We start from the raw sequence: 72,089 nt of genomic DNA, 5'->3' as shown, positions 1-72,089 counted from the left end.
CCCCCCTTCTCCACTGGAGCTACGTCGATTCTCTTCCCCAGAAGACGGGCTGCCTCTCCCACTCCCGGGACGCTCTCTGGGATCCCTTTGGAGCTTGCTCTCTCCCTCGGACACTGATGGCCGTTCCCTGAGAGCCCATCAACTCAGTTTCCCATGCTGAAGCCTATTCCATTCAGCTGGTCCTCTCTCCCTATGGAGTGGTCTTGAGGGCATGAGGTTGCAGAGAGGAGAATGTGTGGAATCACATTCTGACAACCATCTTCCCTGAGTGCTTCTCAAGATCTAAGCCATTGAGATAGACAGCAGTGTAGGGATGGAGAAAAAACTGTCAATTTCAGATTTTCTCAGTTTCTCATTTTTTTTAGTCCACGTTTCCATAATTGTTTATTTTTTAAGGTCTTCATGAAAGTCCATCAGCATCAGCCCAAATTTATCCTAATATACATCTTTTAATGCAATTTTGCCTAAGAGAAACATGTTTGCAAAGGAATTTTCTTAATATAATTTATTTTTGTATGTTATATTCATGTATGCATGCATTTATATAGGTTTTACCCTAGTAGATGTACATCCCTTGGTTGGAGTTGCACAGGAAAATTTAGAGAAGAGTGGATTTCTAAAAACTTTCAGTTTGCATATTGTTCAGAAAGTGCAAATTCAGTAGATTAGGTAGATTTGCCTTTAAATGTGAACTGAACTGGATTTCTCCTCCATCCCTACAGAAGAGTCAAGCAAGCATTTAAGTGGTACCCACTGTGCTATATGGGACTTAAAATACTTTATAGCTGGATCATATACCCCAGGGGTCAGCAAGGTTTATGTTGCCTGGGCCGGATCGGTCCTACAGAAATCCCTCCGTGGGCCGGATCGCGCGCACGCCCACGATTTTAGTGCAGCACGCAAGCGGGCAACTCGGTTTGGGGGGTGGCTTGGGGACCGGTCAAACGACCTTCATGGGCCACTTCCAGCTCATGGGCCTTAGGTTGCTGACCCCTGATATACCCTTATTATTAAAACTTTCAAGTTAGTTTTTAAATACATCATTAGTAGACACATGGTCCTTGTAACCTTTTAAGTTTCAGATTCTTGATTCTGAACTGCAAAAGCTTTGTAATTTGAAGGTCTGATGAAAGAGCAGCCTATTTTGCAGACAGTTCTGTGATTAAACATAAAGTTGTCTTTCACATCACTAAGGTATATTTGGGCATAAGCTTTTGTGGACTAGAATCCACTTTATCAGAAAAACTTAGGGCATCATAAATTTGTAAGTCTTTAGGGTCCTACCAGATGCTTTGTTGTTTTTGCTGCAACAGACTAACAGAGGGACCTATTTGGAAATAATTATGTACCATGGCTTATTTTTCTTCCTCTTAATATTCCAGGAGAAGCCAGACAGCTCCTTTTTTAACTCACTCATTCTCAGCCTTGCTCTAAAAGATCCAGATACATTTTCTCATTAGGCATAATTCAACATTGTTCTTTTTATTAGGAAATTTGGACAGTCACCAAATTCATCTGGGATTGGTGACATTCACAAAACCTGATATCATCTGAATTTAGACACAAGAAAGCATATTTTGATCCTAATCAACTGTTTGTTTTCACTTTAAATGATAGGATCATTCTGTGGTGCTGTTTCTCTGAATTAAATTTTACCTGGAGAAACATGCCCACAACACATAAAGCTTTTCCTGAAAGTATTTATCTCCTGTGTGAAACTGATAGCACACAACTATGTTGATCTGCTTTTGGTGTGAAGAAGTCCATTTCATTCAGTGTTTGCTGCAAAGCATGGTTAAGATGTCAGAATTGGTTTTCTGCAATGTACTTCTGCTTTGGGGAATTGTGCTGAAATAGTTTGAAGGGCTCTGATTATAAGAGCACTGATCCTGCACTAATGCTAAATTTAATTCACTTTAGAAATGTTCCACAAATCCACTGTTGTTTTCATTTGTTTCCCGCAAGCATAAAGGATTTATAAAGGGCATAATGAAGTTTAATGAATAAGCCCATAAATGTTCAGTTGCACACCATTTCCATTAATCTGAAAATCCATTTAATACATAAACTCCAGAGTTGGTTCTTAACTGGAGTTGCCATCAATTTTAATCTTCTGAAGTTCTGCATGCTTTGCATAAAAGGGCATAGGAGACGATAAAACAAAAATGCCCTAATAGAATGGAATGCACTTTTCTGTCAGAGCAATCTAGAGGAAGGCAATGTAGGACCCTCCAGATGCTGTTGAACTACAAGTCCCATCATCCATAAGCATTGGTTGTGCTTCCTGGGGCTGATGTAGTTGGAATCCAACAGAATATAAAGGATAACATGTTATTTACCCTTATTATAATCATCTTTCACAGGAACTCGAGACAGACTACTGCAACATGCTGGCAAAATGGCTGCCATATCAAATGCTTGCTCAGCCCGAGAAACGAGAGGGGAATCGCAGTGTAAAATCACAAGTGTCAAAAGGGCAGACTTGCTCCTAACATCTCCAGAACATCGCCAGAGTGGAAAAGTCAGGAACTGTCCCAATAATGACCTACAGACAGGAATTCCATCCTGCATTATGGCAGCTAACATCCAGCAAACCTGAGAAATTGCCCAGGCAGGTGCATAATTGTTACTCAATGGAAAGAACTCAAACTGGACACCAGTGTTGTGCAAAATCAGGCCACAAGTTTATTGACTAAGTGGAGGTGGCATAACAGCAGGGCAAGGATCAATTCCTTATTCCACTCAGCCCTTGCTTGATGGAAGGGCACTCTGTCAGGGTTGGAAAGCATCCCAAACCTCCACCATGGGGGATGGTCAGTGTTGAACCCTGTCATAGTGCAAGTGTCCCACTGGGCAACCAGAAGAAGGGATTCTAGCCAGGAAGAGGACCTACTCCATCTTAGGACATCTCTTGAGCTAATCCTCCCCTTCAGGCCCAGTATGGGGTGCTCCTTTACCATGCTGATTCTGCCCACTTCCATTTCTGCAGAAGTTATGACAAAAATGTCGAATCGACTAACATAATGAAGCATTTTCAGTGAGGTAAAGGTAAAAGAAAACCCAACCAAGAGCGAGCTCAAGTTGGGAAGAGGGGAGTCCTTTCTGGACCTAACAACCAGTGACTAAAATAACCCAATAAGGCTCTATCACTGAGAGTGGGCAGGTAAGAGGATCTTTGGGGGAAATGGCCCTGAAATGGCTGAGGTCTTTAAGGCTTCAGCCCCTCTTTCACAAGAACCCACAGGAGATTCAGAACAAGATTAACCATATGCCCTGCTTTTAATATTAAAAAGAAATTGTATTAATGACAATGTATATATCCAACAAAGAGACAGTGTGCTTGGCAATGAATATCATGAGGATTTTCCCCAAAGGTGAACAGAAAAGCTAGACATTGGGTAGGTGGGTGACTATCATAGGATCCTATAGGAAATAAAAGAAAGATTCCTACTAATAAGAGCACAGCAGTATGTCTCCTTCAGCAAAGCACATTGCATTCAAACACTGCCACTCCCTGTTTGAATGTTAAGAGCTACTAATTATAAGTTACCGCAGAGCATCAAATATAGTTACAACAGAATAAGACCACCACCTCAGTGGAGGGTGCCCTATTGGTGGTTCTGCTGGCTTAAGAAGTTTAGGGGCTAGCAGCCTGAGGAGGAGATGGGTGGGGAAAAATAATTTACAACTGTTTTCACCTTCAAGAGGTATCATGCAAAAATTATAGAATTTATAAAGGTTGCTTCAGGTTGAAACAGTATTTCAGCATTGTATGTGCAGCTGCTGGGTTGTGAGTGCATTCTGGCTCTGGATATCAAACAGATATTCTAGCAGAACATGCAGTCACTGCTGGGAAAAAAAATAATCAAATGTTACCAGCTCGTATCTTGCGGGGGCTGGAATACTCATAGTTGTTTCTAGCAGATTGGAGTGCTGTAACCATTACCTTGAGTTGGTAACTTTACAGCAATTAAAGAAATGGTGAATAGAATGGGATGAAGTGTTATCACAAGGAAAAACAAACAAACAAACCCAGAAGACGTTCTTGGCCAGGAAAATGTTTCAAAATGTTTTATACTAGAATGTGAAGGCAGGCCAGCAGATGCCAGCCTTGAAGAAACAGCTCTTCTCTAATAATCTCTCATTAGAATCAATCATGAGGAATTCCAGCGTCCTCCCACTCTTTCTTCTTCTTCTTCTTCTTCTTCTTCTTCTTCTTCTCCTCCTCCTCCTCCTCCTCCTCATCCAATACTCTGAACACACTTCCTTGGAATTGGATTTGATCTCTGCAGCTCTCTGAGGTGTTAAAGTAGGGCGCTGTTATTTTTGTATTTTCTTCAGCTGCAAATGGAATTATATTCAGGAGGAAATAGAAGTATATTTCTTTACATTATGGGGAAATAGGCACATGATTGCCTGCCTTAACTTTGTTGTTGAGATGTGAAGAGCTTGACATGACTAAATGACAGAAACTAAATAGCAGTTCTGAGCCACATGTTAAAGACTTAAACACTTATTTTTCAGTTGCAAGGAAAGCTATTAAATTGAACAGCGGCACTTTTTTGGCTGAAGTGTTTTGCAGAATAGGAGAATGTGCAGGAAAATGATACTTTATCTGCTCTTTGCAAAGGAAGACACAATGCCAGATTGAGGATTTGGGGGCCCTTTGGGTGAGGCACTCTCAAAGAGTCTCAGCAGGTCATTCTCTCACCCTTTCTTTATTCTTCTTGGGTTCTCCCTGTAAAGAGAGAGTGGGATCATGGCATGATGGGTTCTTTGCCTCTTTTGAGGCCCTGGCAAATGCCAGGCCTTAAAACCTCATAGTGAGCGCTATGCTTGTTTATGTTTAGTATTATTATTATTATTATTATTATTATTATGCATTGCATTGCATTGTCTAGGGAAATGTCTTTGGGAAGCGTGCATCTTCTGTATCTCAAATCATATTTCAAAAGGGCATCTCTTTTTTTTGCTAAAGCTGGTCCTTGGGTAGCTTTGTCAGTTCTGTTGCACGCAATTTATTTTTAAAAGAGAATTAGCATGAATACCAAAGGGATTAGTTTCTTCTGCCCTTTTCTTCGGGCTAATTTCTTCTTCACTGTTCTTGTACTCTGCAAAAGTCAAAGCCTAGGTAACATTCTCCCTCAGTTTCAGAAGACAGTCCCTGACAGAACGAGAGTGTGGTTTGGAATGCCCTCTATATTAAAAGGGAACTTGCAGCCTGTGAAGAAAGTGGAACACTTTAAGGAGAAGTGTGCATGTTAAAATGTTATATCTTCTCTATACTAGAGAGAGAATATAGACTATATACAAACAAACAGAAATATACCTGTTTGCTTGTACAGTATATCGTTGACTGAATGGGGAAAGGATTTACCATTTACTTACATCTGAAGCTAGTGACATACACTGTATAGAGGTTCTGCATTTGGCAGCTGGTTAAGAACAAACTAGGCTGGTGATGTTTGTGTGCTTAAAGCAGTTATACCCCAGATATCACTACTATATACCCACCAAGCCTTGAACCCAAAACCCTAGACACTATCTTCTCATTTTTTATCATAAGAACTTGGTGGCCATTTTGGTTGCCATGATCTCACATGATTTTGGCTGGAGTCCAGCCCCCCAAAAAAGAAAAACACTTGAGAGGGAGGTATTGCAGTGCAAAATTACATGAGATCACAGCAACCCAAATGCCTGCTATTCTCTTGCAATAAGAAAATGGGGTTACTGGCTTTTCCAGGACACTCTTGGGGTCTGCTGCTAAGACCTTCAGGCTTGCAATTTAAAAAGCAGGTAACACACCAGGTAAAAAGAATGGGGGGGGAAAGCAATCTCAAACACATGTTCTTAAAGGAACAGTATTTAGTACACAAATGCTAAAGAGGCGATGATGTGTCATGAGCTCTTAACACCTACATACAAATAAAGAATTAAAAAGTCAAACGACCAGGTTGCTACAAAGTACTGATATCAGCAGTGGGATTACTATATTCCATATTTTTCCATGTATAAAATGATGTTTCTTGCTAAAAAAAAAAAAAAGCAGAAATTGGGTGTCGTCTTATACACGGATAGTGAATGCAGGGGGGTGCGATTAATGGCAGCAGCAAGCATGAGATTGGCAGCTGCAATTTGGTGGCTGCGGCAAGGCCTGCTGGTGATTGGCTATGGCTGCGGCAATTGGGCAGGTGATTGGTGGCTGTGGCGAGGCGGCCAGGTGATTGGTGACTACAGCAAGTGGGCGGGAGGGTAGGCTGTTGGTGGCAGCAAATGGGCAGACAACTGGCAGCTGTGGCGAGGTGTGTGATTGGCAGTGGCCATGGCAAGCGATCTGCAGTGGCAGGCAGGCAGGTGAGTAATTGGCAAAAGTGACCTCCCCCACCTCCCCAAAAAGCTAAACAACTTAATTTCTTAATTTTGGGTTTGAAAAAAATAGGGGTTGACTTGTACATGGTGGCATTTTATACATAGAAAAATACGGTAACCACCACTATTGCAGCCTGCTCCTCTTAGGTTTTATCTATGATATATTGATTACGACTTTGTACAGCCAATAGGTTGCAAAGCATACATGTTACGTAACATTAGTTCATCTCGTTAATTTTCCCCGTTATATTGAATTCTCTGGCAGTAATTCTGCTCAGCTTCTGCATGCCAATGGTAGTGAATGGCTCCAGGTGGAGATGCATCCATCAAGATCTATGGGACTTGGATGAGCACTGAGATGCAGATGCGTTCCTTACACATCGGTTTATTGATCCAGCAAGGGGATGTGTGTTTGAAAGCCTGCTTCCACCTGTAGATACTTCTTCCTGGACTGCAGCATCTGTCTTTAGATGGTGCTTTGTGGTTCAAAGCCACAATCTGGTAAGTAGATTTTAGGAGGTGCTCAGGGGCTTGGGAGCAGCCAGCAGAATATCTGATGTGGTTTTCTTTCAGCAGCAGCTTTCTGCACCAGATTACAAAGAATTCTCTGAAATTATGATTCATCTACAGGAGGAGAACTCACAAAAAACAGGATTAATATTTGAAAATCTGACATTTCCCAGGGCATGCACAGTGAGCACATGGATAGCAATGTTCTATTTACAAACGACAATGCTCTTTTAATGTTATTTTATTTAAACATACTCTATTTTAATAACAGTCATTGGGCTCTGCTATATATGTGGATTTTCAGGTTGAGGTTCTGCAGTATTTCAGTTTCTGACTGCTTTAGATACTGTAATGCAGACACCTAACTCAGTGGTGTAGCGTGGGTTGTCAGCACCCGGGGCAAGGCAAGTAATTTGCGCCCCCTAACCCGGGGCAAGGCAAGTAATTTGTGCCCCCCCCGCACTGTCCCTCCCCCAGATAGTCCCTCGCTCTCTCTCCGCACTGCACCGCACGCCTGGCACCCCCCCCCCTCCCTTGATCTTTGCTTATACTGCATTTTTAAAGATTTGCCTTGAGAGTATTTTTAAACCTCTTTTGTTGTCTGCCGCATTTCGCTTTGCATTCTGAAGTTGGGAATAGAGCAGTTGCTTTGGAAGACAATAATCAGGCATCCGAACAACATGACAAGTCCAACAAAGTTGATGTTGAAGAATCATTGCTTCAACCCTGGTGATCTTTGTTTTGTCCAAAGAAGTAATGCCACTGTTGAGTACATAAACTATGGGAGAGAAATTCCTAATGTATTATCACAAATGATAAATAATAAACATGAACTCAGTGTAGGGAAAGAAGCATTCTTACTAGCATGTGTTGTGCCAAATAAACACCAGCTCCTAATAAGAATCAAGAAAATAGAAAGGTATTCTGCACCTCCCCACTTCCCACAGGACAGGCTTGCTTAGATGGAGCCACCCATTTCAAATTGGAACAGTCTGACAATAAGGAAATCTACAGTGTTCAAATGTTGTCCCAGCAATCTCCCCAGTAACTTGGGGAGGGGAAGAGGAGACAGGTACGGCCACTATTCCTGCCAACATTGCAACAATAAGAGATTTGACCAGTGCTATGCATCCCAGGTTAAGGGACACAGGTGGCGATGTGGGTTAAACCACAGAGCCTAGGACTTGCTGATCAGAAGGTCGGCGGTTGGAATCCCCACGACGGGGTGAGCTCCTGTTGCTCGGTTCCTGCTCCTGCCAACCTAGCAGTTTAAAATCATGTTAAAATGCAAGTAGATAAATAGGTACCGCTCCGGCGGGAAGGTAAACGGCGTTTCTGTGCGCTGCTCTGGTTCGCCAGAAGTGGCTTAGTCATGCTGGCCACATGACCCGGAAGCTGTATGCCGGCTCCCTCGGCCAATAAAGCGAGATGAGCGCTGCAACCCCAGAGTCGGCCACGACTGGACCTAATGGTCAGGGGTCCCTTTACCTTTATGCATCCCAGGTTAAAGAAGATGTATGCAAAAAGTGTCAATGCCAATCTAGTTACTGCCAAGACCAAAAGACACAGTTGAGAACTTTTACTCTAGAGCAGGGGAAGCCAAAATGGGGCTGTTCATATGTTATTTGCCATCAGCCAGCATGCCCAATGGTAAAAGATGGGAGTTCTGCCAAAATACTGTCACGAAGGCACCATACCTGGCTACCCTTGCTTTAGCGTGGATAGGACCTATTTAAATGTGAGGTGCTCCTCACTGAGCTAGCTTACTTGCACTAATGATGCATGCGAGAAGTGGAATATTTAAAAGTTTTCCACAACAGCTGCAGCTGCTAGCGTTTGTAGCCTCGACACATCAGCACTGCTAGCAGTGCCACATTTTAATTGTCTGAAAGTCTAGCCCATTAGCGCTCATAGCATCTCCATTTAGTCACTGGTGTAGCTCTATGAAAACAGATGCATAAATAACTTGAGATATCATAGCAGGAACTAAGAGTATTGCTCAGCTAAGTGGTACAGCAGTCAATGGTAAAATAAATACTTGGTTTATGTCCACAGATGTTTTAAAAAGCCAGCCCATTTTAACACAGGCATCTTGGAAGGAAATGTCTTTTTATAAGGGGGGGGGGAGCACTGTTTGAAGAGGCAGCAGCACAGAGGAGAAAATAAAGGGAATATTCTCTTTGGAATCTGACCATTATATCATAGTAGACAGCATTATCATAGTGCTGTTTTGCTCTGCACACCAATTACCTTTAATATTGAGTATATTAAATTGCATTCAGCAAATTCCAAAAGATAAGCCCAGATTCAATTATTGCCTCCATTAACTTGGCATATGCGCCTCAGATTGTGCAGATTTTTTTGGTTTGTGGCAAACAGCTTGCGATGCTCTTCATGTCAAAACAAAACATTAAAAATGCTTCCCTGTGTCCTGGGGTGAATGTGCTGTTCCTCTGGAAGCTCCAAAGAGAGTTAGAAAAACAATATAATCCTTGAGTGAATATTAATATCTTCTTAGGTTGTGCCTGCATTTCTTGTGAGAACTCTGGATTTTATTACTCTGGCTTTGGGCATAGTCTGAAGAAAATGGAATCATGAAAAGATCTTCGATGGTTATGAATTTGCACAGCGTGTGTGAGAGAGGTGCCTTTAGTGTTTCTGAACCAACACTTTAGCTGGCATTTAGAAGAAGGGAGAATGTAGAGCTGAGTGAATGCTCATTAGAACCTACCAGGCCTGAAAGCACTCCATTGGCTGCCAGTGAGCTTCTGGGCTCAATTCAAGGTCTTTAAACTAGTATATAAAGCCCTAAACGAGTCATAGGACAGTATGTGACATCCTCAGGCAGGACCCAAGTACCTAAAATGCTGCCTTCCCCGGTATCAACCATCTTGGACCCTAGGATCGGCAGGTGATGGTACTGCCACCTGGGACTACTCATTTGGCATTGACCCATGACAGGGCCATTTCAGTGGGAGTTCCCCATTTGTGGAATACCCTCCCTCATTATACACTTTCAGGAGAAATTTAAAAACATTCCTGTTGACCCACAGACACAGTATCAAAGGTTTCAGTTACAGTAGTACCTTGGGTTAAGAACTTAATTCGTTCTGGAGGTCCGTTCTTAAACTGAAACTCTTCTTAACCTGAGGTACCACTTTAGCTAATGGGGCCCCTCGCTGCCACCACACCACCAGTGCACAATTTCTGTTCTCATCCTGAAGCAAAGTTCTTCACCCGAGGTACTATTTCTGGGTTACCTGAGTCTATAACCTGAAGCATCTGTAACCTGAAGTGTCTGTAACCCGAGGTACCACTGTATTCCGCTTTGCCTCCAAGCAAAATCATTTCTGTACAGGTCCTGGTATGTTTGGGAAAATGATATTTTAGTCATTCATTCAAACTGAGTTTCTATCCTATGTTCTTTCTGTAAAAAAAGGAGTTTAAGGTGTGTCACAACTGTTCCAAAACAAAACAAAAATGGGGAGGCCGGGAGGTATTTTTTTATGAACAAATGACAAAGGAATCTTTGGCGACAATTTGCAGGTTGCTGCCATATAGGCACCCAATGTTCATGATATGAAAATACATTTGATTCCCTCACAGTGCAAGTACATGCTAAATACCTGTGTGAAAGGCCATGATTTGAGCAGAGGGGATATTCAAATATTACATGGCTATACATCACCATGCTCAACAACCACACAGACGTATTTTCTCTGTGTATGTCAGTATGCATGCTGAAGTTTTTATTTGCCACATTAAAAAAAATTTTTTTGAAGGCTTTTATATACCTCTTAATCAGTAGCATTTCTAACTGGTGTACATAAAAATGAACCATACAGAGAACAGAACAATGAAAAGTGTTCATAAAGCCAAATACTACCTTAAAATACTTGCTGAAATTTTAAAAAGTAAGTCTTGGTCATATGTTTGAAGTTCAACAAGGAAGGAGCCTGTCTAATCTCGTTCAGGAGTATTTCTACAAGCTTGGGCACAGAATAGTGAATGCATGGTTTGTAACAGTTAGGAGCTGTGCATCTTAATTAAGGGGGACAGGCACCAAAAGAGACTCCTGCAAAGACCTGGGTGATCAGTAGGTAGAGGGGGAGAAATAAATTCAGCTCACATTTAAAGCTAAATCCATCAGATTCACACTTTCTGAAACTATAGGAGAACCAAATTGCCTTTGCAATTTGCACTTATCTGAATTTTGCAATGCAGCTCTCCTACCTGCCAGTGTTTACAAAGATGACTATATATGGGGAAATCGTGCATATTGATGAAAATACCATACAAAAATGCATAATGTTAGGGTAAATTGAAGAAATGATTACGTTAGTCAAAACTGCATACAAAAATGTGTTCGTTAGAAGAAATTTGCTGCAGAAATGTGGAGAACTGAATTTAAGATTGTGAAAATGAGAAACTGTGAAGTCTGAAATTGACAGATCCTTCCATCCCTATTGATCAGATAGTGATATAAGGAATCAGGCAGTCTTTAAGAAATCCAGAACTCAAGTTGGTAAGGGGCTTTAAAATTAATACAATAACTTTTAATTTGCCCCAGCAGCATATGGGCAGCAGGTAACAACCTTTAAGCACCAGAGTTTTGTGCTGGTGGCAGTCTGTCCCCATCAACAGTTTATCCACAGCTTTTTGCACAAGCTGGAGTTTCCAGACCAGACACAAATTGTGGCCCCGCCTAGAGTGCATTGGTTGTACTGAAATAGACAGAAATGCAATTTTCATGACTATGCTTTCCATCCTTCGTGCTCCAGAAGTGCTTTCTGTGTAGGTAAATGCATAATGTCTGGCCCTTAGCATCCAGTCACTTGCACACAAAAATTGAGAAGAAAAACACCTTCTATTACAGTGCTCTTTTGTCAACAAATTAAGCTAGATTTAATGAATTTCTCCACATCATTTATCTTCTTGTCACGGCAAACCACTACAGTATTTTCTCTTAATGATTACAAAGCTGACAATGATGGCAAACACTCTTCAATTTGGTAAGCTGTTAACCCCTTTCCCCGATGTTTATTTCATGGGTGGGAAACTTCGAGAAAAAACAGCAGGGGTTCTGTTGAGAGTCCACCCCCTCCAAAGTTTCGTGGGAAATATACAAAATGCCAAGCACTAACTTCTACCTGCAACAAGTGTCTTTCACATTATGGGACACAGGAGTAATCAGAATCATAGGTGGACCCTCTTCCCCATGCTTCACGTGAAGCACAGCTTTTACATTTCACCCTACTTGCAGCTGTCTGAGCTACTGATACAAGAACGGTTTCCACACCTCTCTGTGGAGTGGGTGGATGTGGGTTAGATTGGGTGGAAAAATTCAATTTTAGACTGAACTGCAGAGAGACGGAGGCTCCTTGCATGAAAGCAAAGCTAGCAATCAGGGCAGAACTGCTGCTCCTATGCAAGGTCTAGTCTCAGGTATACCTTTGTTGAAGCAATGTCAGAGTTGTGCTCATATATTGCATTCAGGGTGAACCCTGCCTAAGCTTAGCCTTCTCCTGCATTGTCTCTGCTGAGGTCAGCACTTGCATCAGAGCAATTGTATTGAATTGGCAGTATTCTTTTCTGAGAGTTTGTTTACATAATCAAGTCTGAGGCACTGCTATAGAAGTGGATCCTGATCTTTTGTGATGTCCACCACTAACAGGAAGTGATGGCCTAAGCAAAATCGAGACCCGTAGGACCAGGGCTCTAGAATAGGCTAGAAATCAAGACAAGTCCAGGACTCTGGACAAGGACTAAGGTGCTGTAGGTTCTGTAGGTTCAGAACCAAAGTCAGTTGTCCCACAACTGAGACAAGAAGAACAAGTTGCCTCAGCACTGTCCTGGAGCAACTGGCAAAGCCTTTTAGACTGGGATGGGTAGTCAAGATTAAAAACCTGTGGTGCCTTTTTCTACAGCCATTGGTTTGTTTTAAGCAGTGAGGTTTCTAGTTCCAGGGACTTTCCACGTTGTTCAATTTATTGAGTGATTTACAGGTCACTGTGTATCTCCATAGCCACAGGCACTCAATCTGGGAATAACTGATGTAGATAGATAGATTGATGTAGATAGATAGATTGATGGATATAGATAGATGATAGATATTGTAGATAAAGATGACAGATAATGCAGAATGATGTTGGTAGGTTCCTCCACCACCAATTAGTTAAATCATCTGCAGAGAACTCTTGAAGCGGGCTTACAGACTATGAGAACTTGAACCATGAAAGTGAATCTTTTTTACATGGTTGCTTATTCCAGAATAAAAAAGAAACAAGATGCAAGCTCTTGATTGCACCATAGTTTGTTGTTGACACTTTTGAAACTGCCAATTCAATTCAACTTTTGTTGAAACTGCCAATCTTCGGTTTCTGCCAGTATATTTGCATGGTGCTGACCTCACTGCCACCTTCCCCTTTTCCTCTACCTCATGGTAGGCAGCATTAACACGACCAGCTGGAGAATGGGTGAACCATGGTGTCCCACCACTGCAGTAAATGTGCAGACAAATCATACAGCAGAAGGAACTTGGAGGCAAAGAACAACAACTAGTGATTCAGTACTCTGGTGATGAACTTTTCTGCAGGCTTCTCCTGTTAAATTGCATGGGCTGATGTCCTGCTCCAGTACAATGAATGCGAGCTTTGTCATTAACCTCAATAGGAAGAGCATGGTGCTAACGCTTGCACCGATTCTGGCACAACGGAACACCGTGACAGAAACCAGTGCACACAGAAATGCTGTTTACCTTCCCACCACAGCGGTACCTATTTATCTACTTGCACTGGCATGCTTTCAAACTGCTAGGTTGACAGAAGCTGGGACAGAGCAACGGGAGCTCACCCAATCACAAGGCTTCGAACCAGTAACTTTCTGATTGGCAAGCCCAAGAGGCTCAGTGGTTTAGACCACAGCACCACCTGCATCCCATTTATTAAGGTAAGAGCTATGCTTGATGACTTTCATAGCCACTGACGATAAAATTTATTCCTATCTTCACAGTCACGTTCCTGGGCTGAGTTTCTTGTTCACTGTCTTAGTCAGTATCCAACGAATTAACTATGCACAATACAGTCTAGTTCCTATACTTCTCTTTTCTCTTCACCACTTCTGTTAGGCAAAACTCTGCTGCAGGTCTGTGATCAGAGCCCCACCAAGGATCTGTATATAACCCTGCTAATTTACCAACACATGTATGGACCCTGAAAGCAGTGATCTCATACTTCGACAGACTAAACAACTAGACTGTGGCAGAACATTGTGTAGCCTCTTATAGAATTGTAGAGTTGGAAGGGTCCATATTGTCATCTAGTCCAACCCCCTGCAATGCAGGATATAGATACTATAGATCTGGGCAGTATTTTATGCGATCATAAATGTGCATAGTCTAGGAGCAGCTCAAACAGTAAGAGCACTCACTCAAAGTATCTACTGATGGGCTGTACCATTTCAAATGGCAAGCCAGGGGTTACATATTTGCATGTTTTCATTTTAAAATAATAAGAAAAAGACCTCCCGGTACATATAAACCTAGGAAATGGAAACTATATACAGAAAAGAGTTGTAATCTATCCTCCCTTTCATATTTGTTTTGTGAGTATAGGGGTGGGTAGGTGTTATGGTGTTGTTTCTGAATGCAGAGGAGATTGAAGCATTTATTTGTTTAGATTATTTATACCTCACTTTTTATACCAATCATCAAAGTGGCTTACTATACAAAGGAAACCTACTAGCAACATAGAACTGCAAAAAATATCCACCATATACAACTTCATCATAGAATATAGCAGCATAAAAAACAGCATTAAAAGAATTAATCCCCTAAAACCAAAGAATTGCCTATAGATTGCCACTTAGGTAAAATGGGAAATCTAGTATGTCTTTTCCACCTCATAGTCTGAAATTGTAAAACCTAGAAAAAGAAAGCAGACTACATGAACAGACTGCTTATTTGCTCCTATTCTTAATCAGAGAGTGTGCAAACTCTTTTAGCTACCATTCCAAACAATGTGAAGAGGCACAAAAATAGATACCATAAAGGAAAGTTAAAATAAGCCTATTAAAGGGAGGCTACATTTAAGTGTGTTATATGTGAACAAATGCACTTTTCCTTTTCCAAAAGTAGGGAGAAAAATTATTTCAAGGCACCATTTTCTTTGGTTGTTCTTTCAATGTTTAGAAGAGGCTGATTGCTGCGGAACAGCGATCATAGAGAATTTGAGCGAGATACAGATCAATACAGATTGTTTACTGCCAAAGATGGTTTCAGCTGCGCCCTTGTTAAACCCTGAGTATAAGTGTGAAGTAAAGCCATCTCCTTTGTAGTCCAATGACATTGTGCAGGGATATAACATTATTTCTGTCAAGAAAATAACTGTTTAAATGGCAATCCCCCAAAGATAGGTGGGCTATTTGATGCCATTCTTCTTTGCCCTCAACCCAACAAAGTAGATCACAGCAATGCATAATTGAGGAACAGTGTTCCATGGGTCTTGTGTAGCTCTGAGGTTCTTTGAAGGGGAAAAAGAAGTGCCCAAACCGAAGACCACCTCCAATCTTCAGCTGATATTCAGAGGTTACGGCTCATTGTGTCAGGCCGCGCAATCCCCCCCCCCCGCCAAACTCTGTTGTGCAGTTGACCGTTGAAAATCACCAGGCTGTCCACTGACTGTGGCAGTTTTCACTCCAGTCTGCTCCCAGGCCATAAGAGACAGCCACCACTGTCCTTGGCACTCATTTGATTTTATCAGGTGTAATGATCTCTGGCAGGCAAGCAAGCCCCACTAAGAAGTAATGACTCTCCGGCAGTTTTACGTATGTTTATTTACATCAAAACACACCCAAAGCACAGCTTCTCCTCTGCTCACATTGATGATAGTAGATCATTCTGAATCTTTGCCCCTTCCACAGCAGGAAGGATGCCAAACTCCCGCCTTTCCCCTCTTGCCCTTCCGTTGCCCTCTGATCTTATCCAGTCTCCTAGAACATGGACTGAGAAGCTGGCCTCTGCCGTCCCCACTTTCACTTGACATAGTCTCAGACCTCTGCTTATCTGCTGATTGCCTAGCAATGCTCTAGCTGCCTTCCAACTCTTCCTCTTCTTGAGAGCCAACAGTGTCTTCCTTGAGAAGGGGGGGTTGAACTGCCCTCTCTAGACTCTGTCAGCCAGTCCTCATTTGAAGAGTCTGTCCCTCTTTCACTTAGCTCAATTCTGAGTCTGACTCTTGCCCTGCGTTCTGGTGAGCCACGTTCCTGACACCAGGGAAGGAAACACTGGAGAAAGGGAATATAGTACTGTCTAAATGCAATCAGTGTCTGTCACAATGGAGACCATTTTGCTAGTTCAAAACTTTTTTAAATGGCTGCTTCCAATATTACATGCTATGGCAAGTCATCAAGTGTCAAGGGGTTGTTATGATCTGGCACCTGCTAAGGCCCCACACTCCAGCAGGTTACTCATCCGCAAAGCTCCCTGGATCTGCTCATCGTATTTAACACAGTAAACTGTTCACTTCCTTCTCCATCTGGCTAAGAAGGAATGACTAAGCAAATGACAGCAGTGGTCAGAAGGAGAAGGAGGCTCACTACTTGCTTGCTCATTGGCTTTGACTGGGAAGCAGTGGTAAGGCAGAGGAACGGCTACAATAGCAGTCAGGGGTTAGATTCATTGAGGGAGCGGGACACTGAAATTCTCTTGCCGTGAGCCCTCCAAAAACTGGAGCTATTTGTAGTAGTAGTAGTAGTAGTAGTAGTAATAACAAATAATATTCATGGATTAATGCCTTTAAAAAAACAAAGTATCAACAATGATATCTTAAACAAACATTGGATTAGAGCCTTGTCTTACAAATACAGTTTTCAGTGACTGCTTATTTTAGTTCAGGATATTTGTAGAAATTTCTGAAAAGCAGTCAGAATCAACATGCACGTGTTCATCTCTCTTCCCCACCCTCCAGTAAAGTGAATGTGTTTTTTGTTCCCAGTTCTCTGAACAGTCATAGTCAAAATCCAATATCAAGAAGACATTCACACTTATAATTATGAGATGTGCATTAATTTACTTCGGGGAAATGTGCTCTTTGTTCAAACTGGCACTCACACGAATCCACAAAATGATTAATTGCAAATCCAGCAGCGGCATGTTATGACTAACAGGAGAGAATGTAATATACCTGACCCTACTGGCAGTATCACACCATAACTATTAGACAGAGGGAGAATTTTTTTTTATTTTTGGATCAGTACATCATCAGAGAGCAATGATATGCCAGGCCAACTGACACATCTTGAGTGCTGGCAATGGCAAGACTACTATCAGCTGTAAAATAAATCAAGCAGTGTCAACATATACAAGGGCAGTTCAAAAGATAGCACCAACTGATTATAATTAAAATGCAGCTTCACTGAGAACAGCATATTAAGGGAACAAAATCCATTTGTCCTCTGCATAAAGATTTGTTCATCTACGTGCATTAGGACAATATCAAGAAGGCAATTATAAATGTTGTCCACATGCTGGCTATAAATGAGAAGCCATGGCCCTCACACAGGACTCTGTTATTTTATTAATTAACGCAACCAAAGTTCAAACAAAAGGTTTAATTTTTGTAGTTAATTGGCAAAAAAATAGTGCCAAGTTGTGTCTAAAACCAAGCCAGAGGCAGATTTAGGACAGCACAACCATTTCTGCTGCATTGGGCTCCAAGCCTAGGGGCCTCTACAGGGCATTGCAACTATGACATAGTGAAATGAGCGGAACAGAAGGCAAGAGATGGGAGGATGCTGAATTTTGGCCTCACACAGGGTGCCGCTGAAATTTGGAAGACCGAAGTCTGCCCCAGACCAAGCAAGCAAGGTGCAGAAATGAGGCTCAAAGCCATTTCTTTTGCTGTGGCATGCTACTGAAAACAGAGTGCCCTCTATATCTCATTCTGGTGGTTTCTCCAACCTCTGGAGGAGATTTGGAGAGAGCACAAAGGATGGGGAGGAAGGAGCTGTGTTGTATGAGCAGGAATCCTGGCACCAGTGTGATGCATTAGTTGAATCTCACTAAGTATAACTAAGAGATTGTACACCCTTCGCCCTGCCAGAGGGGTAGTGATTTTAGTCTGTTGCAATAAAAACAATGTTTGTGTTCATCACCTTGTTGCTATAGCAAATGGTCACTGTGGTTATTTTGCATACAGCTCTGATTGAATTGTCGTGGACTGTATTTTTTCTTCTTCATTTCATTGGCATTTGATTCTACATTCTACTTCCCCCTCTCTATACCCACCTACTTACCGAGTGACTTAACACGTGGATTCTTGTGCATAAAAGCTTCGTCATAATAAGCTTGCTAATCTGTAAGGTAGTACACTACTTTTTGTTTTTAGCTCTGTATCTTATGAAAAGATGAGAGAAAACTATGCACTCTTTTCTTATTGGAGTTCACCTGTGGACCAGCTCTAATGGAATTATAAATGTGCACATTGTACATTTTCTTAATGACGCAGGAAGAAAAGTATTATGCTCCTTTCCAAAGGTGTCTCTCACTCTTTCTTGAAAGATAGGATAGGTGTAGGTGTTTGTGTATGTGAGAAAGAGAAAGAAGAGAGAGGATGATTCCTTTCTCACAAATTTAATAAAGTGAGTTATAAATATGATAGCTGGGGAAAAATCCTTCTTTTTATTTTTGTAAAGGGTAAATTTTCTTCTTTAAAAAAAATCAGGAAAAATACGATGTGTTGATTAACTGAGACTTGTACTTATCAATTTTTGAGAGAAAGTGAGAACAAAGCTGATTCATAAACACCTTCAAAATAGCACTAGAATTCTGAAACCTATCTAAGCTACTGGCATCAGCACATCTTGTGCTAGTTATTGCACTATTTGACATACTTTTGTTTGTCGGTCCTGGATCTATTGCAAATCAAGTTTATTGGGTGACCTCAAGGATCAGCATCATGAGAAAGAGCGAAAATGTTTCTTGTGGCTGCACCATTCATCATCATATAAACACTTCTATCCTCTCCCCTGAAATTGTGACCATCTCTTTTCTTAACTAAAAAAACCAAAAGTGTTCCAGGCTCTGTAGCCTTTCCTCAGTAGGAAGATACACTGAGCATCACCAGCCGCTAGTGTGGGAGCTGGAGCTAAGCAAGTAAGATGGAAATCAAAGAACTGGAGAGGACTGTCAAGGTCTAGACATGCAAAACACAACTGAACTATTTCCGATGAACATCAGACATAATCAGGGGAGCATGACAATGATACACAATGATGGTGACAGGTGGGGCTAGCCTCTTCAGCCCCGCATTCACCTCTGCACATTTATGGAAAGTGTTTCTGTGTATCTCCTTTAATTTTACTTTTTTATTTTGGAGAGGGAACTGTCCAACTAATCGTTCAGTTTGGATTCCCATTTTTTCCCAGACTGAAGTTCAGTTCGCCACATTTCTGCATCGGTCCTTGTGAAAATCAGTATTTTGGTATTAATTTCTCCCAATATACACATTTTCCTTTGCAATTTTGCCTAGCCTGCGAATTCTTGCAAGCCATTTCCCCCTGTTATAATGCATCATCAATACAATATTCACTAATATATGTGTTTTTATGCACACCTTCTCCTAGTATATGCATTCTTTGTAAACATTACTTGACTGGAGAACTGCCTTACAAAATTCGGAGAAGCGTGGATTTCAGAGGATGGTTGTGTTTGAGTTGACATATTGTTTTGGAAAGTGAGAAAGAGGTAGGCTTGCCTTTAAATGTAAATTGAATTGAATTCCGCTCCTATCCCTAGGTGAAACCACACTGTAGGACAACAATGCTTTTAGAAGGATATTAACATAGTAATAGATAAACAGTGACAATCCTTGGACTAACCTTGAGTATTTGCACACATCTGTATTATTTGTAGGAACCTTGCCTTAGAAAGCATGTTGCAGAAACTCTAGAAAGAGTTTGTTGCATTTCATCATCAATGCCCATTCTGTGCTGCCTGTGAGAAATCCTTTAAAGGAGGAAAAGATCATATGCAGAAAGCTGGTGGGTTTAATAGATAAAGGGATTAGCTGAGACTCAAATGAGCTTGGCGGTCACAGGCTACCCTGATTGTGTTCAAGGTAGCTAAGTGCACAAAGAAACAGAAAAACATAAATCAAGCAATTTATCATAGTTGGTGTTTTCAAGTCAGAAGCCATGTTTGAAAGAGCCGAGTGACCTTCTCGAAGCCCGTTCTACAAGTGACAGCTAATTTAGAACGGCTGATAGACGAGTGCTCAATTAAATCATTTTAGATCAGCAGTGGAGGACTTCACCTTAGCCTTATGGAATTACACAAATGTATCTCTTATGTAAATAACCTGTGAAGCAAGCATAGTGGCAGGTATTCAGCCTAGCAGCAAAGGCAACCAGAATCATTAGCTGAGCAGTGTTCCAAGCAGTCACTTCTATGAAGGGTTGCATGTGATGGCCAATAAAAGGAGTGGGAGGGGAGCAGTTAAATTCTGCCCTCTGCCTGGTCAAAAGTCTCCTCCACCTGTGGAATCTTCTTTCTCCCTTGCTGGAATTCTGACCTAGAACATGTAATTAAAGCTCACCCTCTCCATCTTTTATCAAGTCTCTTCTCAAACTTCATCTCTGCCAATGATGCCTTTGGTTTAAGCCGTAAATTCCCATCTTTAACCGAATCAAATCTAAATGCATGTCGCTGGATGTGTACATATTAACCACTCCTTGCTATGTTCCTTGCTTCTCCCCCTTTGTAAAAATGAATAAGCAATAAGGAAATTTAATAATTAAGACCCTCTGAACAGAAAGAATAAAGAAAAAATTAAAAAGAAAGAACAAGAATTAAATTAAGAATTAAAAAATGGCAGCAGAGGAATTTTAAAAGCTACCAGGGACTTAGTAGCTTTTGCTCACTCAGCGAACAAAACAGTTTCGATTTGTTTCTTTAATGGTAAAAGAGTTGGTGCCTCCCTTATTTTTGAAGAAGAGCATACCTGAGTGGAACCACTGAGAAGGCCCTCTTCTTGGTTGGGTGATCTATCTAATCTTATTTAGCAAAAGCAGTTAGAGAATATTCTCTGAGACAAAGCTTAAATTTTGAGTAGATTCATATGGGAGGATACCAGCCCTTAGGTCAGGCATCCCCAAACTCGGCCCTCCAGCTGTTTTGGGACTACAGTTCCCATCATCCCTGACCACTGTCTTGTTGGCTAGGGATGATGGGAGTTGTAGTCCCAAAACAGCTGGAGGGCCGAGTTTGGAGATACCTTCCTTAGGTACTCAGGTACTTTGTATGGATTTTGTTCAAGCACAACCCTCACTATTCCTGGCCACTGGCAATGCTAGCTGGGGCCTATAGCAGCTGGTCCAACAACTTCTGGAGGTCCACAGGTTTCCCATCTGTGCTTTAAAGGTTTAATGTAGATATTAAACAATAAGGAGGATAAGAGAAAATCTTTGGGGAACATTATAGTACAAGTGTCATGGTGCTTGACCATAATTCCCCCCAGCACTATCTGGAATCTCCTTGTGGCATGGAAGTTCAGTCATCAACGAGCAATGGTCCATAAATCCTGTGCTGGACATGTAATCTGGAAGTTGATAGCATCCAATACTGCTGAGAGATTCAGAAGAACCAACAAGCTTGCAGTCTCCCTGTTGCTTTCCCTGCACATGTTCTCTCCCGGGGTGACCAATGAAGCTTCAGCCAAATTTCATCTAGTGGGTTGGTCATAAATATATGTGCTCCTAAGAGGAATCATGTGATCTGAACACAATAGCACCACTGTGTCCATTCCAGCCAATGCCAGTTTTAAATTGGCTTGTTATAAATCGGTTCACCAATTTAAGCTACACATGTGGAAAAAAACCCTGAAACTATGATTGCTAGTAGCCCTGCACACAGTATTGTATTCTATGGAAAATACACTGACTGCAGAGGGGAATTCCAATATTTATAGGTCAGTGCTTCTCCATTTCCATCCCTCGAGGCAGACAGGAGTAAAAAATAAAGTGGAAGTGGATTGTGTTCTACTGAGTGGCAACAGGATATGAAAAATGCAGAAATGACTCCACACCCATTGTTAGCAATAAACCTGTGCTGTGTGATCTCTAGCCAAAATACCTAAGGGGTGGTTGAAGAAGCAGAGAGCTGCAATACCTACCAGGAAGTGGTTTCCTCAGCCAAACCTCACTGGCTAGGGGTAAAGGATACAGTCGCTTTAGCAGCTGTTCTCACGGAAGTGGAGTTCTGATATTCAGCCGCCAAGAGTATATGAAATCATTCTTCTAACCCACAGAATCTCCTTCTGCAAAACCAACACACAGCAGTTAAGGCTCCTGTGTGATGGTGTTAAAATATAAATGATGAGTAGGTGGACAGATGGATAGGTAAGGCAACCATGGTAAACATTGCTTAACACTGAATTGTTCTCTTCAAAAATCATCCCCTTAAAAAAGCCCATTATATAGTAGCTCCTTTTTCCTGCTTTAAAAATATGTGTGCTCTTTTTGTAATAGTGAGGCTTTATATAGTCTACCATATATTTTATTATAATTTAAGTATTGACTCGTCGTGACTAGAAATGGAAAAACTTGTCACATCTTGATTTGGAATTGAGCCATCTCCCTCTCCCGCGTCCCCACCAAATGTGACCAAGGGAAGAGTTCTCAACTTATGTCCACAAGCTTATGTAGCCTGCCCTATCCACCTTTCAACTTGCCTAGCAGGCTAGCAGTAACAGAAGAGCTACTGGAATGTTGCCATGTCAGTTCTCCATGCACCTGGAGTCCTGGGAAATATTATTTCCCATGATGTCTAGTGTCCATATAAGGAATTCAGGTGACCTGAGAAAATTACATTTCCTAGGGTCTGCATTACCTCAATCCATTAGTGTTTGGGACATGCTGTAGCAGGCACCAGAAAGGGAGGATATTCAGGACAGGTAAATTAAAATGGAGCCAGACAGGGAAAGCAGAGACAGAGAGAGACAGAAACAGAAATAAGTTCTACCCCCTGGCTTTAATCACAAACTGAGCTAAAGAAGAACTCATAGAAGTGCATGTGTGCCTTGGACTGAAGGGGATCATTGCTTCAGGATGAGAACAGAAATCGTGCTCTGGCGGCATGGTGGCAGCTGGAGGCCCCATTAGCTAAAGTGGTGCTTCAGGTTAAGAGCAGTTTCAGGTTAAGTACGGACCTCCAGAACGAATTAAGTACTTAACCCGAGGTACCACTGTACTTATGAGTGAGATTAGTTCATTCTTCCCTAACCTGGTGCTATCTAGATGTTTTAAACTGTAACTCCCACAATCACTTATCACTTGCCCATGCTGGTTGAGGTTAATTGGATTGTTCTCCAAAGCTTACAGAGGGCACCAGGTCGGGGAGGCCTGGTTTAGTCTATGGGCATAATTTAACCCCCTGCTTCAGATCTGCTCCTTCAGGGAGAGTGTGACCCAGTCTAAAACAGGGCGTGTCCTACTTATCAGGACAGAGGAATGAGGGTGTCTCAGTCGTCTTGTTTGGATCGACCAGATTGTGCTCTAGATACTCCATGAGGATCTGCCACAACAGTAAGCCTTTAGGTCACAGTGTCATCCTGGTACATGGAAAAGGATCTCTCTTTCTACCATGTGAAGGAGAGCAATTTGGGTACAAGTAACAAATTATATGGCTTACAATCAGCTGTGGAGGAAGCTGCTGGGGCACCTGGGGTGAGTCACCCATGGGGTAGAGCCTCTGGAGTCTGCCTGCCTCCTTCCACTCAGCCGCTCTACAGCTGGGGGGGGGGAGGCAGCGGGCAGACCGTTTGGGGCAACACAGAGCCTCCCAGGAGAGACGTGTGGCTCGGGCGCACTGCAGGCCGCGAGTGCCGCCCGACATTTTGTCACCCCCCCCAGTGGTGACACCTGGGGCAAGCCACACCCACTGCACACCCTTCCTCCACCCCTGCTTACAATGTATCCCAGAGAGGCTGGGGAATCCCAGCCAGATGGGCGGGGTATAAATAATAAATTATTAGTATTAGTATTAACCCTTCTAAAATACTATGTGGTTGCACAAAATTGAGACCGTTCACTTCATGCTATGGAGCCTGTGCTCATTCAATTGTTTCCCACTGTTTACCTCCAGATTCGAAGACAAAGGTGTCGCAAAGCCAAGTGTACATAATTGCATATCAGTAGAATTATTATAAGAGAATTATCTGTCATGTGGGTAAAACTCCCTATAAAATGGGGCAAGTTATAAATCACTTGGCAATAGTTTCTCTTTAAATTAGGGTTCAAATATTGGAGTCCACCTAAGCTTTGAAGGTAAAGCACTAAAAAGGGCAGTTTCTAAAAAAGAAGCAATATTGATGGGTGATTTGTGTCCTACATAACCACTTAGCGCCTGCTATAATGACAGATGTGTGGGTTAAAGAAAAAGAAAAAGCAGTCCTTTTTTTTATAACCGGGATGTCTTTTGATGATAAGCAAAGTGCAGCATGTTTTGTAAAGATTATCTTTGAAAGTGCTATATATATATTTTAAAAAATGCAAATAGATGCGTGTGAAGTATTCCATTTAAAAAGTATTTCATTTGAAAGAAACATGCTTTGCTTTTCCTCCTCCAATGTGATGAATAGGATTAAAGTGTTCAAAATGCCTTTTTTTTTAAAGGGAAGTTCAAGTGTGTTACATTTCTTAGAGATATCTATACTTTTTGATGAAAACATCCAAATATTTTTGGATGAAATATTAAAGGAGGCAGCCCTACTGGGCATGACTTGGCTGGTTTGGGGTTTCTTCCTATGACTTCATTTTTTTAATTATTATTCTGTAAATAGTTAATACAAACTGTGAGGGTGAGATGCAAGGATGGAGCAATGAAATACAACTGCAAGTGTAACAGGACATCCACTATCTGATCTGCTGACAGGAATGACGTTAGAGGAGAGCCATTGACCATCAGTCTTCTTCCAGATCTGATGGTGGCAGCACGACAGCTGAGGTGAAAAGGTATCTCCTTTTCCTCTTTTTTCTCCTTTAACAAAGACAAGTGGTCACCTAAGTTGTGCTGTGACTTCCTAATTCAAATCCTTACCACCACCAGTTGTTATTAGCCACACAGAGGAAAACATACAGGCAAACCTTGCATATTTTCTGGCAAAAATGCTTCACAAGACCTATGCTGTTGCTCTGTATGGCTGTTCTGTCAAGTTTGTTGGTTTCATGATTTCAACTTTACAATTTTAATAAGGATAGATGTTGTTTTTAATTGTGATATTTTTGGAACCCACCCTGGGTTACTTTCGGTGAATGGTGGACTAGTAGTAGTACAGTGGTACCTCGGGCTACATACTCTTCAGGTTACATACGCTTCAGGTTACAGACTCCGCTAACCCAGAAATAGTACCTTGGGTTAAGAACTTTGCTTCAGGATGACAACAGAAATCGTGCTCCGGCGGCGCAGCGGCAGCGGGAGGCCCCATTAGCTAAAGTGGTGCTTCAGGTTAAGAACAGTTTCAGGTTAAGAACGGACCTCTGGAACGAATTAAGTACTTAACCCGAGGTACCACTGTAGTAGTAGTAATGTTAGCAATTAGTAATTAGTGGAAAGTGTAAAAACAACAACAACAACACCCTCCTGAGGCATTCTTGACCATGACTCCAGCCCCCTCCCATGTCTACATTCAGAAAAGGAGACTGTTGAAAAGCAGGTGAAAGAATCTAAATGCTTCATGCTTGTGGGATAACAATGGACAGCTAACTGACTTTTCAAGTTAGATCTGGCCCTCAAAACAATATTATCTGGTTTCATGTGACCACTACCACATTTTAAGCAAGATGTGGGGTTTTTAAAAAATAAAATAAAATACTATTTTACTTATAAGTATAGGAAACAATGTGTGATATCCAATGTAAACCATACTCAGCGTGGACTCATCAAAATAAAAGGAGTTAAGTAACTTAGTTGCATTTATTTTAATGGGTCTGTTTATGATTTAGTTGGATATCAACCTATGAGTTTTGAAGTGGGTTTCATATAAGTTTATTGAATTGCTATCTTGGGTGCACCGTAAGAAAGCAAAGTGGCTGCTGCCAATTTGTCTCCTGGGGAGATCTTTTAGGAATCAGCCCATTTGTCCCTTGTCACTCCTTCACCTGATGTGCTCCAAGTTCCTATGCTCTTTTCTTTGACTCCATTACCGCTAGGCAAACATCTCAGTGTAAAGGTCAGGTGAAAGAGAGAGAGAGAAAAATGTTGAGGGGGATGCACACTTGTTCTTTGAGAGAAATCACAGAATTGTGGAGTTGGAAGGAACCGTTGGACTCTAGGGAAACAAGCATTCTTCCCTTTCCAAAACTCAAATGCTTTCCGTCTCACAACGCCCGGAGACCATTTGCCTCCTTTGGTTGAGGGCTAGTCATGAACAGATGAAAGGAGGCTCACAGAGTCAAACTACTGAGAAGACATTACTCTGTGGCAGATTGGAACGGCTGATCTGCCTAAATTCTCCTTCAGAACTGATTGATGGGAGGAGGCAACTAGTAGTTTAAATTCAAAGTTGGAGGCTATGGTACGGTTTGTTCTAGGCAACCTCCCAGGCTCCCTAGACCTCTCATTACCTCTTTATACTGAGGGGAAACTGTGGGTTTGTTTGATCTGGAGTGATCCTCAAGCCTTGATTATCTGCCATGGTTAACTGAAGACTGAAAACACCAGTTGTCCTCTCAGGAGTAAGACCCATGTAATTCACAAAGATGGCGGAGAAGGCCAAAGTGACCACGGTGCTTTAGTTAATTTAGCACCAACGTACATTTTTAATGGGTCATGATGTTAATTACCTTTAACGTGCATTCCAGTGGGCATATCTGTGGAGTAAAAAATAAATAAAAAGGCTACAAGCCAAAAAATAGTTCCAAATAAATTATTAAAATAGGCCACAAACATCTATCTACGTATTCAGCTTTGCTGCAAAATGAGTCACTTAAAAAAATATATATTTTTCAAAGGACATCCACATTTGCTTTGCATCATCTTAGCCCATACTGGAAACAGGCAAGTGCAGCCAAAGCCTTTGGCATTTTCCCAACTGTTTTCCAAAGTGAGTCAGTGGTTGATGTCAAATAGTCATTTGGCCAACACATGATCTCTGTCTTCAATTCTCCTCGGGGAAACAGCCAAGCAGCTTCTCACTGCCATTTCCAAGCCGTGATTAATACCTGTCCTAGAGAAATCTTTCTAAAGCCACAATTGTTTGTGGTACCAAAATAAGAGAAAAGAAATATATAAGAAAAATGCATGTAGTAGCAAAAAACAACAACCAAAAACCAAAATAGAACACAATGACAAACACCACCTCTGTTGACTCCAATTGATAAAAAGGCATATTCTAATGAGAGGATTTGCAAGCAGGCAATTGCTTGGATTATGAAGGCCCTTATATTCAATGAATTGGATCCCCCCACACACACATACTTCAAATGATAAATATCCACCTGATTTAGCATCCAAATCCTACTTATTACTTCACAATCTTCTCCCAACCCTGTCTGAAAATTACTCCGTTTCTTCAGTTATCTTCAATTATCTTTAGTCCCAGAGCTTTTTGACCATTTTAATCCTCAGAGCATCCAGAACTACTAAAAATAATAATGAGTGAATGCTGCCTCCCACAGAAGCAGGCCGATATGTAAGCTAGGAAATGAAGCCAATTCTTGATGTCTTGGGCACATTCCCATTCTATAGCTGTTAAGAACAATGATGGAAAAAAATATTCCTCCCATACTCCCATAGACATGACAGCTTCCCAGCTGGCCATCCTGAGGCTCTCAGCATTTCAACCACAGCCATTTAATCAATGGTTGCTTGTAGAAAATGGTCAATTCTCATCCCACCTCCCCACTGGCATTTCATAGCTCTGGTTACTGCCCATCTTCCTGTCACGGTCAAGCTGGTTCCTCAGAGGAGGCGTGGAAAGAATTCTTTTCTATCTGCTTGTTTATGAGCCTAGCAGATGGGAGAGTGCCTCTCAATTTGTTATAAGCTGTTCACTCCATCCGACACATTGCCAAGCACAGGGTCACCAGGCTCCATCAAAACTGAGCAAGGAGGGGAAGGCAAAACACTCTAATTGCCCAGCAACCTCAACTTTAAATAAAAGAAAGTCATCTGGTATTACTCTCCTGCATGCATTTGAGCTATTAAATATGATGTGCTCTTGAGACATGGGGTTCAGGGGAAGAGATCTAAAAGAAACATGATGCAATGTGGCACATTAGCTACACGCATGGGCTTGCATGGCTTTGGCCAGAGATTCTTAGGCCAAACAAACAGATGCCTGGAAACAGGCCTTCAAAATGCACAACTGCAGTGACAATTTTGATGGACTAAACCTCCTCACCAGCTTAGCTAGGCTGTTAAGTGTCAGCATAGCCATGTGGTGCTGGGTATATCAAACCATTTGCTTAATTGTTGCTCGAACCATTTGCTTAATTGCAGCACTCTGGAACAATTGTAGAGTGCAAATAAGAGACAAATTTAGAACACAAAGCTCATGTCATCCGATGTTGTCCGTACATTTTCCAAGGCATTATGTGGACAAACTATGGTGACTGCAGTGCTCAACAGCATGGGTTCAATGTGCTAGGGTTGCCACGCATCCCTAGAAAAATGTGATCATCCCTTTTTTGGAGAAAAATGTTCCCTGTTCTGTTTGGACTTCAAACAGGATGCCCTTTTTTCACATATTCAAGCTCATTCTTCTCTTCCTCCTCAAAACTGTGTGGGCAAGGGTAGGCCTGATGGGAGGAGGAGTGGTAGAGCCTGAGCAGGAGTTTGTGCAGGCAGAGGGTGGGTCCATGAGGAGGGGAGCCAAGAGTGAGGGTTATCACAGGACGTGGAGTGGGGCTGGAGGAGGAGCTTGAGAGGCAGAGTTTTTGCAAGGGCAGATGATGGGTCACAGAGAGCGAGGGGTTGCATAGGCCTGGTCTGTCCAGTGGAGAGTGGGGGAGGGGAGATAGGTTTCTGTGAGCAGAGACGGGGGGGGCAAAGAGCAAGAGAGGGGCATTGCACTTTGCATGCGCCTGGTCTGTACGGTCTGTGGAGAGTTTGCACAGGCAGCAAGGAGGAAGGAGAGAAAGATCGGACGAAAAAGAAACCACGGAGTGCAGCATAGCAGCTAAAATGTGATAGTACCTGTCCCCCCAAACACCTTCCTTGCAAAGGCGGTGGTGAGTTGGCTCAAATTCTTTCTTTCTGATTGTATTTGTACAATCGAGAGCCAGTGTGGTGTAGAGGTTGAGAGCGGTAGTCTCGTAATCTGGGGAACCGGGTTCGCGTCTCCGCTCCTCCACATGCAGCTGCTGGGTGACCTTGGGCCAGTCACGCTTCTTTGAAGTCTCTCAGTCTCACTCACCTCACAGAGTGTTTGTTGTGGGGGAGGAAGGGAAAGGAGCCTTGAGACTCCTTAAATGGAATGAACTCTTCTTCTTCTTCTTCTTCTTCTTCTTCTTCTTCTTCTTCTATTTATGATATCTATTTTGGAAAATGAGATTTATGTGGAGTGCAATAGTTTCTTTTCCAATGTGGCAATGCTTTTAAATACACATTTCTGCACCAGGTAGAGTAATTTTTAGCCAGCCCCCCAATTCCTGACTGACCTGTCCCATAGTTTGCCCGGCCTGTCCTTTATTTTGCCCGACCAAAGGTGGTAACCCTATAATGATGCAAAGTTGTGGTCCAAGAACATGTGACTGTAGCGGCTAGGCTATGTGTGGGCAACACTTTAGGGCAGGCATGGCCAAACTTCGCCCTTCAGCTGTTTTGGGACTACAACTCCCATCATCCCTAGCTAACAGGACCAGTGGTCAGGGATGATGGGAACTGTAGTCCCAAAGCAGCTGGAGGGCCAATTTTGGCCATGCCTGCTTTAGGGGAAGACAGAACCATACCACGGAGATGTTGGTGGGGAAAGGAAGTGATGAGGAGACTGAATCTAGTTATGACACACCTCCCAAGTAACTGATTGGAAGGATATCACATATATTTATAGGGCTAAGCATGTGGAAAGCCATTATGTGGTGGTAGAGCTAATAGACTGGTCAGGGGAATTATGAGCACAACATTGCATCCAGCTAGGATTGCATGTGTGGAAGTCTCCTTTAGTATATGTATAATGATACCTAAGTAGAGCAGTACAGGGGGCAGGGACAATTAACTTGAATACTCAAAATTTTCATTTCTTTGGCATTTTTGTGTGTGCAGTGTTGTTACTTCTATCACTGATTATCCAGCCAGGACTGCGCATGCAAAGCAGCCCCCAGGGTGTACGCATGCAGTTGAATCTGGGATTTGAGGGGTTAATGCATGTGCAAGATTTGAGCAATCATTCAGAGATGGACATGCAGGTCCAAATGCACCCGCAGAGCCCCAAATTATAGAAGACTGTACATAAGAAGTTGCCTCATGTGGTCCCCACTGGCTTAGTTTTTTCTACAGTGATTAACAGTCTTTGTGTAGGGTCTCAGGGGTATTTCTAACCCCACAAGGAGATGTCAGAGACTGAATCTTCTATATTCAGAGCATGGTTTCTGACACTGAAACATGGCCTCTCCTGTATCCAAAGAAGTTTTGTGGCTCTCATTCTTCTTCATCATAAGCAGAGCTTTCTTCTGGGGGGATGCAGAAGTACGCATACCCCCTAAACATTTTGTGAACCTAACGGGAGAAGAAACTAAGATTTTTTTTTTTTTAAAAAAAAGTTCTTCTCTAGCACGGTGAATCGTCAGTTCCGTTGCTACCCTTGATGGTGGCCTCATTTCCTGTCACAGTGTTTCCTGAGGCTCAGACGGAATGAGAGTACCCCTAAACTTTTTTAAAAAGAAAAAAAGCACTGATCATAAGAATATTATTAACTAGACAATTTGCTACTGTGTGGAAATTAAAACCCAACCTAAACCATTATTTTAAATCACAGAACATCTTAAAAGGAAAGAAGAAGAAGCATGTCATTCTGTTCTGGAAAGCTATTTTAAAATATGTGTGATTAGCAAATTACTCAGAAAAAAACCCTGCAAATTATCTTCAGTCACAAGTCTCCCAATAGTAATGTCATTATATGGATTAGTATCCACAAAGTTCAGAAGATTTTCCTGAAGAATGTGGTAACCAGGTTACAACAAGTCATCAAAGGCACACACAAATCATTATTCTGGAAACAATGAGAATGTTCCGACTTTTATTAAATCTGAGCAATTCACATCTTTGTGCTTATTAATTAGTCCACTGTGAATTGCAGACTGAGAAAAGAAAGTATAAGGATTATCTAATAGCTACTTTTTCTGTTCTCAAATAACAAATTACTTAAACGAGTTTTTAATACAGCATCAGTTTAGCTTAATTTGCCAAATTCAAAGATTTGGATTTCCTCTTGCTCCATTTAATACGCATCCTGATGTAAAAGGCGCTTTACCCTCCGGGTAGGAGCAAGTCATTTGGTGATGGGAGCAAGTAATGTGGTTCAAGGATGCTGTAGTTACTTGCCTCTCTCAAAACCACAAACCTGCACAGAAAATGCAAGTGGTATATGCACCCTGGAGATTGCCTCACTTCCTTATTATGATTGACTCTCATTACCAAGGTATTCACCTCCAGTCATCTCCCACATCTCTTTATAGAAATTGGCACAAATAGCTACTCCAAAAACAACGCAGAATATTTGATTGTCTAGAAAAGGATTCTAGACCCTAGACTGTGGATGGATTACTAGACTACTAGCCCATGGTATGTAACAATGGTGGCAGAATTCTCTAGAATTGCTGCAAGGCTCCAATCCATGCTTAATATGTATTGCCCTAGGGCAGTGGTGGCTAACAGGACCAGTGGCCAGGGATGATGGGGATTGTAGTCCCAAAACAGCTGGAGGGCCAAGTTTGGCCACCACTGCCCTAGGACTTGCTGAATCAAGAGAATGCACAACAAAATTGATTAATTAAAATAAGAAATGAGAATAATGCTTTCAAGCACCAGAACCCTGGGCTAAACAGCAAGGGATGGTCAATACCTTCATTGTCCTTATGGCAAGCTTCCAACAGTGTCTTGCTGGCCATTGTGAGTGGCTGGGGCAACCTAGCCAGGTTGTTGTTGTTATTAAATGAGTTTGCTGCTGTTGAAAACAGACTGGACTAGATCAGCTTTCCCCAACATTGTGCTCATCAGTTATTTTGGACAACTCCTATCACCATTGATGGAAACAATACTATTGTCATGACATCATGAGTGATACTGACAGAGGTTCACATGATCCCAGTCTCTAACACAAGGAAAGAGGTTGGGGTCATGGGGTCATGCATACTAACCTTCCACCTGCAGTCAATGCATGCTGCAATCATGTCCCCAACACCCACAGCAGAAATGCTTCCCCATTGCCCATGCATGCAGATAGTGTGAGAAATGGTTCCATGCACACAGTGCTGAAAGCACATAGAGATCCTCCATACTAGCAGGGGACTTGGTTTAATCTTTGCATGGAGTAGCTCTACATACATACATCAATATGCACATTGAACCTTTTCCCACACTGGGATAATATCCCAGACCCTAAGACAGCCGTGAGCACCATTGATCACCAAAACTACAAATGCTGCTTTTGTTTATTTATAATTTATATGGATAATAAATCATAACACTCTCATTTCCTTTCATGCACCGGTATGCTTGTCTTATTTCTTATATTTCTATAGCTTTTGAACACTCGGGCTCTGATTTCATTTTCATTGCACTGGGATGACAGCAATGCCATATAGATTTGTCTCGGAAAACAAGAACAAAATGATGAAATCTGTTATGTGCTTGGTCTGAAGTTTCTGCAGCGGCCCAACACTTTTCATGCTGCCATTTTCAATGAATTGGCATGACAATAAAGGTCACAAAGCAATATGAGAGTAAGTATAGAGTAAAATGGGTCAGAAGAAATATAATTGTGTTAGTTGAAAAGTTCAGCAGAGCTTGCATTAAGCATTTGCACACTGATTTCATTTTCTCACAACGGCATGGCGTTTTGGTCACCACAGGGTCAAAACAGAGGGCTGTAATAGATTTACTTTTTTGCATTGCAGTGGCAAATGTGGCACTGATTCTTCATAAATGTGTAGTGTATCTTTTTCAATTCAAGGGCCACACCCTTTCATGGACAGACTTCCAGAGTCCACATGACAGTGGTATGTCAGAAGCAAAAGTCAGATGTTTCAGCACACACACATACACACACACATTCATCCTCTATCCAGGCAAATGTGAGGCATTACTACAGTTCAAGGAAACTTTCCAGATAGGCAGAATCACTCGCAGAAGGTATTGATCAGGGTTGGTGAGGCCTGAAGCCTGGAAAGGATAATGTTTTAGAGAGACAGAGAGGCCTTGAATGACTCATTTATCCCCCAGGCCCAAGGTCCCCCAGCCCTACTTCATAATGTCTATGGCAATGCGTATTTATTAACCTTACATGTTACAAGAAAACACACTTAAAGCACAGAGAAAGCAAGGTGTCTAGAGGGCCTGAACAGGATCCTTACAACTGGATACCAAGAAGTGGCCCAAGACTTTTGTGTAAGTCCCAAGGTACAGTGGATGCTCGGGTTGCGAACGTGATCTGTGTGGGATGCACGTTCACAACCCGCAGCGTTCGCAACCCGTGTCTGTGCGTCTGCGCACGCGTGGGTTGCGATTCAGCGTTTCTGCGCACACACGACTGCCGAAACCCGGAAGTAACCCGTTCGGGTACTTCCAGGTTTCAGCGGCCCGCAACCCAAAAAAACGCAACCTGAAGCGTCTGTAACTCGAGGTATGACTGTATAAGGATGTATAACACTGACCTCTGTGAATGGCAGCAATTGTCTTTTGGTTGTGTCCTATAGGGCAGTTGTGTAGGCTTGGCCTGTGTGATCAGTACCCTCCAACAATGGAAAGTACAGGTCATGCATTCAAAGACTTCAGATCCTGGGGAGAATGTATGTAGGCCCCCTATGCAGAAATTATAACCAATGATTTGAAGTTATGACAGGACCAGCAGCCATGATCTACATCACTTTCCCATGCACACATTTCCAGTCTGACTGCCTTTTCATTCCAAGACAGAAGATAAAGCTGGAAGATTTTCTTTTCAATGCTGTTCATGATTATGCATCCATATTTATTTATTTATTTGTAATTTCCCCTGTAAATTGATGAACAATGAGAGGGAGGGGGGAATTGTGTGAAGTATTAATTCACTTTTTGTGAATTTTGACCCAGAAGCAACATACTAGGAAGGCTTGCAAAAACCATTTAATATCTCAAACATAAAACACGTCTAGCAGATCTTCAAAAAAAGCAGCCACAAGTTGTCCCCCTACATCAATGAACACACACATTTTATATTGCAGTCTCCAGTGCCAAGATTGTTTGCTTTTGAGGTGACAGCCAAGTTGGATCATAGAAAACATTCTCCCTCCCTCTTCCTTCTGTTAAATTTATGTTGCAGTTATGTTGCTAAATTAAGGTAATTAGAGTGACATACTACAAGCTTCTTTTCTTCCCCATAGAAAGCAAAATTGGAAAATAGATGTTCCAATGGCAGCAGAATTCAGCTTTCAGGGGTGGGACACCTTATTTAAATAGGTTAGTAATTAATGCCATGTTGAGATAGTTTAACAGTATGTGTTTCTGCCTGTATATGTACAAAATAGTTTGATCAACCCAAAGTATGGTCAATTTTAAGTTCTCTCCCTCACTATGACTGTGAAAGTTAACTTTTGCAAAGTATTATCTTAAAGTTGTCATTTATGCTGCTACTGCCTTTTAGGCACAACATTGAGTTTAAGAGTCTCATGCTCTACGGACTGACCTGTTGGAGAGACTATGACAGCAGATCACATCTGGGAAAACAGGAACCAGGACTATCTAGCTCTGTGCTCTAGTCCCTCTTGTGGTGAATTACTTAGGACTGCAGATGAAAAAGTATCCAGGATTATGAGGTCCTCCCAGCTTCTATAGTGACTCCACCTCGCAAAGCACTACACATTTTTTTTTTCCTGAATAAACTGTTCACACAGAAATCCCTGAATGCGGGTGTGGAGGAGTAAGACGTCATATAATTTCCCCAGTTGTTATGTAATCATCTGAATCAATCTATAATTTACACCCTCAGATGAATCTATGGAGCAGAAAGAGGTGTGATCCTGCTCCTCTCCTCCACATGTTCAGTGTTTGTGTCAGAGCTTTCCAAAGTTTTCATGTTGGTGACATGCACGCACTCTCTCTTTATATGTATATGTATGAATTTTCAATTTAACATCTCAAATTAAATATTTTACATAATATTATATATCTAATGACTTCCCTTCTTCTCCTTCCATGGTTCATTTTGCTTTTCTATCATTCCTGCATATATTACTTTAACCATTTTAATGATTCTCCACTTTTACATTTCTCAAATATTAACTACACAGTTGAATTTATCTTAATGCTGCCAGCATTTTCAACTGTATACAATTATTCTCCATATACTCAATAAATATTTTCCACTCTTCTTTGAATACATGTTCTTCTTGCTCTCTTATTCTATGTGTTAAACCTGCTAGTTCTGTATATTCAAATATCTTAAGTTGCCAATCTTCCCTGCCTGGGACCTCCGTTACTTTCTATTTGGGGGCTAAGAAAACTCAAACCGCCGTTGTTGCATATGTAAATAAATTTTTCTGACACCTAGGAATTTCTGTCTGAACTATTCCCAACAGGAACGTCTCCAGCCTTTTGGGGAAGGTTATTTTAAACATTTTTCCAACTCATTGTAGTTCATTTCCCAATATTCTTTTACCTTGTTACACGTCCACCACATATGAAAAAAATGTTTACTCCATTTCTTTACATTTCCAACACATATCTGATTCTGCTCTATACATCTTAGCCAACCTCCTCAAAGTTAAATGCCACATGTGAATCATTTTCATATAATTCTCTTTCAATGTGTAGCATGCAGTAAATTTCAAATCATTTTTCCAAAGTTTCTCCCAGAGGTTTTAGTCTATATTGTGGTGACACACTTTTTAGACACGCATCACTTTGAGACACAGTAATTCAGTTTTACTAGCAAACAACAACAACAACAACAACAACAATAATAATTTATTATTTATACTCCACCCATCTGGCTGAGTCTCCTCAGCCACTCCGAGGTTCAACTAACCCCTTTCCAGCCCCAGGAGGAGCGTGGGGAGCGTTTGTGTGACACACCTACACAATGCAGCCGACACACTAACGTGTCGCGAGACTAATAATAATAATAATAATTTATTACTTATACCCTGCCCATCTGACTGGATTTCCCCAGCTACTCTGGGCGGCTTCCAACAGGAGACTAAAAATACATTAAAGCATCAGTTTGGAAAGCTCTGGTTTGTGTTGAAAGGGCTGTTTGGAAGCTTGTGTGTCAGGATTTGAGAAACTATGGTCCCTACATGCATTTTGCTACTGGCTGCCTACACTGCTCATTATGATATAGATAAAAAGGAGCTTAAATTTTTAACCCAGCTTTTATTTTTAGCTGGACCAGAACCTAATTTCTGGTCATCCCAATGAAAAACTGAGTACTTATTAGACAACCACACAAGCAGAACTGCCAAAGTGGCCTTTTTTTTACAATTGCCATTGAAAAACGTCACCGAAAATATTCAATCAGTAACACAGTATAACTGTTACAAAGGTGAAAAAGAATGCTAGCTGTTCCATTGGCACACTATTATTGAGTTAAGATTGTAATTTATATTATGTGCTATGATTTAGAATCTTAACAATATATTTAGACCATCCAGAACATTCCAGAGTGCATATTGTCATATTTTTAGTACCTTTAAGGTGCTTTTCAAGACACAGATATGCTAAAGACATTTTTCTTCCCATACGTAGCTTAAATTAGTTCTTTCATGTCGATTTAGCAGCAATAACCCTATCTTTCCATTCTGTCTTTCCATTGCAAGATAAGAATAGTGTATGCGGAAATGGAACGAATAGAAATAATGGGTAAATCACCCATTTAAGTGTCTGACATATTGACAACAGCAGGAAAATGGCTAAGCTTTTATTTTTATTTCTGCACAGACTTATTGTGAGGGCTAGGTGCCTGACACAAGGATATAAAATCAAATTCTTCCATTAGTTTTCCTAAAATGATGTGGAATATTTGCCTAATTCCCTAACAATCATAAGCCATGTTATAAAACTATACACACAATACTTTCTTGTAGAGGAACAAGGAGCTGGAGTGTGTGAGTTTTGAGCCAGAAATTGTTGCTTGCCCCTTTCCTGGGTGGGAAGCAGTTGCAGGCCCTGGCATTCTGCCACCATCCTCAGCAGCCACAACACACATGCAGATGGGTCTCAGAAAGACATTAGTGGCAACCGCCCTGTGGAATGCCCTCCCATCAGATGTCAGGGAAATAACTACCTGACTTTTAGAAAACATCTGAAGGCAGCCCTGTTTCGGGAAGTTTTTAGTGTTTGATGTTTTATCGTGTTTTTAATATTCTATTGGGAACCACTTAGAGTGGCTGGGGAAACCCAGCCAGATGGGCAGGGTAATAAATTATTATTATTATTATTATTATTATTATTATTATTATTATTAATCCTTGGCAATTAAGTTTGCTTATTAAACAATGGTTTTGCCTGGCACCCTGTTTGTCCTTTTGATGCCAAGTGAAAATCTTTCCCTCATGTATAACCTTCTTGATAAGCTTTCATTGCTGGATGGAGCAAGGAGGAAGGGTGTCAGCGACAGGACTGAGGAGGAATGGTGGAGACCATCCCCACTCCTCAACCTTCCTGAGAAGAGGAGGATAGTACAGTGGTACCTCTGGTTACGTACTTAATTTGTTCCAGAGATCCATTCTTAACCTGAAACTGCTCTTAACCTGAAGCACCACTTTAGGTAATGGGGCCTCCCACAGCTGCTGCTACACTGCCGTCGCGCGATTTCTGTTGTCATCCTGAAGCAAAGTTCTTAACCCGAGTTAATATTTCTGGGTTAGCAGAGTCTGTAACCTGAAGCGTATGTAACCTGAAGCGTATGTAACCCAAGGTACCATTGTATAGATTTACAACAGTAGTTTGCAGAAGGTCATAATACAGAGGCTGCAGAGGGAAGAAGCTGGGAAATTTTGGGAGAGGAGCAGCAGGAAGAATAAGCACCGGGGGACACAGTTAGCACACTCAGTGTCTTCGGAAAGCATTCCTGACACACACACACACCCCAGGATCCAGAGTGCATTGAGAGTAATAGAACAAAAAGATCAGAGGCAGAAAGCACAGATCAGCTGATACAGGGATGATATATAATAGGAGAGACAGAGGGGGTGGGACTTTACTCTGAGCAATGCCATTATCTAAGAGAGATGACATTTCTACGCCTTTCTGTGAATATTGAATAAAAGACTTGGGAAGAACTCTTCTTGTTTATCTGCTTCTTGGCTGCCACGGTGGGAGCGACCGGATTTCCTGAAGCCTGACAGAGGGTGGCCAGAACAATGAATGCAACATTTACCTTTCTACAGTAGAGTACATTCCATCCACACAAGACAGTGAGTTCCACAAACACACAATCCATCCTTCATCCAGACAAGCAATGGGTTTTATTACAGTACAAGGACACATTCTAGCCAAAATGTTGGTCAGGTAGACAGACATGCTTGAAGGGATGGATCTGACCCCTGGGCTTGAGGTTCCCCACTCCTGAATGAGGTGAATAGGAGTTGTTCCACAATAGCTGTCTTGTTGGTATGTAAGATGGACTTTCAGTCATCCCTAGTCCCATTTCCAATCCTGATTCCAAATTCCTAGTCCTACCATCCACGCCCAGTTTTCGATGCCACCACAGTGTTGTGCTGCTATTGCTACTAATTTGCACTTCTATGTGAATTTTATTCCCTCCATTGTCTGAGGATACCAGGCTGTGGTGCATCAGTGACAGTGGCGTAGCGTGGGTTGTCAGCACCCGGGGCAAGGCAAGTAATTTGTGCCCCCTAACCCGTGGATTTGCGCCCCCTAACCCGTGGATTTGCGCCCCCTAACCCTAACCCCCAGATGTTGCACCCGGTGCGGCCGGGCCCCCCTGCACCCCCCACGCTACGCCACTGATCAGTGATGGTCACATCCTATCTTAAATGCTTCCGTGCCAGTGGAGTAGTTCACAGATGGGGCTGTAAACAGAGAAAATATAAAACTGAGAGCTATAAAATATAGAAATCTTGTTAGCAGTTGGCTGTAATGATGTGCCATCTGTACCCTGAGTAGGGCCTGGCTTAAGAGGAGCATTAGAGAGAATTCTGAAATGTATTGTTTCAAATATTAAGGCATGTGGAAATATCTTACAAAGTTCCTGAATGTGGATCTTTAATGCTTCAAGGTCTTCTTTCCATCCGCTTTGCTTTATATTGAAACAAAGTGACTTTCTGCTATTGTTCTGCCCTAAAACTGAGGTTCGTCAGAGTCTCCTAATGCTGTTTGCTGGTTATTCTTGGCATTTATGACACCTGCCCACTTTTTAATTTGGCTTTTGCCAAATGCCTGCAGTCTCTTGGCATGGCTAATAAACATGTTATGTAGAAAACATCCTTGCACATTCAGGTCCCAGTGGGGCAGGCTGATTTGAAAGCTTAAGAAAACTCTTAATACTTCTTTGATTGAATCTATACATTAAACACATCATGAGTTCTATGGAAGCCTTGTACACAGAACATGGACTTTTGTAAGAAATAATAATAAAACAAATTTAAATACATAAATATGAAGTAAATTTACCTATGATATAAATATTATTCCTGAAGCAATAAATGAAATCAGCAATAAATCCAGTGCTAGAGTCTGGTGCCATCCTCTATGTGAAGAATGGGGATAGGATGGAGGCTCCTTTTGAGATTTTAGTATCTTCAGATCCTATTTCCATTCCACAGCTGACAGCTTGGCTCAGCTTTCCATAGAGTTTTGCACATCAAAACAGACTAGGGATCTGAGAGACCAGAGTTCCAGTCTCCATTCAGCCATGAGGCTCCCTGGGTGACATTGTGTAAGTCACCAACTTTCAGCCTAGCTCACCTCACAGGGTTCTTGCAAGGATAATGCCAAGAGGGGAAGATGAGATATTTGGAGGAAAGGTGGGATGTAAATATCACAACAAGAACAACAACTCATGCATGCCTGGCATTGTTGTCATCTGATTGGCTCACACAGACATTTATATTCATGAGCCACCAAGCTTACATAGCGCTTTTTTTCATACAACAGAGACAAAGAGGTTTGAATCTGTAAAAATATTTGTGTGCCTCAAACATTCTAGTGGGCCTGTTGTATTGCACCAAGGGCCTATTTTGGCTCAAAACATTAGCTTCAAATTCTCCTCATTCAGAATAGCAAGAGGGTGTTAAAGTTTATTTATGGAGATGAGGTACATCTTTATCTCTCCTTGGCCCCAAACCACTGCCTTTCCAGAGGTTGTTGAACTGCAACTCTTGTCAGCCCCAGCCAGGATAGTTAATAGTAAGAAATCTGGAGGGCCATGGATTTCTCAATCCTGACATAGATACTGTACACATCTGTAGTACATATGCCCATCCTTCTGCTTTGGTGTGTATGTAGTGGATTTAAAAAAAAAGAAAAAGAAAAGAAAAGCCCCACAAAAGCCTCCTAGTTGGGCTAATCACAGACAAATCTTCCCAACATACAACATCAGCAAGATGAACAAAGAAGACAGACTAAACTTGCATCTTTAGAGAGTCACAGCTTTGTATTTTGGCAGCTACCTGTTTTGAATTTTTAGAGATTGCTTTCAGCTGTTGGATGGATTCTTTCCTTTCTGTTTTCTTTATCATGTTGCAACGAGCCCTACGTTATTTTAAACAAATGGAAAAAGAAGCCATAACGACAGATAAAAGACGCAATGCTGGGAGTAAAAGGTGAGAATTTAAATGCAAAGAGAGAAAAAGACACATTTGATTCAGTTTAATTGATATGCTTTTAATTGATAGAGGCTGAGGGCTGGAGAGGAATGCAGCAGTTTCTGGTTGTGTGACTTGCAGTCTGATTGTGTGACTAGCAATCTCGACAGTTTTTGGGGTGTCCTAGTTTTTACTTTTTGAAATGTGGTGATTCTAGTTTAAGGTGCTATTCTATAATGGGGAACCTGAAGCACAGTGGACAAATGTGGCCCCTAGGCCTTTCTATCTGGCCCTTGGGACTCTCCCCAGGCCACACCCCTCTCCAGAACTGCATGATATCCTCATGTGCTTTTGCATTACTGAAATGTGTCCTTAAATCTGATAATGCCTCTTGCTTCTCTGGATGGTGCACAGAGGTAGATGTATGAGTATGAAGAAGCTAGCCTACTGTACAAAGGTAATATTTATATTTGTTGCCCTGCCTATGTTTGCCTCTGGTCTTGCCCACTATTGGCATGTTGCCCCCTGGAAGGGAATGTGTCCATTAGGCACCCTTCCTGCAATGACTTGAGGGATTTAGGATCTAACAGAAGCAAGCTATGCCAGTGTAACAGCAGGTACACCTCTGCCATGACAAATACGCTGGTGGAACTCTCCCAGTACCTTGTAAAGACAACAATGCTTACCAACAAAATATCAATTAACACCGACTAATTGAATGAAAATGCATTACAGCACATTAATGAACAACATTTACTGCTGTTTCTGGAATGGAAGCCAGCCCATCCAATTTGATAGCAGAGAACATGATTCCCCAACTGAGGGATGGCTCATAAAATTATTCCTGCTCATTAGAAAATGTCCAGTATCTACTATGACCATCTATTGCCATCCTCTCACTGTGCTGTAAATGGAGTAGACTGAAGTGCTTGTGTCCAAAGGGTGAATAAGTTGTTGTTGTTGTTGATTAAACTTGTTAGTTGCTTCATCTTGCCCAGGGCAACCTGCCCAACGCTGCCCAGACAAACCAGTCAGAGTACAAATAATAAAGTTGTTGTTGTTACAAACAAGCAGACATCCCATTAGATGTCAAGGAGATAAACAACTATTTGACTTTAAAAAACATCTGAACGAAGCCTGAACCAACAATAGGGAAGTTTTTTAATGTTTGGTGTTTTATTGTGTTCTTAATATTTTGTTGGGAGCTGCCCATAGTGGCTGGGGCAACCCAGTCAGAAGGGCGGCATATAAATAACAAATATAAGACAGAACACGCCTAAAAACCACACAGAGATACATTAAAAAGAAGGGGGGGGGGAGAGAAATACATTAAAAACACCTCATCAGCTTCTAAAAGGCCCAAGATAGTTAAAGGCCTGGCATCTCAAGATAGATAATGATGGTGCAAAGCAAGTTTCCCTAGGGAGAGCATTCCACAAATGGGGAGCCACCACAGAAAAGGTCTGTTCCTATGTTGGCGCCCTCCGGACCTTTTGTACCTCCTATTATGATTGCAGGGCTTGGGGCACTTCATAAGGGGAGAGGTGGTCCTTGAGGTATTGTAGTCCTGAGCCTTTATGTCTCTATAGGTCAAAACCAGCACTTTTAATTGGCAGCCAGTGCAGTGGGGCCAGCATTGGCATTATATACTCAAACTGTCCTGCTCCAGTGGCAACCTGGCCACTGAATTTTGCACCAGCTGAAGTTTCCAAACCATCTTCAGAAATAGCACCACATTTAATGTATTGCTGTAATCTAACCTAGAGGTTACCAGAGCCCAGACAACAGAAGTTAAGCTATCCCTGTCCACATAGGCCACCTCCCGTCCATCCAGTCTAGGGATGGTTCTTCAGTCTTATCTGGCTTGAGCTTCAGTTTATTGGCTCTCATCCAGTCATAACTGAAGCAGGACTTCGGTCCAGCACATCCCTGCCACACCTGTAGATGTAAAGGAGAACTAGAGCTATGTGGCACCAGCATATTACTGACAATGTACTCCAAAACTCTGGATGACCCTACTCAGCAATTTCATGTAGATGTTAAACAGCATGGGGAGTAAAATTTAACTCTGAGGATGTTCACACTGAAGGCTGCATGGGGCTGAAGAGCATCCTCCAACCATCAGCCTCTGGAAACAACCATCCCAGTTTGAGCAGAACCACCCATCCCTAACTCGGGCAACAGGATACCATGGTCCATAGTATCAAAAGCCAATGAAAGGTCAAAGAAAATTCACAGCAGTGCTTCCCCCCCCCAAAAAAAAAACATGTTTAGGGATACTCTCATTTTCTTACTCATATTGAGATATTGCACCTCAGTGAGGCCAAACTTAGATTCACACAATATTTAGGGACATGCATACTCCTATGTCCCCCCCAACAAAAGCACCGATTAACAGGGACACATTTCCCCTGTCTCCCTCCCAACAAAGCAGTTTCTGTGCTAAAACCAGGCCTAAACCCTGATTGAAATGAATCGAGAAAATCAGTTTCCTCCAAGAACACCTGGATTTGGTCTGTAACCACCCACTCCAGAACTTTTCCCAAGAAGGGGAGATTGACAACTATCCAGTAAGCTTTTCTTGAGGAGTAGTTTTCCCACTGCCTCCTTCAAGCAGGCAGGGACCACTCCTTCTTACAAGGAGGCATTAATCACCTCCCTGGCCCAGCCAGCTGTCCCCTCCATACTAGTTTTTATCATTCAAGAGGGCAAGGATACAGGCAGTTGCATGGACCAATCCAAGCATCTTGTCCATATACTCAGGCCCTGCTTACTGGAACTCATCCAACACAACAGTTTTACACAGTGTTCTGGACACCTCTCAAAATTCATCTGCTGTAACAGTGGAGTCAAGGTCTCAGCAGATGCAAGCAATATTATCCTCCGAATGCTTTGCAAAAAAGTTGCAGAAAGCTACCATCAGTTCTACCAACTCCTTTGGGCCTGGGTAGCACACCACTCTGCACTGGAGCTGCTTAATGGACCAGTAACAATGGCGTGGCAATTCCAACTGAGAATTGCACTGGCTGAGAAGATTTTATATTTAATTCTTTTTTGCTCAGGTGACAATTGCACTGACTTTGGAAATCAGGCCTTTGGAAATCTCTAGCATAAGCAGGTTAAATGATGGATTTGTGTATGTTTTTATCTCCATTACATTTGGGGAACTGGCATGTTGCAATAGGGATAAAATGAAATGTATCCGTTGTGCATTGTGTAGGAGGCCCAGCTTTTCAGTGAGATGCCATCCTCCTTTATGAAAAGGCCGCTTTCCTATAATTGCTATGGTGGTTTTCCTGCAAGTCAAGTGCATTCTGCAGAATTATTGCTTACCACCACCCCCTGGCTATGCATTAGGTATTGTAAATAAAGTCCTGTGATCATTTCTGCCCAACATGTTGTGGTATTGAATTACTAGGAGGCGGGTTAAATGAGAGTGTAGGAGCATTCCTTTTTTAATGTGATATTTCCTGCAATCTCTTGAGAGATTTTGTTATGAGAACGGTTTAACGGTGTGCCATTTTCTATTTCATGTTTTTCAGGTGAGTTCTGAATGTTTGATCTGCAGTATGAATTATGATAGGAGTCTGTAGCACTTGCATTCTCTCTCTCTCTCTCTCTCTCTCTCTCTCCTCTCTCTCTCTCTCTCTCTCTCTCTCTCTCACACACACACACACACACACACACATGCTTCTTTCATGTTAAGGGAGCAATAAATGGAACATTGAGAAGGATCACAAATTCTTATTGGATTTGGATTTGATATCCCGCCTTTCACTCCCCTTCAGGAGTCTCAAAGCGGCTAACATTCTCCTTTCCCTTCCTCCCCCACAACAAACACTCTGTGAGGTGAGTGGGGCTGAGAGACTTCACAGAAGTGTGACTGGCCCAAGGTCACCCAGCAGCTGCATGTGGAGGAGCGGAGACGCGAACCCGGTTACCCAGATTACGAGACTACCGCTCTCAACCACTACACCACACTGGCTCTCAGTGCTAATTCATAAAACTTTAATTGGTCGAATAAACTCATTCTTTTAAAAATGTATAATCTCATTCTTTCAAAAGCTGAGAGCAGAGCAAGACATTACAGAACTATTGGCCTGGTGCTACAGAAAAGCAGCCTCATACTGATTTCCCCCTTCCTCTCTGTAGCTGTGAGTTCACTGTACCTCAGATCCTGGTGACATTAAATGGAGTACACCCACACCCCTGTAAGCAGCAACCAATACTATGAGCAGGACACAAAAACATGCGCAGTAATGGCATCAGGTCAGGGGGAAAGGTGAACTCACATAGCCATAGAGAGTGAGAAATGTGACATGCGTCTACTGTTTGTTGTACTTGTGGGAAAAAGTAGTCAAACATAACTGTGTGTGAGTGCTAGTTAGTGCATGAGGGGTTAAAACCACAGAGTTACATTCCTAGACTTACCTTGGTTGTGCTCCTTCTTCTCTGATGAGGGAGGAAGTGAAGCATTCTCTTTCTCACTCTCTTTGTGACATATAACTGACCAAGGAAGGTGTGCCTAAGAAAACTCAAAGCTTAGAGCACATGTTTGAAGCTATCTTTCTGTATTTTCTATGAAAATGCCTGCGTTCTCCTAGCTACTGCTTGGATAAATGCATCTATTTGACCTTTGTAACATTTTGTAAGTAAAGCATTTTAAACTTACTTAATAGTGAGAGGTCAGATCATTGCAAGAGAGGTAGAAAGAGGAGTACTGTTTGCAAGTGGACTAAATGGGATAAAGGGTTCCAACAACTTATATTCCTAACACTATACTGCTGTTTGAATTTTGAGTTTAAACTCTGTTACTGGTGGCTCTCTCCTGCTGGAGAGTGAGCTTAGCCCCATAGTTTGAACCAAGGTACCCAGCCAATTCTTTTGTTTTTTTACCCCACATGTGTGGGTCACAGGGATTATATTTTTTTCCTCCTAAAATTAGCCTCATCAGAAGTGGCTTGTTGGGTTGGGGAAAGCCATTATTCTAGCTTCCTGGCAGGTGGGTCACTGTTGCATACTGGGAAGCAGAGGGGTGAGGTAGTGTGCAGGTTAGCATGCTGAAACATCAGTGCTTCTGTCAGAGCATTTGCACCATGTATGCTTCCCAAATGTAGCAAGAAATGTTTGTTTTTAGTTGGCGATTCTTTTACCATTCCAAATCCCTTTCTATTACCAGTAGCTAATACATTTTCACATCTACAGCTGGATAATCTAACTTTCACACCAGTGAGTGGTTTGAAGGCACATGGGGCCATCACCTTGCTGAATCTAAGCAGGTCTGAGTCTGGTTAACTGCCTGGATGGGATATCACTTTGGAGACATGTGTACACTAACCTGAGTTCTATGATGGGGGAGAAGGAAGGATAGATATGAGAATAAATATACACAGAAGCCCCCCCCCCCCAGTTATGAACAGGAAGACCCTTTTTTGTAGACCCAAATCTGCTCTAGAGGGTCCTGTGCATGGACACCATTGGAGACAACCCTGTATTTTTTTTACTTGCTTTTAAAATCTCATTTGTAAAGACTACTGATGGAATCTACCTATAGTATGTCATCTGTTTTGTTTAAGTTGATATGCCCTTGGGTACCATATACAAGTGATTATTTTGTGTAGGATAGAATCAAGGACTATGAATCAGGAAATCCCTTTTTTAAATCCTGCCTTTCAAGCTTTTTGTCACAGTGCCATTCAAGTGTCTCCCTCCACATACAGTAAGCAGGGTAATGGATTTGGACAGATAATGGAATTTGATGGCATAGCCATCAGAGAATAGTACCCCATCCAGTTTGTAAGGTGTGGCCACTCTCATGAATTCGCAAGAATGTGGGGGGGGGGGGGAAATCTGATGGCCTGGACACTAGAAAATATTGCCCTGGTACTGAACTATAACAAGAGATAGAATAATGATGTTCACAGAGCATTTGAAAACATTACCATTAAAGGAACCTGAAGGGGTAGGATAAAGAAGAAGAAGAAGAAGAAGAAGAAGAAGAAGAAGAAGAAGAAGAAGAAGAAGAGAAGAGTTTGGATTTGATATCCCGCCTTTCACTCCCTTTAAGGAGTCTCAAAGCGGCTAACATTCTCCTTTCCCTTCCTCCCCCACAACAAACACTCTGTGAGGTGAGTGGGGCTGAGAGACTGTGACTGGCCCAAGGTCACCCAGCAGCTGCATGTGGAGGAGCGGAGACGCGAACCCGGTTACCCAGATTACGTGACTACCACTCTTAACCACTACACCACACTGGCTCTCTAAATGATGTTTTCAGCTGCATATGCTAGTTACCAGCTGCGTGCTTGTGGAAATTCACATATAATTCAAGAAACAATCTCTCGCACAGTCCAGGTGGAGTAGGTAAGACTTCTGGAGATCAATAAGGCTGCAGATGAGAACATGTTCATTATTGCATATTTATGGTAAAAAAGACCCATTAGAATGGGATCTTCATCAAGCATCTCTTTCTAAAAAAGAAAACAACTCCTAATGGCTTGAGAGATCCCATCACTGATACCTTTCATTCCCTTCAAATGTAAGGAGTGGGTGAAACTATTGGCCAAATTTATTCCCATGAAGACCTAGGTGCATGTGAAAAAAGAAGGGTGTGTATTGTTTTTCCTTGGTACCCCCCTCTTCAGAGATGTTGGAACTGGAGCCATCACAGAGCCAGCATGACAGAACTTGCATTTATCCTCGGTCTTTCTGACAGACACACTAGTTCTATCCATGTAGTGAACTTCTTTATAAAGGATTATGTAGGCCTGGGTACTAGATACACAATCTGGGTTGCCAATCTCTTTTTGGCTCATGGGCATTTTTGTAAAGAGAAGAAACTCGTGGACCTCTTTCTCTTTCTCTCTCTTTCTCTTTCTCTTTCTCTCTCTCTCTCTCCCACACCCACCCACACCTATTCTATTGGCTACAATAGAATGAAACCTATAGCAATCAATGGGACGGGATAGCCATTTTTGTGTGTGTGTGTGTGTGTGTGCGCGCGCACGCGCGCTCACTTGCTCTTTTGGATACATTCAATATTCAACTGCAAAAAAGCAGTGGAATCAATCAACACAAAGTTAGGCATGTGCAGACCTATTTATTTCAATAGATTTAGTCATTCTGAACTCTGTGCTGCATTGCGGTCAGTGTACTTGAAGAGCCTTTTTTGTGGTTGCCATTTTTATACCGCAGAATAATTGCATGTCACCAGGAGTTGTCACATTCCCTTTCCTGGTGCCCATGGAGCCCTTCCTAGCACTGAAACGAAACTTGAAAGAAACATCTCTCACACTGAAATCAATGGGACTTAAAAAGCATTTCCCTTGTTCTAGATCACACTATGCGTGAACCAGACATTGCAGAGCAAATTTACTTATAATAGTCATAAACTGAATGAACTTCGCTGGTGTCAGGTTTTATCTGGATTCAATGCAAATATCAATAAGGAAGACAAATTGCAAAAGGTAATTTTTGCTGCTTCTTTTCGGAATGACTTTTTCCTTTTTAGTTCTTCCAAACCCTGTACAGCTGTGGGCTTCACAGAGCATATTTACTTAGCACCACTTTACACTTCATTTTGGCTTTCCCTGGTCCAGTTTTTGTTAAAGGTGAAGAACCAGAGATAGAAGTTGACCTTTAATATAGACAGAAATGAGAGACTTAACACTTCAGTTGCTTAATCCTGATACAGCCACCAGAAAACTACTATGCCAAGAAAGGGGGGGGGGGGAGAGAGAGAGAGATGAAATATTTTGAGTTGGATAAGATAAACAGGCACAGGGCACTGTAATAAGTTCCAAATTGGCAAGTTAGTTAAAATTCATAAAGTACTTTTGATAATGCTAACTCCCTTGATTAAAGGACACCGTCTCTACCATTTTTCAGCAATAGATATTGTAAATAAAAGCATTTAGGTTTGTGACAGCTGTGCCTGTTAGATAAGAAAAGCATTGTGAAACAGTGGAGAAGTAATTTTCCTGCAACTTATTTATAGTTGCCCTAGCTGTAAAAGTGGAAAGGGGAGGAGGTTAAAAATCAATCCCAGCATTTGGAAGGAAAACTCAATACTTATTTGATAAACATTATAAATTGGTACAATGTTATCGTTATTGTACTTCATCCCCTGCTCTTTCTAGATAGTAATCTGCGTGAGGAATGAAATGTTCGGTGATAGCCAAAGGTGTTTTCATGGCTACAAGTCAAAAACTGTCCCATTTGCTAATGGCTATTTGTTTTTGGCCACAATATATATTGAACAAACAATCATTCCTTGACTCTGCCTTACGCCTTTTGAAGGGGACTGGTTCACACAAACACATACATCCCTAAATGTTTTGACAGCTGATTTACTGTATTCCTGGGGATGGTTTGTAAAGGCTCACTATTCAGTAATTATAATGCAAAGTAATGGTTTGCATGTGTGAATGGGTCACTTTCTGATATAGCACCACAGAGCTGGTGAAACTTCCACATCACCTCATTGTCAATGCAGGCACTGACCTTGATGTATGTTTGAGGAGCATGAGAAGGGAACCTACATATGCATCAATGCGCATACACACCAATGTGAGCCTTGTATACATGGATCAGGATCACCCTAATACTTTTCTTTTTATCAAGCAGGTTTTGAATTTGAATTTTCTGCTGCTTATATATTGCATGCTTTTATTGATTTGTACACCACTGTGGAATTTTGCCACCCTACTTTTTGACTGCATGTTTTGTAATTGTACATTCTTTTATTATATCTTGCCTTTTCTGTCTTAACTACAAGACACCCAAGCTTGCAAACTTCATCAAAGGGATGCTTCTGAGTTTCCCAGGTATCTGGCAGGCTCAGGGGACCCTACAGCATCCCTTCTCAGGAGGATGCCATGGTTCATATACTGGGAGAGAAAATAAAGCTCAGTGCAGCTCAGGGACTGCAGTCATAGAATAGAGCAAGGACAACCAATTTGGGGTCCTTCAACCATTGTTGGACTCCCATCAGCTCCAGCCTGCATGGCCAATAGTCAGGGGTGATGGGGAATTGTAGCCCAATAATGTCTGTAGAGCATCTTATTGGCTCCTCCTGTAATATGTGTTCAGTAATATGACTTCATTCTCCAGGGCACACTTCAACTCATCTTACAGCATTCAAGTGTGACTTGGCAAACAGCTTGGGAATAACTGTTTGTATGGCTTCTTCAAAAGCTACTGGAGGAAAGATATACTACCCTGTTCTGCTTGTGTTACATTAGATGCCACATTGTCATTAGGAGTGCAAGTCCCTGCTTGCTCTCTCATGACAACTTATAATTGAGTTCTGCCACACTATAAAAAAGTACCATTAAACAAGGGGGTCACTGGAGATATGTAAGGTAAAGCAGCCTTACATAAAAGTGAATACTTGCTATACATTTCCAGACCTAGGAAATTCAATGGGAAACTGCACCATAAACCTATTGAATAACAATACATCAAGAGGATCTCTTGTGGAATGAACCAAGTTTCAGGGTGATGATGAATAATTCATTAAATTTGTATCCCACCCTTCCTCTCAAAGGAATCTGGGGTGGCACGTTACATATTACAGTGGTACCTCGGGTTAAGTACTTAATTTGTTCCAGAGGTCCATTCTTAGCCTGAAACTGTTCTTAACCTGAAGCACCACTTTAGCTAATGGGGCCTCCTGCTGCTGCTGCTGCGCCGGAGCACGATTTCTGTTCTCATCCTGAAGCAAAGTTCTTAACCCGAGGTACTATTTCTGGGGTAGAGGAGTCTGTAACCTGAAGCGTATGTAATCCGAGGTACCACTGTATTTGTTATTTGGCTTACCAATGGCAGGATATCTGTGCTAACGCAAGAAGTGTTGGAATGACATGTTGGAATCGTGTTTTTAATATTCTATTGGGAGCCGCTCAGAGTAGCTGGGGAGGTCCAGCCAGCTGGGCGGGGTATAAATAAATAACTATATTATTATCATTATTATTATTATCATCATCATTGTCGTCCTCATCATCATCATCAGTGCTTTTTTCTGGGGGGACGCAGGGGTACACATACCCTAAACATTTTGTGAATCTTTGTACTTTTGCCCATTTACTGTATTTATTTTCTCCAATTTGAACTATAAAATAGTGATTTTCTTGTGTCAAAATGAGAGTACCCCTAAACATTTTTTAGAAAAAAAGCAATGATGATGATATCACTGCATGTACTTTCTACGCTTCATTTCCCTCTGACCTGAGAGCTCTCTCTCTCTCTCTTATACACACACACCATTTGTATATATACGAGAACAACATGTTATACATCTGATGAAGACAGTGCTCAAAGGAAGGTTACGCCATAATAAATAGGTTAGGACTGGGTTCAACTATTGCAATTGGGTTTTCACCCCCTCTTCTCCTCCTGTGTGCCCCTGGGCCCCCCAAATCAGTTTGGGTGGTGTTGGGGATAACACCAGAAGAGCATTCAGATGAGGAAAGGGAGATTGTTCTATCACAGAAACGCTTGCACTCATGCAACAATAACTTTAGCACTGTGTTGAATTTGTCCTTAGTCTTCAAAGTAACACAAGACGCTTTGCTACATTTCTGAAGTTTTATTTAGGTAGTTTGCCAAGAGATTATTTCTACTGAAAAGCAAGCGCCCTTCAAACAAGACAATATCAAACTGCTGATCGTTTGACTATACTAGTTTTTCTTTTTCTTCTTCAAACTTCATTCTCCTTTTCAGCTACAATTATGCCAGCCAGCCAGGTATGAAAAATGGAGAAGCGACAATTGCTGTCTTTCTTCTGACAATGCAGTTATGGAAAGAGAGAAAAAGAGAGCAGATTCTCCTGAAAGAAAGATGCAGAGAAGTATTTTATATATATATAAAAATCTCATAAACCTACTTTAACAATGACGCCTCCGTTGCAAATGTCTTCAATGATACAAAGTGGTCCCCCTCCTCCATGAATTATGCCATTTCGAGACAGTAGCTGTAATTCCAGAGTTATCATCCCTGCTGGGCTACAACACTGTTTTATTGTCAGATTGTATTATCATACAACGCATAAATACCGCAAGCCTGAAGCCAAAAATGTGGCTGTTATTACAAAACCATATAGAAACTTCAACCTCGCTCATCTGTAGTCATGTCCATCTCTCCTCTTTGCTTGTTCCAATTTCCCTTCGTGGCAGTAGCTTAATGATAGAGCATCTGCTTCGCATGCAGAAAGTCCTGGGTGAAATCTCCAGCATCCCCTTTAAGGCTTGGAGACACTCCTGTCTGAAACCTTGGACAGCCGCCATAGTTAGTGTAGACCAGGGGTGGCCAACTCCCAAGAGACTGCAATCTAATCACAGAATTAAAAACTGGCAGTGATCTACCCCCTTTTGGGGGGTTCAGGTCAAAGTTGTTAAGCTTTTTTGTGGGGGGAGGAAAGCCCCAGTTTTTGGGCGTTCAAGCTCTAGGGAGAAAAGGAAACAGCCACTCACCAACAGATCACTGGGGAAGCAAACAGCCTCACTGAGTAAACTCCATCTTCTATTCTGCAGATCGTGCAACGATGGAGGTTGGGGCAAGGGGGCGGGGCAGGATTCTATTTCACCAACCTGGGACCACATAACACCGGTCCTGAGAGATCTGCATTGGCTCCCAGTACGTTTCTGAGCACAATTCAAAGTGTTGGTGCTGACCTTTAAAGCTCTAAATGGCCTTGGTCCAGTATACCTGAAGGAGCATCTCCACCCCCATCATTCAGTCTGGTCACTGAGATCCAGCGCCGAGGGCCTTCTGGCATTTCCCTCATTGCAAGAAGTGAGGTTACAGGGAACCAGACAGAGGGCCTTCTCGGTAGTGGCGCCCGCCCTGTGGAATGCCCTCCCTTCAGATGTGAAGGAAATAAGCAGCTATCTTCTCTTTAAAAGTCATTTGGAGGCAGCCCTGTTTAGAGAGTTTTTAATATTTAATGCTGTATTGTTTTTAACACTTGATTGGAAGCTGCCCAGAGTGGCTGGGGAAACTCAGCCAGATGGGCGGGGTATAAATAATAAATTATTATTATTATTACTACTAAGAAAAGGGACCCAGCGATCAAGCATGATCCACCAAAACCGGGGATCTACCAGTAGATCGTGATTGACCTGTTGGACATCCCTGGTGTAGACAATACTGAATGGGCTGGCTTCCTATGTTCCAACTCCTTTCCCCTCATTTGTGGAGCCTCCCTCTCTCTTCCGCCTCTTTTTCCTTTTTAGCTATTCCTGCTTCCCTTGACCTGAAGCCTGGTCTGGCCTCTGTTTCATCTTTTGGAGGTCCATGCTCCTTCTGTCCCGCCCTAGATAATGCATTATTGGTGTTAGGCTGAGGAAGGCTGCTTTACCTATGCATAGGGTTTCCAATAGAGGGATGGGAACACTGGTTGGCCAAGGGTCCCTTTCCCATGTAAGAAGCCCAGTGCATGAACATGACAAGCCCCCATAGACTAATAATGATTACATTAACTTGGCATAATCGGAGCCAACCTCTAGGGGCCCCCTAACAAAATATTTGAGGGGGGCGGACATCCCTAGATTTGATGGGCATTGCAGGGGGATGTATTAATTGAGAGGTCTAAGTAAGTATACTTACACAGTATGTTATATTTTAGTCCAGGGTGTCCCAGAATTCGGCCTCCAGTTGTTTATGAACCACAATTCCCACCATCCCTGACCGCTGGTCCTGCTAGCTAGGGATGATGGGAGTTGTAGTCTAAAAACTGCTGGGGAACCCTGTTCTAATCCCCCCCCCCATCTAAGAGTACCTGTAAACCGTTGGTATTTTGTGGGAGGGATTTACATGCATCCTGGGAAATTTAACACAATTAGAGCAACTTGGGATAGTTCAGCTGGTTCTTAATCTCATGGTTCAAGCCCCATGTTGGGTGAAAAAATTCTGCATTTCAGGGGGTTAGACTAGATGACCCTTGTGGTCCCTTAGAACTCTACAATTCTATGAATCTAGAATGCTGGACTATGATGATGATGGATTAAAGTACTCGGTCATCCTAATGCAACAAATCCAGTTTAAAAAAGAAGCAGGCTTTTTATGGTTAGGAAAATTACTGAAAAGAGTGGCATGAACATATCAAGATGAATGCAGGACCAAGCCTCCTTGTTGTATAACTTCCCTGAAACCAAATCACTATGAGTGCTCACTAAAGACTGAATATGATCTGATCCCGCTGCAAGCAAATCAGGATAAATGTGCAATAAATAGGTAATTGGAAGGAGCCTTAAAGGTTTTGCAAAAGCTGGGACTAATGCCATGCTTTGGAAGAAGGTAGAGAGAGTTGCAGGCTTGCTTCCTCAAAAACATTTGGGACCTCACTACAGAGATAAGTTAACTGGCCTGTACCTCCAATTCTGTTTTCATATCATACAAGAGGCGTTCTGAAAAAGAAGAAGGTGGGAGACCAATTTACTCACATGAAATTTAGAATCTTTTCTGTAATATTTCCCCATAAGCCAATAGATGAAAAGGATTTGCACATCGTAAGACTCGCCTGCATAATATGCCATGTGAACAATAAATATGGCAGCCGTCAACAGATGTTTATAAAGAACGAAACAAGATGTGCCCAATTTTTGGTCCACCAAAGTTTACAGCATTCTTTTAAGTGTGGCTCCAAAGTACTATTTTGGGAAAGAATAAGACAAAGCATATGTTTAAGAATGCTGTGTTTTGAAAAGCTGGCATCCCATACAAATGGTTTAACATTTTTTTCTATAGATAGCTTTCCTCCACATGGTGGTGATGAGTGGCTGTAGACCTCACTAAATTAGCAATTATGGGTTCCAAAATGAGTCTCTTCAGAACTTCGTAGGCAGTGATTAAAAAAGAAGAAAACTTGCTGCCATGCAGGTTCAACTGAGCAATTCCTCACCCCACCACAGAAACAAATTTCACCCATTTATATTGAGATTTATTTATTTATTAACCCACCCACCCCTACAGTGGTCATTTTAATCTGACAATGAAACATGCAGCTGTACTTCAAAAAATAATCTCCAAACAAGCAGCTTTCAGCCAGACAAGCAAATATAATTTCAGAATCATATCTCTGTCCTAGAAAACTCTGAGTAGAATAATCTTGAAGAGTTTTGTTCAGATGAGATTAGAATAATTCCACCATCCCCAGAACCTGAAGCCATTTTTATAAACCGGCTCTGCACTTCGCAGATGTGATATGCTTAATTAAGAAATCGTAGGCAGGCAAAACTGATAAGGAGGTTAGTTCCAACATTGCTCTTGGTGTTATATAAAGCTGATGCTGGTCAATCATAAGCGTTTTGCTTAGCCAATATGTTACTTTTTGCAAGAGAAAATCTAAACAGGTTGGATCTGGTCTAAATGAGCATGCTTTGGTCTGATTGAAATCAATGAGACTTAATACAACTGTAACCCTAATGACTTCTTAATATGCTGGAATTGGTTTATTTACAGGAATAAACTTATTCTTTATTCACAGGAAGCAGGGGAGGAGACCGCACTGCTAGCATGTTGCCTTCACTACAGTGGTACCTTGGGTTACAAATGCTTCAGGTTACAGTTTCAGGTTAAGAACGGACCTCCAGAACGAATTAAGTACAGTGGTACCTCGGGTTAAGAACAGTTTAAAGAAGGGACCTCCAGAAAGAATTAAGTTCTTAACCCGAGGTACCACTGTATTTTGTTAGAGGGACGCAGGTGGCGCTGTGGGTAAAACCTCAGAGCCTAGGACTTGCTGATCGCATGGTCAGCGGTTCGAATCCCTGCGGCGGGGTGCGCTCCCGTCGTTTGGTCCCAGCGCCTGCCAACCTAGCAGTTCGAAAGCACCCCCAGGTGCAAGTAGATAAATGGGGACCGCTTACCAGCGGGAAGGTAAACGGCATTCCGTGTGCTGCGCTGGCTCGTCAGAGCAGCTTGTCACGCTGGCCACGTGACCCGGAAGTGTCTGCGGACAGCGCTGGCTCCCGGCCTATAGAGTGAGATGAGCGCACAACCCTAGAGTCTGACAAGACTGGCCCGTACGGGCAGGGGTACCTTTACCTTTACCACTGTATTTTGATAGCCTTCCTTGAGGTGAACTTGGGCAGTGGGGAACCTCCTGACAGGAGACAAACATGTTTATTACTATTCACAAAAACTATTTTAAGGTGAAAACAAAGAGCAGGGTAAGTGTCTATTAAGTTACACAGACTTCATCAACCCGCTTGCAAGGTGAAAGGCTTATCTGAAGACAGAACAATAAACTTGGTGGTCTTCTCTCTCCTACCAGTGCCCATACTTCTGGAATTCCCATTCTCGGTTGTCTAATGTACACACCTGCCGACAGTGTGTTGACAACAGTGCATTCTTTGGAAGTATCTGATGCTTGGTTAGCTTGATCCATAATATGCTTTCTGCAAATGGCACAGTTGTCAACCACGATGTCCCAAGCCCAGAGCGCAACTGCATTCCACTTCTTTACTTCAAAGCGCTTCTTGCCGGCACCACTATTGGTCCCACTCGGTGTGTCCACATCCATCGCAACAGCCGTTTGGGCAGCGGGGAACCTCCTGTGCTTGTGCAGGCTCCCTGTGCATTTTAGAACCCCGAGTTTACAACCATGGCTGAAGCTCACTCTCCAAAGAGTGTCTGGAGACATGAAAAGGAACACATATCTTAGGGAATAAGGCTACACTGCCGCACTCTCACTTGTTGATTGCTGGCTGGCACCCTTACACTGTGGATGTTATGAATCGCAACATGTTTACTATTTAATTTCCTTCACTTTGTGTCACAATCCAGGAATTAGTCTTCCTGGAGTGAAATGGCTTGATAAAAATACAAATGCTGCCATAGACACACAAGAAACTAAACTCTATAATGGGACAATGCCATCAGTAGCCCAATAAAATATCACCAAATCGTGGTCAAGTTCTCCAGAGTTCTTCATCAAATATTTGACGAAGGGTCATGGAGAATTCAAAAGCTTGCTCACTCGTTTGTGACATTTTAATTAAGCTGATAAATGCATTATCCTGTAATGCATTTCGGGCTTTTTCTGATGGGTCAAAAGAACATCATTTTTAAAAAACCAAATAGTATCTAAAAGACCATGCAATGTCAATACTGTGTCTTCTGCTTTCCAGGCTATCTATCTATTATGAATGTCCTCCTGCCGAAAGCTAATTGCCAGGAAAGAATTTGAGCGACATCTGCCAGCTCAAACTATGGAGAGAAACTCATAAACTGTAGATATGGAAAAATATCTAGTATTGTGGGGGGGAAAGGTTTTCCCCCCTCCTTTATGTCACATAACAGCTGACAAGATAAAAGAATCCTGATGTGAAGTAGAGAGGAGCCACTGCCTCTCTATGGCATTTGAAGAGTGTTTCATTAGGAAGAGTGTGTCAGTTTCTGCACACATCAGGAAAGAGAAAATCAGTGAAGAGGGAGAGGAGAGAAGAAAGGCAGGGGGAAACATTGGTTTCTTGGATATTATGTTGCTTGTTTTTTACTTCCTCTCTTTTCTCCATAACAAAATTACTTTTTTGAAACTATGTACTGGTACTTGTAAGGGATACGGGTGGCGCTGTGGGTTAAACCACAGAGCCTAGGGCTTGTCAATCAGAAGGTCGGTGGTTCGAATCCCCATGACGGGGTGAGCTCCTGTTGCTAGGTCCCTGCTCCTGCCAACCTAGCAGTTCGAAAGCACGTCAAAGTGCAAGTAGATAAATAGGTACCGCTCCAGCGGGAAGGTAAACGGCGTTTCCGTGCGTTGCTCTGGTTCGCCAGAAGTGGCTTAGGCATGCTGGCCACATGACCTGGAAGCTGTACGCTGGCTCCCTTGGCCAATAAAGCGAGATGAGCGCCGTGACCCCAGAGTTGGTCACGACTGGACCTAATGGTCAGGGGTCCCTTTACCTTTACTGGCACTTGTACCTATTGGTGGAGTTTTGAAAGAGTAATTCTAGTAACAATAGTAGCAATAAACCCAGATGCCAACTCTGCTGCCACATACACCCAGACAACACAATCACTGACACAACAACATCAAACATACCATCTGGGGCCAGCTTTTTTTTTATTATTATTATTATTATTATTATTACTACTACTACTACTACTACTACTACTACTGTTCACAGTCCACTTTCACTGAAAGATCTAAAGATCAGAACATAAATGGCAAAAAATTCTGCTTTCACCATTTCATGAAACACCCCATACATTCAAAGTAATCCCATCATAAAGCACCCCATACATTCAAAGTAATCCCATCACAATTTCACCATCATTTTAACTTATTTGAATTAATTAATTGAATTAATTTTGGGGTGCATTTTAATTGATTGTTTGTTTTTATATATATTGTGTTTTTATATGATGTTAGCTGCTCTGAGCCCAGCTCCGAAAGGGGAGAGCGGGATACAAATAAAATTTGTTGTTGTTGTTAACAATTTGAACATATTGCACCATCGGTACAGCTGGGGGGAAATGTAGGACAAGTCTTAAAGTGCCTTTCTAATATGGCTCATTATCTAACACATTTTTGAAAATGGCATTAATCATTTGCAAACAGATTTGAAAAAGAGCTGAGGAAAAATATTTTCACATCATAAGAACAAGGACTGTGAGCTACAAGACAATTGATTCAAAAAATGTTTTTATATATTTTTACCAGCTTTCAAAGGCAAGGCTTATGGCACTCAGCATGACTGAAAATGTGTTTTCAGCATCTGAGTAAACATTTTATTGATATTCAACAGGTGATGTTCCAAAACTGAAGTTGTGTGGACTGCATCTGATAAACAGAGTGTGTTCCAAGCAAGCCTTGTTTTATTGTTCTCTATTGCTGTTCTCAAAGCTAAAGTAATCCATGCTGAGCACAGCCCAGTTCAATAGAAGTGTTTACTTTATGTTTAAAAACATAAGGAATGTTCAAGGGCTGTCAGGCAGTTATCTTAATCATTATGGTACCTTTCCCCTCAGATTAAGGGATTACACACCACACTTCTAGTAAGATTCAGATATTCGCAAATACAGCGTTACAATTATCTTGTTTGACCGTCAGTCAAGGAGGTATTAAGCAATTGGATAATGTCCCCAAGCACTTGATAAATTAAATCCTTTTATGCAAGCCTACACTTGCTGCTAGCAGTAAGTCAGCCATTTAAAACTGTGTGATTCCATGGGAGAGCATCTCAGTATTTTAAAATAGGATTTGGCTGTTTCACAGGTTCCTCTCCCCTCCTCAAATGGAGACCGCAAAAGGGCATGACTATTTCATAATTACAAAAATAGTTATGGATGGGTTGGATCCAGCCTTGGCCATGCTTAGAGTAGACCCATTGAAGTCAATGGGACCTCAGTTGTGAGTAAGGCTGCAATTCAAACCACGTCTACTCTGAGGAGTCTCATTGAATTCAGTGGGACTTACAGGTAGGAGGCTTTAGGATCAGTGGTGTAGCATGGGGGGTGCAGGGGGGCCGGCCGCACCGGGCGCAACATCTGGGGGGCGTGCGCTCGCGCTCGCACTCGCAGCTCTCTGCCCCTACCTGGCTCACTCTCTCTCACTGCAGTGCTGGCTGTGCGAATCCGATCTGAGCCACCGGGTCGCCGCCCACTGTGGAGGGGAGGGTGCCAGGCGTGTGGTGCGGTGCGGAGAGAGAGTGAGGGACTATCTGGGGGAGGGACAGTGCAGCGGGGGGGGGGGGCGCAAATTACTTGCCTTGCCCCTGGTGCTGACAACCCACGCTACGCCACTGTTTAGGATTGCAGCCTGGATCCAATCTGATATCTGCAATTTATCTGGATTCATAAATTACAGTAACATTGCCTTTCTTTCTAGGGTATCTCATGCCAACCTGAGGCCCTCCAGACATTTTGCACATCAACTCCCATCAACTGCTTTGTAAAATTCTGCCTCTGTGAACATCTAGTCCTCTGTACTCTTCAGTCACTTGAGAGTAGATGGATTTCTTTCTCTCTCTTTTTTGCCAATGAGGATTCTATAGTGTTCCTGAGCAAGGATCTATTTCCTAATCCTCAAGTGCACACATCTCCAGATCACTTGCCAAGTTCAGGAGCCAGAGTAGACCGCCACACAGGAAAGAAACTCATACAGCTAACTCAGTGTTGTCTACACCTTTAGTAGTGAATGTTGGGCTGTCAGGCTGCTGCAAGCAACTCCCGGCCAGTTGCCCAAGAATATACAAAGACAAGGAAATGTTTCTTACCATCTGCTTTTTATTCAGTATTTACATAGAGAGGTTATAGAACCCAGCCTCTTGGATAATGGCATTGTCTCAAGTGAATCTCCAGCCCCCCATCTCTTCCACTTCCTCATTCGTCAATCTCATTGTCTCTCCTGCTACATGCCCTCTGTCTTTGAGCTCTTTGTTCTCCTACTTTCAAGGTTCACCTGGTTCAAAGGTGTCTGGAATGCTTTCTAAATACACTGTGTCCGTCAGCTGTCACCCCCCTGCTGCTGCTTCCTCCTCCTCCTCCTCCTCACCCACTATTTCCCAACTTTCCCTCTCATCTGCCTCTGAGCTGTGACCTCCCTCAAACCCCAATTGTAAATCTATACTGTCTTCCTCTTCCTACTCCCTGGAAGGGACAAGCTGGGGAGGCCATCTCCACCATTCCTCCTCTGCCCAGTCCCTCACAGGTGCCCTACCAGTGTTGATGGACTCCAAATCCTTTCATTCCTGACCATTAACCATGCTGACTGGGGCCGATGGAAGCCAGAGTTCCACACCACCCAGTGTAGCCACAGATTCCCCAGCTCCATATTAGGTGTTGCAATGGAATCCAAAGCTTCAGCTCTGCTTTCTTCTTAAAAACCACTCTATCTGCCAAAGACCCTATCCTTCAGCAGGAGCAAGATGGCTAACTAGGTAGCCTAAATCAGAGCTTTGCAAGAAACAACAACAACAACAAGATAATGTTTTCCCATGTTAATCTGTTTAGCAGAAAGTGAAGAGTGACATTTCTTCTAGTTTACACGTCTTAAAATTGTTTCCATTTGCAAAACAAGGTGCTAAGATTGTCATCCATGTGACCCTGGCTGATTAAATGATTCCACCTTCTGTTTATGCAACACCTAAAGATCACAGCATGCTGGCTTCATCCTCCAGAGGGTTCCCAAATAAGGATGCTGTTGTTCCTTAAAAACACTCATGGTATGAAGTCTGGAAATAGCTGTTTATTTTCATTGGGATGCAACCTCCTATCTCTCTTAACTCACTTTATCTTGAGTACTTTTCTAAAAGGCTTTGATTCAAGCTCTGTGGTCGACATTCTGCTAGCTCAGGATCTCTCATGCCCATCTTTTACGATGTGTTATTGCATGGATTGGGCACTTCCCTGGAAAACCGGAGGGCTTGCTATGAGTGCTCCCCTGTCCTCAGATTAATTTCTGCAGCTCTCAAGGAGCAAAAATGGAGGAAGATTGTGGCAACTGGTTAATGAGTTTATGAAAGGTCACCTTGCAGCCTGTTTGCCTCATAAAGGAAGTGTCTCTTCATTACAAGGGTTTTTACAAATAAATGATTCTGGTGATTCCTTGCATGTTATTGATTGTATCTTCAAATACAGGCCGGGGAGGGGGGACCTTAATGAATTTTTTTAAAAAAATTGTCTAGTGATGGAAGGCAAGGGAGCCAAGGGAATGAAAAGCTTTTATAATGGGGAATGAGCAGTTATGCTGAAAGTGGGATCTGGGTAAGTAAAGGAAATCAGCCCTGAGTGCTCACTGGAAGGACAGATCCTGAAGCTGAGACTCCAATACTTTGGCCATCTCGTGAGAAGAGAAAACTCCCTGGAAAAGACCCTGATGCTGGGAAAGATGGAGGGCACAAGGAGAAGGGGACGACAGAGGACGAGATGGTTGGACGGTGTTCTCAAAGCTACCAGCATGAGTTTGACCAAACTGCAGGAGGCAGTGGAAGACAGGGGTGCCTGGCATGCTCTGGTCCATGGGGTCATGAAGAGTCGGACACGACTAAATGACTAAACAACAACAACAACAAAAGTAGACACAAGTTGCTGGTAGAAGAAGCAATGTACCACCAGGTATTAGCTTAGACTAATTGCAATATATATATAATTTTGTTTGATATCACCAAGTTGATTGTATGATCCAGCTTAATCTGTTATTAAGGGCTGCTTTTGCAGAAATGCTTTTACAGTACATACTGGAATGAAGAAGGAATCCACCCATCTGGTATTCCAAAGCAGAAAAGCTGATTCAACTTGATCCATTCACAAAGTGGTTCAGATCATGAATCCTCATCAGAACCCAGAGTTCTGTGGGTCTCTTTACAAGGCGGTTTGAGGGCTGCAGTGCTGCCTGGTCTCTTTCTTTACAGACAGACAGAAAGACAATAAGCCACTTGGAACAGATAGCATCTGATCGTGACAACAGCATACTGAATTAGATGGGCCATTGACCAGATCCAATAGCTTCGTCTTATATAATCCTTATTTATTTAAACAAGTATTTTATAGCCTGACTTTTGGGGAGGTATCCATACATTCATTTTTTATTGCAATTTCTCCTTGTGTGGAGCTCCCCAACATGGCAATATGGAGATTATTCAAAGTAGAGCTGTTATGACGTCTGGAACACTTTTATTTTTGCCAACAGACTTCTGGTTAATATCACTGGTGCAAAATAGCAGCCGGTTATGCAGAAGCATGTTTCACACACTCTGGCATAACGTCTAGTTTTCTCCTGCATGCCTCTCTACATAGTGGGAAACACCATGAAGAGAGGATATAAGCTCAGCAATGAATGTGCGAAGCTGCCCTGACTGGAGAAAATTGGGTAGCACAATCTCATGCATATTTACACAGAAGCAAGTTCACGGGAATTTACTCCCATGTAAATGTGTGCAGAATTGTAGCATAAATCTAATCATATGAGGCATCTTTAACACTGGGCTACTGAAACTTCACAAAACATTATGGGACATCAGTGCTGGTGAAACATTATACATGGGCTGCAGGCTGATATCTCAGTCCAAATGTTTAATATTAGGATATTAGTGTTGCAAAAATCCATTTGTCATTCCAAAAACTCTTTTATCCCTTTAAGCTGGTGCTATATTTGCTTTCTTGTTCTGTGGCACATTTTGCCTGGTTGCAGAATAAAGGTAAAAACTATTGGAATGGTTAGATGGGCAATGCCATGTGAAACTGATAAACTCAACCCTGACTTTTGCCACCTTGGACAAGGAACAGGCCTGTGTCAAAGGTTGGGGACTCAAGTTAAACTGTACCAAGGGGCCTGAGAAAGGCAGGGTTTGAATAGTAGACTCCTAGCACCAAGCCCGTCTTGCTAAAGTTTGGATGGTCGGCCCTCTTCATTATAATTCCTTGAGTTTGGGATATGCTGATCCAATGCACTGCAGATCAGAAATCATGCTGAAAATGTCTCTTTCCATTTAAACTATTGGCTTACATAGTAAAGCGCCTATCTTTACTCTTTTAGAGATATAGGCAAAGCAAAAAGAAAAGGGGGGAGGCAGTGTTTTTAAAGTAAAGCACAAAGCTGTATGTCTCTGACTCCATGCAGCAAAGCTTAGTGGAACTTTTCCTTTGACCTCAAACGTCAACCCTTCACATTAGTTGCCTTCTTATTGGTCAGGAAATGTTCCTTTCATTGGGAAAACAAGTTTGCATTCCTTATAGGGAAACCGTCTCAAAATAACTGGGCAATTGCCTACAGTCTTTATTTCTTTTTGTATTGCAAGCTCTTTTCAGGAATATATCCAAGACCTTAATCAAGTAACAGCCTAGAGCCACGTGGCTTAAGATCTGCTAGAGTTCAGCAGCTGCAGTGCAAGGTATGAAACTGTGGAGCAGAACCTTCTCTGTTACATTCCTCAGAAGTGGAATGACCACTCCTTGGAGATACATATGTCTGTCTTCCACAGTAACTGATTTCAGAGGTTAATGTAACACACACCTTTTCCTTTAGGCGTAGAAAGGCAGATGATGCGCATTATGTGACCCATGAGAGCAGCAAATAACCAGACTGTAGAACGGTGGTGGGATAAAACTAGGCCAAATCTTTATTGACAGCAGCAGGCAGGGGAAGGGTTGATGTTGATGGAATGGATCCGTCGGGTTTGAACTGCCCCAAACCTGTTACATGGGAGTCGGCCAGTGTTGAACCTTTCTTTGATGCAAGCCAAGCAAGCAAGGTCTTACTGGGCGACTAGGGTGCAGATTCTAACCATGCAGATACCCCTATCCGACCTTTGGGGTGCTGTGGTCAATCCTACCCTCAGGCCCCCATATTCTATGTTGATCCTGCCCAATGCCATTTCTGCCCCCATGCAAACAATGTTCTTCCACCTAACAAAGGAATGCCATAATTTCACTAAGGGAAAGGCTAAAAAAACCCCAAGTGCCAATCAGATTAAGAGAAAAATATCCTTTCTGGCCCTGTCAACCAGAGACCCAAAATTGTTCAGTGAAGGCTCTAACCCGAGGGTGGGCAAGCAGAAAGCTTTTGGTTTTGTAGGGCCAAAAACTGTACTGGAGCAGAAAGGAATCCTGTTGTCCACTGCTGTTCTCACCCTGGGAAATGATTTACAGTGGTACCTCGGGTTACATATGCTTCAGGTTACAGACTCCGCTAACCCAGAAATAGTACCTCGGTTTAAGAACTTTGCTTCAGGATGAGAACAGAAATTGTGCTCCGGCGGTGCAGCAGCTGCGGGACACCCCGTTAGCTAAAGTGGTACCTTAAGAACAGTTTCAGGTTAAGAACGGACCTCCATAACAAATTAAGTTCTTAACCCGAGGTACCACTGTAATTCAAAATGGCAGGCATCTTCCTGGAACCCTGGCTACCTGAACAGCACGACCTTTCCCCTTCTGCCCTGACAGGCAGCCTTCCCCACTTGCTTGTTCACCTGCCCACTCCATCCCTGCTGACCACCAAAGTTTTGAAAATACAGAGCAGCAGTAAGGTCAGAGAAGGAGTGGCCAAAGTAGCAAGGCTGCCAGGGCCAAGGAAGTGCCCTCACCCTCAAAGGCACCATGCCCAGGGCCCTCTAAAATCTGGCAATGCCTCTGATCTCATTTTGCTTGGAAAGCCTGAGGGCAGAGCCTGCATTGCTCATTTTGTTATTTCCTCAACCCCACTAACAACAGCAGCAGCATTTCAATTCATAGATGGACTTCAGTCTAAACTGAATGTGGATTCTGCATTTTCTGTCAATTGTTTCAAATTCTCAGTGGTTCTAAACCATGCACAGGCACACAGAAGTCACAGGAACTGACTCTTCCAACTTGCTGACTACTAGACACATTTATATTTAGAATGCTATGAAAATCAGCTACCTGAATTAGCTAGCACTGCAGGCATTTAACAGATGCTTGTTTAGCTTCATAAAGCAGGGTTTGTTTCAAGCTGTCACCAGAGGAAAACCTCATTACAGGGAATAGTAGATAAGCCACTGTTTCTTGGCCCTAAAACAAAACAAGACACGACGACAAAGTTTTATCAGTATTAGTTGGGCAGTGTCAATTGTCATCAAGTTACAGGGATAATTTACTCAACTTTTTGGCATGCATCTCAATCAATTATTTGATCTTCTTGGCTTGTGCCTAGACTAGTACGAAAGGTGTTCTCATCTTTAAAAGGGCCTGGTGGGAGAAATCACCGCTCTATGCAGCGAGCGAAAGATATAAAGCAGCATGCCAGGTGGATCACCCACAGCGCACAGACAGTATCCACAACACCAGCAGACATTCTTGATAACAGCTACCGGTGGTGTAGAATTTCTGCATGGAAAAAAAGGAATCATCCACATGGTGAGGCATATGAATATTACAGCCATTATGTATGCTGTATTATGACTCGCCTTGCACACTTCCAAGCTGGTCATAATAAGAAGTGAGGCTTAGTTCCTTGCAAGCTGAGGAGAGCCAATCAGTTATGCCCCATTTGGCTAGCACTGGTTTGCCCTGATTTCTACAGCTAAAGCTTATGCGTGAGATTGATGTGGACGGTTTGTAGGTTGGAGTGGACCGAGTCAACCCTCTTTTTCATTATTAAAAGTAAATTGCAATATAACAGCAACAAGAATGCTAGAATAACAGCAATAACCCTCACATTCCTCAGGAATGTTTTTACCATTATAGATAAATAAAAAAGTACAACTGCTGTGGTTTCGGGATTATTATTGTTATTATTAATAATGAAGCACCGGAACTTTTCTAAGCGCTGCATAATTTATATTTAAAGTGGCTATAGAAAGTCAGTGTGATGCAGTAGTTAGAATGTTGGACTAGGACCTGGGATACCACAGTTGAAATCCCAATTTGCTATGAAGCTCATATTGTGACCTTCAGACAGTTTCTACTTCTCAGCCTACCCCACCTCAAAGGTTTGTTGTGGGGATTAATTGAGAGAGAGAAGCATGTATTTCTCTGTGGAGGAAAGGATAGGATATACCGTATCTTTGCTCTATAAGACTCACTTTTTCCCTCCTAAAAAGTAAGGGGAAATGTGTGTGCGTCCTATGGAGCGAATGCAGGCTGCGCAGCTATCCCAGAAGCCAGAATATTTTTTCCCTTGTTTTCCTCCAAAAACATGGTGCGTCTTGTGGTCTGGTGCGTCTTATAGAGCGAAAAATACGGTAAATGCAATAAAAACAAGAAGATAAGCCCTGCCTACCAGTTCATAATCTTGTAATACTAAAGGAAAGTGGAATGGGGAGGGAAGATGAAAGCAAGCCTTGGAACAGCTGCTACTTCCCTGGCCAATGGATGGTGCATTATGGATTATTATTATTATTAATTTATTCAATTTATACACCGCAGTATACCCAGAGGTGGCAGGGCAGTTCACAACAAGACCACAACATATGAATTCAAACCAAAAACAGTAACCCAATAACCTCCCCCCCAAAAAAAAAAAATTCCATGAGTCTATGCTTGGGCAGCAAAGGAGAACCATGCACAATCTTTAAGTAATTAGGGCTGCAAATTGGCTTTTATTTATGTAGAATATTTGTTTGGGGTTAGATACAACAGTGTTGCTTAGCTGATGGTAGAGAAAGGGGAGAATTTCATATTTTCTATGCATTTTAATGAGGAACCACCTGATTTGTACATCTTGAACTAATCACAAACCCAAACACAACTATCCTTTGAAATGTGCACTCATCTGAATTTTGTAATGCAGTTTCCTGTACAATGTGTGCAAAAAATTGCATATACTAAGGAGAAATGTGCACGAAAATGCACATATTAGTGAAAATATGAAAAAAATTAGATTGGGGAACTTGCTAGCCAAAACAGTGTATATTAGTCAAAACTGTGTACAAAATTGTGTATATTGAGAGAAATTCACACCGCTGGTGAATTTTCAGGAAGATTTAAAAAAATAAAATAAGAAAATGCTATGGAAATGCGAAGAGCCAAATTTGACCATCCTTAGCAGATGGTAAAACTTCTGTCAGCTGAACAGGGAAGGAAACAAGGTTCAACTCTTCCCCCTCTAGACCCCAATCCCCATCTAATCTGCTCTAAAGGGTTCAAGGACTTTCCAAGTAGATTTAGGGCAACAGTGATAGAATCCTTACTGTCCACTGAGTGACATCATTGGATATAACACCTAAAGTACTGATAGCTGACCTACATATTGAAGTTCTCATGTAGTCCTTTGAAGAGACTTTCCAAGTGGATATTGCAGTGGACAATTTCTATAGCATAGCAAGGAACTAGTCCAGATTTCAAGGTAGATATTTTTGACTTGTCTCATATATTTTTGAAAAGGCTATCATGCTTGAAAGGTTAGCATTCCTGTAATGTCATTGTTCCATTGTTCTGAGGAAACCTTGGAGTTCCTCATAAGACCATCCGGGGTTATTCACTGAGGAGATCATTGCTGGCAGAGCAGCTTCCCTGAATGGCAGTTTATCCACCAATTTAAGTTTCAATGAATAATCAATTGGAAGTGTTCAGTATGATCTAAGGGCACACCTTTAGTTCTTAAATAATACTGTATGGTTCTTTTTGATGCCTGTGGTGCTATTCATGAAGTCAGAGTGCACCATACAATGCACTGCAGAATGTAACTGCAACACATAGTGATTCTTCTGCAGGTAAGAAAACGTTGTGAAAAGTGCTTCCTGAAGGTAAAAAGGTATTTTTAAAAAGACTGTAAGGAAGAAATGTAAACCTCTTCTGCTTCTAAATAAAACAGTAGCATTGGGCTGTTTCGAATCTTCCTTTTTCAGTTAAGTAATTTTAGCAGAAAGCCTAAGGAATGATGATATGTGTGACTCATTTTGACTTCTAACTAGGGAAGAAGGCATGTATAAAATAACATCCTGCATATGCAGGTTCCTGCTGTGGAAGAACATCTGATCTGCTATGAAAAGGTGAGAGAATGTTAGAAATGAATTCTCAGCTGAAAGTAACATCATAACCCACTGAATGGTGTAATTACCTTCACAGAGAATCCAGCGTAGAACTCAAAGGTTAAAATGGCTGCATTTTAGTTCCAGAAACTGTATGCTGTTCTTGAAAGAATGACAATTAACAAAGGGGTTGCATGCCATATCATTGTTAAAAATACTGTTGCTATAGGGAAATCGTTTGGTAATTTTAATGGGCAATATCTGGGAAGAAACTGAGAAAGAATATGTCTTGTCCAGACCCCCTTAGTAAAGAATCCAGTCACAGACTAATATCAGAGAGATGATGCAGAGCTTATTATCAGAGAGTCAAAGTACCACTGATCAGGAGGTTGGCAATGCCTGCAAGTCCCTTTTTGGCCTGTGACTTTACTTTCCACACACCTGACATCTTATGAGATCAGGGATATGGCAGGTGGGTATGGCTTGGCCAGAACAACCTGGTGAGCCAAACGGGGAAGGCTAATAAGGACCGTGTGCCAGAGATTCCCCACCATGGGGTTAAAAAGCCCACTGCTCTGCCTTCTTATGGCAATGAAGAACAAATGTTCAACCAAAATCTCCAGCCAAGATTTTCAGGCCAACCCAACCACAATTAAAAGTAGATAGATCAAATGCAGATGGCCTTATCAGTACAAGTGACCAGATTATTGACATTTCAGACCTTTGTGGAAAGTGAATTACAACTTCTTTATGATACAAGTTGTAAATTTATATTGGTCTACACTAATAATTCATCTTATGCCACCTGTTTTACTCTAGCATTACAGAATAATTATTAATAGCAACTAATTTTACCAGTATACCAGAGACTAGAACGATCCTCAAAGCCTAATATGACAGGGGAAAAGAGGGGAAAGAATTCATATTTATTTATTTATTTATTTATTTATTTATTTATTTATTTATTTAATTTTACCGCCCTATACCTGCAGGTCTCAGGGCAGTTAACAGGATATAATCAGAATATAAAACTACAAAGTACATAAAAAAAACAAACCACTACACACATATTTTAAAAGGGCATAGAATTGTTTGCCTTTATAAAAAAATGGCTCCTAGATTATTTCTGGGTATTCTGGAACAAGAGACATGTCACCTCTCCATTTCTCCTCCATTGAAAATTGTCTACTCCCAAAGATGCTTTGCAGTGCAGAAGTGGCATTTGGGCTAATATTAGGTATGACAGAATTGTACCATTCGATTTATGTGTGTTACACACAAGTCTTTCAAGTTTTGCTTTAACGAAGTTTTAGGTTTTAACTGTGAATAGAAAGCTTACATTAGCCAGAATCCTGATGCACATTACCAGTTTTGATTGTGGTGTTTTGTGTTTTGCATTAATAAGGAATCACAGCTTAGATTCCAGCTACACTACGAGGGAGGATCAAAGACATTTTAGCCTCACAAATAAAAATGTTGTAAGCTGACAAACCAATCCAGTGCATACTTAAACTGGGAACAGACCCTATTGAAAACATTTGGACTTACTTCTGAGTAAACATGCACCAGATTGCAATATAATACTCTGGGAACTTTGCAGTGGCCCATATGGTCTATCATCCAGTTCTTATGGGGATCCCCAAACAGGGATCTGAACACAACAGCACTCTAGACCTGTGATTTCCAGCAGTTGACATTCAGAGGCATACTGCCTCCAACAGTAGAGGCAGGGGAAAAAACACCTTAAGGCTGGTAGCCATTGAATATTGTACAAGTTCCCACTAACTGAATGGGAACTGCACAAAAGTACCTTCTGCTTTTGCTCAGTTTTCATCCATGTCAGTGGGGTTTGGACAGTGGACTGCGCCAACTTGTGATTAAAGACAGGGAACAGGTTGGTTCACATTTTAATGCCAACCTTCCTAATTCACATTTACCATACTGGTGTGCAAACTGAACCTTGACTATCCTTCAAAATTCACACTTCTCCAAGTTTTGTGATACAGTTCTCCAGCTGAATAATGTGTGTTGTTGTTTAGTCGTTTAGTTGTGTCCGACTCTTCATGACCCCATGGACCAGAGCACGCCAGGCACTCCTGTCTTCCACTGACTCCTGCAGTTTGGTCAAACTCATGCTGGTAGCTTCAAGAACACTATCCAACCATCTCGTCCTCTGTCGTCCCCTTCTCCTTGTGCCCTCCATCTTTCCCAACATCAGGGTCTTTTCCAGGGAGTCTTCTCTTCTCATGAGGTGGCCAAAGTATTGGAGCCTCAGCTTCACGATCTGTCCTTCCAGTGAGCACTCAGAGCTGATTTCCTTAAGAATGGATAGGTTTGATCTTCTTGCAGTCCATGGGACTCTCAAGAGTCTCCTCCAGCACCATAATTCAAAAGCATCAATTCTTCAGCGATCAGCCTTCTTTATGGTCCAGCTTTATGGTCCATAATAATGTGTACAAAGATGCATTTATTGGGGACAATAATATACAAAAACACATTGTTATAGGGGCCAGTGCTTACGGGTGGTGGGAAACTGTGTCTTTTTAGACAAAATTGCCTGCACATGTGAGTATTAGGGGAAATGGACACTGAAAGACTGATGAATTTTCACGAGGGCTTTAAAAAACCCTGCAAATTGAAGGGGAAGTATAGAGAGCTGAACTTAAAACTGGGGGAAATGAGAAGCTGAGATGAACCACAATTTACAGAGATTCTTCTATCCTTACTTGTGACACTCCATAGTTAAGACAGTAGAGTGACACAGGCTCTGATTCAAGTTGATGTGTGGGGATGAATTCACATTACACTGAAAATGACCCCCCCTTTAGCCAAATGGCCCTCAGTTCTCATTCATCCAAATATGATTTGCCATTTTTTTATTGCTTTGTTCCACCGTTTTATCTCTGAAGATGCATTCCACCATAGATTTTTAAAATAATAATCGCTTCTGGTGCAGCTGCCGTGAGATTCAGAAGGTTCTGATTAAAGGAGCAGTACACAGATGAAAATGCTTGAAGGAGAATGAGATGAAATCTGCAACAAAGCTTGTCATCATCATCAATAACCTTACGCTCCTCTTGCCTCAACACTTGCTAAGGCCACATGGAACACATTTTTGTCTGGCTAGAAAAATTAAGAAACATAAACAAGATTGTGTCACGATCGGCACGAGGCAGAGAATCAAAGGAGTGGCTGACATGGTCCTTCACTTTCATAGTAGTTATATCAGAAGGGGTGGGGTGGGGGAAATAAAAGTAATTGTTATTCTGGCTTAAAGGCAGGTCTGCCAAAATTTATTTTTAAATTTTCAGCCTGCTGTCAGGTAGGATGGGCTGTTTCATATATTTGTCGTTAAACTGATATGTCCGAAGAGCCCACAGAGGCTTATGCATGCTTTGCAGCCAGACACCCACCCAGACAGACAGCTTATATCGCCAAGCCTGTTTAACTGCATCACTTGCTTCCATATCAGTCTCTGAGCCATGAGATTCTGGCTGAAACAATACAGTGATATATACATCTGACAATGCAGAGGCAAATCCCCAGAATGCTCTTTCCTGTCATAAATTATTGTCTAAACTTGCCTGCACGTCAGGGAATGGAAATGGAAGAATTACTGCCCCAATCTTATCCATGTTTACTCAGTTGTCAGTACTATTGAGTTCAACGGGACATATTCCAAGTAAGTGGGTGTAGGATTGCAGCCTTACGGCATTTTTGAATTGGAGAATGGAGGTTTGGTTTAAACTCAGAGTCATTTCAGGATCATGGACACAGCTACTACTTTTCTATAAAAGTGTCCATTTCCTGTTATGCAACTCTACAGTGTGGCTACAGCTGGCTCACTGTATAGTTCTGGTTGCTCCAGCTGAAAAGGAATATTGT

General features: G+C 42.0%; 1 long non-coding RNA gene across 3 annotated transcripts; it reads left to right on the top strand.

Moving 5' to 3' along the window:
* Positions 1 to 24,607: 24,607 nt before the first annotated feature.
* On the top strand, positions 24,608 to 55,392 carry LOC310657405. Of its 3 annotated transcripts, XR_014501750.1 has the most exons (3): positions 45,349 to 45,484; positions 51,556 to 51,682; positions 55,319 to 55,392. It is a non-coding gene; the product is annotated as an uncharacterized lncRNA (long non-coding RNA). The 3 variants fall into 3 exon arrangements; XR_014501751.1 differs by lacking the exons at positions 45,349 to 45,484; positions 55,319 to 55,392 and adding an exon at positions 24,608 to 24,885 and having other exon boundaries at positions 51,556 to 51,726; XR_014501752.1 differs by lacking the exon at positions 55,319 to 55,392 and having other exon boundaries at positions 51,556 to 51,726.
* The last annotated feature ends 16,697 nt before the right edge of the window (positions 55,393 to 72,089 follow it).

Source organism: Podarcis tiliguerta, assembly GCF_965153285.1.
Source record: "Podarcis tiliguerta genome assembly, chromosome: 9".
In the NCBI taxonomy this organism is placed as follows: Eukaryota; Metazoa; Chordata; class Lepidosauria; order Squamata; family Lacertidae; genus Podarcis; species Podarcis tiliguerta.
This window is presented reverse-complemented; position numbering and strand designations above follow the sequence as displayed.